The sequence below is a fragment of the Phymastichus coffea genome, unplaced genomic scaffold, assembly GCF_024137745.1.
Source record: "Phymastichus coffea isolate CEN01 unplaced genomic scaffold, Cenicafe_Pcof_1.1 PCOF00288, whole genome shotgun sequence".
NCBI lineage: Eukaryota > Metazoa > Arthropoda > Insecta > Hymenoptera > Eulophidae > Phymastichus > Phymastichus coffea.
This window is the reverse complement of record NW_026707099.1, coordinates 1-59,414: the sequence shown is the minus strand read 5'-3', so window position 1 is coordinate 59,414 and position 59,414 is coordinate 1. Positions and strand designations below refer to the sequence as shown.

Below are 59,414 nucleotides of genomic sequence, written 5' to 3'. Positions count from 1 at the left end.
AAAATAAGTTATGTCAACTTGCATTGGTGCGATTTCCGAACCCTGTTGCAAGATAGCTCCCACAGTGAACCACACGGCATTGTTGAATGTAAATTGGTTCTGCAGTTCGTTAGGTTCTTCAATGCAGGGATAAGGATTTGTCCATTCGGCTGGGCAAAGACGGCCAAGGGCGAAAAATAAGATCGACATCACAATGGTGCTCAATGCTATACACAGCCAAACTTGATAGTGGAAAGGCGCGAGAAAGGAAAATAGAGTGACTACTTTCTGAGGTTTCTTCACTAACAGGCTTATGCCCAAATTCATGAAGGGCGTTGAAAACTGCACGCACTTCGCTCGGTTTTCCGTCATCGTCAAATCCGATATTGCCATATCAACTTCCTATTTGTGAAAACCAGCAAGTAAAGTAAATATGTAGTATGTTTTCTTTCCACATAGGCCCATCATTTTCACATCGTCCGATTGATTACGAAGATACTTGTTAACTTGTTAACCCTTGCGTGCTTTCAAATCGTACTAGAAATAGTTGCTTTAATTGTAAATACAAAATAATTTGCAAAGAACGTTAAAACAGTGGAAAAGGTTGAAGGAACATTCTTGAAATATAAATGTTAAAAATGTTAATTATGTTCGTTAAACAACGTTGATTTTTGATAAATCATTCGAACAATCTGACATCCAACGTGAATGAAAAAAATAGACATGGGATTCAACTTATCGATACAGGGAAAATGGTTTGTTTTCAAATCAAACAAATCCAATGGACTCTCGCTCGGCATTTATTTATAAAAAATGTATGAAAAACGAGAGCCCAAAAGCTACTTGGGAATTTAAAAGATGCTTGAAATTGCTCACTCCATTAAAAACTCTTCCCGTTACGCCGTCGCAACTAATGCAGCTTGTGTAATTGCTGAGCTTTTCCCATTTGCAATTGCCATTATTCGTATTCGAATGCATGATCAACGTGTAATCGAAGTCCAATGCCTTGGACAATTCTTTTATTATATCAACAACCAATCCTTCGTAACGCTCGTTCCCTGCCATGCTCCTCGAATGTTTCACTACCATCGCGTAAGGTGGATTCTAATTTAAAGCGCATGAGCTAGAGTGAAATTTATTTTATGATTGCATATTTATCGTATAAAATTTGTTTACATTCGTAATGAGGACTTTGTAGTGAGGCTTTTCGCGCGACTCTTTGTGTCTGAAATCGACGAAATAATTTTCAAAATTCCATTCGCAATGTTTCTTGAGACCCGTCTCGTGGAGAGTCATCAAATCGAGTTTGAAACGTCGTCGAGCACCATCGCCGTCTATCGCTATTGGGCCCGTCAGACCCATAATTTCCGTCTAAAGTGAAATTTATCATTCGTCAAATCCTCCATGTAAACTTGATTCTATTTTGCTTTCAATGTTCACAGTAAACAATTTTACTTGAATCGAGTAATAGAAGTTAGTTTTAAAATATTGCCATAATAAAGCGCTTATCATTCATCCGTATTCGTACTTGAAAATTTGTGACTTGAATAGATAAACAAATTGCTTATGAGAAATAAGCAGCTACATCGAGTCAATAAATTGAATGATTTAGAATCTTACTCAAAATAAATAAGAGTAGACTCAATCGCATAATATAATCCAAGAAAACTAACAAGTAAATCAATAAAAATAAAAGTAAATGTTTTACTGTGCAACAATGATAAATAATTTTTATGCTTTTTATGGTTTTTACTTTTAATGCTTTTTATGATGGAAAAAATTTTTAATTGAAAAGAAAGCAATTTGAATGACTTTCCATTAACTTATGTGTTTTATTTACTCAATTTTAAATTAAAGCTTTAATAATTGTTTTTTTTTTCAATTAAAAATAATTGTTTATTTGAAAATCCACTTACATATAACAAGTAATTTCTCAAACTGAGACCTTCCTTCCAGGGATAGAATTCTTTATCGAAATCCTTGGAAAATGTAGCACTGAATAACTGTCCATTCTTATAACTAAGATCTTTGTAAGCATGTGCAAACATCATCACCGCGTCGAATATTAAGGCATCATCGAGTCGAAACTGTTCAACAGACTCGATCTTAAATACATCCAAATAATCGTTCAGGAAATCGCGGACAAATGGATTGGTGAAATCTATTAGTTGGAAACCTTTTATGTTAACGCCAGAATACTGGTACTGGCGCCAGTCGATCGCGTGCAGATCCTGACAAGAGAAAGAGAGAGAGAGAGAGAGAGGCAAAGCAATAAACAAAGCAACGAAAATTAAAAAAGAGGATCACATGATAATCGGGAGCTGATTTCGCTTGAGTTACTTACCAGTGTTGTGATGACATATCTGTAATCGCCTGTCATCATGCCAACTTCTTGTAGTTGCGTCAGCACGTTGTCCAAAATATCAAATCCGCAGTCGATGAGAAAGCTTTTGTGCTGCAAGCTCTTGGCTTTCAATAACGGCTCGCTGTGCCATATGAAACTTTGGTTACGTACGCATCGCAATGTGCACGATGTACTAACTGGATCGAAACGACTACCTGTAATTTGATCCATGACCAGCCAACTTGATTCCGTAAACGCTGTGCGTGTACCGATACATCGCCAGTATATTGCGAAGAGCTATGAAGTTATTTGTGTCTTCGTACAGTATTGAGAAAGTCTGCCATCCCATTTTCTTTATCAAATCCAGAAACACCTGTCGTGCATATGCGAAAGAGATATCAAGAGGCGCAGGTCGACAGGGCATTGCACGATATCGAGTTGTCAAAAAAGTCAAAAGCACAAAAGCGATTTTTTTTTTGCTTTGTCATTGTGATAGTCAGTAGCGTGATTGAGTTGTGCTTTACACATGTGTCGTTATTAATTAGGTATCGCGACATGCCGGGAGTAGATTGAAAACGTGGACGCACGTTGTTGACAGTTTCGGTGTCCGGATAAAGATTGATGGTCTGAGAGGCGCTGTGCTCCCGCTCGTTTTCGCGTCTGATGACGATCTGGGGTAGATTGTAGAGCTCGCAAAGACCTTGCACGTAGAGCGACGATATGGACTCGTGAGGCCCGATCACGAAAGACAAACCCTTCTCGTTCTTTATGATCGAAGTATCGTCCTTGTGATCCATCCCTGCTAGCTTTGCAACTGCGAGTGGATAATATTTTGATTTATTGCTCATTGTTAGTATGTAATGAATTCATATGACCTTAAAAATTCAACGATATTTCCGAAAATGAACGAGTAATGTCGTAAGTTGAGTCAGGCAAAAATCGAAAGTGCAATTATGAAGTATCAATGCCAACGAACAATTTTGTCGAATGACGGGTATTTCATTGTCGTCCTGCGCAGTCATCGTAGAGAATTCAACTTGGTGAAAGAGACGCTTGTTGATATTCGAGTCGGTAGGACAAATTTTCTCGCAGATCTTGTGGTCGTACGTGCACTTGTTAACCGTATGAACAGCCAGTGAAAATGCTTGTCGCGTCGATTCGCTCTCGTCGAGAAATGCCCCTGGGTCGGTTAAAACGCTGAATGAACTTTGATTTACAGTGGCTACGAGAGACATTCGGACATTACCTATCACAGGCTTTGGCAACAACTCTTGTACGTCGTGACTTTCCTCCAGGCATTCCGAGTGTAAGACTAAGACAACTACTAGGTAAAGGCTTATCATTGTACCTCCATTCCACAACTGTGAATACTGTAAATTGTAAATTGCAGTTAATTCTCTTATAGTGCACCATTTTTTTATATTTCAAATATCAATTCTAATGAAAGAAAAAAAAAAAAGAAAAAGAAAAAATTAAAGAACTGCGAGGATTGTTGCCTTTATTTGTCACCGACAAAATATTATTGTTTTGCCACAACGTTCATGAACAACATTCTCCGACAATTGCTATAATGTTAAATGATTATTGTTCGCTGTTACCGCATATCATCGAGTGAAAACGCATGACGTTTGGTCGCGAGCGCCGACAGCGAAACGCCGACTGACGAGTAAAACTTTAAACCGAAAGCTATTTTATTTTTAGATTATAAATGCCAATGGCTCATCTTTCAGTGAAAGAGTCGCGCGCATACGTGTTTTGCAGTAGTTCGTCCGAATTTTTCCATCGCGAAAAATCGCAACGAATGCGTTACGAACTTGCGCAAGCACTTCAGCAGCAAAGTATTTACTTCCGACAACTTGGCGAGGATATTGCTTATGCGCTGTCGGCTATAGGTCTGTTTATTTATTTTGAGATTGATAACAGCGCGGCAGCAGTAGTCAGTGAAACGCGAAGTGACGCGAGTGCACACTGCACGGGGAAAAAGATGAGCGTGATCCGAACTTGCCTGATTCCTGTAAACGCCAAGCCGTTCCGCGATCGAATGCCAAACGATTCAAGGATAACAATATACTCGCGTGGTGGGAGGATTCAACGATTAGCGTGAGCCATCGTTTGATGAACTCTCACGAGACAACTGGAATGGCAAAAGCACACAGCACTGAAAAGATTTTTTTCTCTTGATGTATATATACGAGTATTTTCTTCTCCGTCGTCGTCGTCGCGTCTTTTCCAAGCTTGAACGACGATGCTTGCGACACTCTCGACAAGCTTTTTCTGGTACGAAAGAGGGGAATATTGAGGGGATTGACCTGTTTGTGTAATAGCTTTTGGGACAAAAATTTGAAATTCATCTTTTACAAAATTTTTACAATCTACGAAATCGAAATAAAGAGTAATCCGTACAATTATTTTGAAGTCACGCTTTTTGATATAACTTTCGTAGATCCTAGAAGCAGTTATATAGCATTGTTTATCAGAAGAAAATTACGAAATATATAATCTTCCGTTGTCGTCTTTTTCTCGTGTGGAAGGTGGTTACTCGTGTTATTACCAATAAAAAATCCGCGAATAAAATATACCACCGATAAGACATAATGCATACATAATATTTTTGTTAAGAAAATTTTTCATGTAAATGTGATATTATTTTGAAATGTTTTTATTCTTTTTGTTTTGTACACGATCAATGGTATAATATGCCTTATATGATAGGAGATACAAAACCTTGAGAAAAAAAAGATTTATCAGAAATGCTAATGTAATCGTAATGTATCTATAAAAGGAAATTTTACACGTACTTGATGTTTTGACTATTATCAATTTGTGGTAAATTTCAGTAGAAGAACAATTCGAGCTATGCTCGGTTTTTCGAACGTACATTGCATTTGTCGTCGTTAAGTACGAGCATCTGACTAAAGTATACACGAACCGTTCTCACTTGATATGTACGCAGTGACACGTTTCAGAAATATTTATTGTTATTCCTTATACAAGCAGTTCTGTTAATTCGCAAAACCCACGAGTAAAAGCGAAAACCGCGGAAAATAATGACAATGGAAACTGCGTTGAAGAGACTCCTAGGCACGCGTCGTGACTGCCAAGTTATTCAAGGTGCCGTCGATAGAGCTGGTCTTCAAAGAGATCTGCTTACTTAACTCTGGTTTCAATGGGGTCGTTATTCTCAATTCCATTCGAGCGATTGTCCAAAAGCCAAGCTGCAAAATGTGAAGCGAGCGTTCGCTAGGCAGTGTCCGGAAATCGCCGTGAGTCACGGCAAAAATTTCAAATTTCACGTACCTCGGACGTCTTGGAAATGGAGCGAATACTGTGCGCGAACTCGTAGATCGTGTATACGAATGACAACGCGAGGCCCACTCCCAACACATAAAAAATACCTTTCATCTGCTCGAGCGTGAGGCGTGTGTACTCGATGGTCTCCGTTTTTTTGCTCTGAAACAGTCATACATCGCGTAAATCGATTTACGATGCTCGCGAGCATTGCTTCGGCGATAAACAAACACAAACTTCGCCGCAAACTGCGCCCTTCATGTTCCACCACTTGTCTTTCAGGTCTTTGATTTCCAGCGACTCCTGAAGTAGGGACATCACGTAATTCAACTCCTTGTGCTTCGTGAAATCTATAAAAATGACAAACTTTTTCATAAGCAATTTGGATGTGTTCCTGTCCAAGGCAAAAATACACTTTCGAAAATAGAGACGGTGTTTGTCGCTGTTTAAGCATTGAAAAATAAAATAGTCGAGAGAGGGTATCGTAATCTATTTTTTTTTTTTTTGATGTAATTTTAACGTACTTTGGGCATAAGTAATAGCATATGCCTTCTGATCGAGGAGTTTGCCTGTTTGTTGAAGTTCGCAGTTACGTTTTATTTCATATTCTATAGATGCAGATTCCATGAAATAAGCATAATTTATGTCTTTTCTTTTGGCGAACTCAACGCCCTGATTATTATCTTTGACTACGTACTCGTTCCAATCAGGATCCATCATTTGATCATAGAGTTGTCGATACTTTTTTGAGCTCTTCGTGTATCCGATGGAAAGAATACAATTTTTTGATACATTATTAAGAAATGAGTGGCGCTTTCGTAAAAAGGCATAAGTCGCTTATTATCTTTTATCCAGTTCAAAGAATTACTGTTGAAAGTTAAGTTTATAACGATAAAATATTTTATTACGAAAACTAAATCCGACGGATATTTGAATGCAAAATTATGATCGTTCGAAAAATGTAGAAGTAAAGGTATCTCTTTATTTTCGAAAATGGGACTTATACCATTTTGATTGAGCGCAAGGAAATACGAGTAGATAAAAAATTACTTTGAAATATTGCAATGTAGATCCACCCTCCTTAGCCCCGTATTTTATTTCCGTTTGTCCTATCAAATCATCAACGCTTTTCACAAGTACGACGGGTTTTTCTACTGTGAGAAAAGCAACCAAGTTGGCAATGCACGTATTAACGATGATCAAGCAAAAGAACCACCTGCAAGAATTCCAGCAACAAGTCGGCAGAAAGTTTTACCAGAGAGAAGAAAGATCAACTAACCACCAGCCAGCTAAAATCCTGGGAGCGAGACCTCTAAAGACGAAAAGAAAGAAAAAAAAAACAATAATAAATAAGTCGAGGTTTGAGTGTGAAAACGCAAACGCACATGGGCATGATTTCAGAGCCTTGCTGCATTTTGGAACCCATGACGAACCACAAAGCATTGCCAATAGTAAACTGATTGTGAAGCTCGGCAGGCTCGTCGATACAGGGAAACGGATTTATCCATTCGCCTGGGCAGAGACGGCCTAAGATGTAAAAGAACGCGCCCATGACGTAGAAGGTCAAGGCGATGCACAGCCAGACCAGGTGGTGGAAAGGCGCGAAAAACGAGTACCAAGTGGCCTCGGCCTTCTGCGGCTTCTTGAACAGTATGCTGATGCCCAGGCTCATGAAGGCTGTGGAAAATTGCACGCACTTCTGGCGATCCTCCGTGATTGTCAGGTCCGTGATCGCCAAGTCCACTTCCTGCGCAAATGTAATATAACGCGCGTAAAAGACAAAGTCTGGGAAGAGGATGTCTCACGTTTTTCAAAATGTTGTTCATGATGCCGGTGCACTGGCACACGCCAGTCTTGTCCTCTCTCTTGCAATTGCCATTGTTCCTATCCTTCTGCACGTAGAACGTATAGTCGAAGCTCATCCGTCCGCTCAGTTTCTTGATCAGGTCAATGACGAAGCCCTCGTAGCGATCGTTGCCCTCCAGTGTATTCGTGTGATTCTTTTCGAAGGCGTAAGGAGGCGTCTGCAACGTTGACAATTCGCGCGGTCATTCGCGTCGCGACGATAGCGGCGGCGCAGATCGCACGCGTACCAGCGTGATCAGAACTCTGTAATGCTCTCTGGTCCGAGTCTTTACAAGGTAGAGCTCGCTGAAGCCATCCTCGGAGTTCCATTCGCCGACTCTCGCGAGGCCCGACTGATGGAGATTGATCACGCTCAACTTGAAGCGACGTCGCACCCCGTCACCGTCTATCATCACTGGCCCCGTCAGTCCCATTACTTCGGTCTGCAACAGTTTCGCAACGTTACTGACCGATGCGGCGATGCGCCCTCAACGCTCGGCGATCTTTACTGACTGCCAGCATGTAATTTCTCAGACTGACGCCGTCCTTCCACGGCGTCTCTTGGTCGTAAGCGCGGGGCAGCAGAGCGCCGCGCTGCGCGTGCTCGTACTGGTAACTGAAGTCCTTGTAAGCCTGGGCGAACAGAGCGACCGCGTCGAACATCACAGCGTCCTGGACGCGCAGCTTGTTCACGTGGTCGATGCCCAGCTCGTCCAGGTGCTTGCTCACGAAATCGCTCACGAACGGATTGTCCACGTCGACTAGTTGCAGCCCAGTTATGTTGACGCCGGAGTAGCGGTACGGATGGAGATTTAACGCGTGCAGATCCTGAAAGAGCCGGCCAACAACGCGGATTTCCATGCTGCTCGACGCTCCCTTCGACGGCTGCCACGCGCTTACCAGGGTTGTCACAACGTATCTGAAGGATTCCGTCATCAGTCCTACTTGCTGCGCCTGCTTCAGTACGTCACCTAGTATGCGGAAGCCGCAGTCAATGAGGAAGGATTTCTGCTTCGTAGCCTTGACTTTCAGGAGTGTTTCGCTGAAATACGCGTGCCAACTTTCAGCCAACGTACGAAAGCCAACGGACAAAGTGGCGACGGCGCGCGTACCTGAAAGTCGTCCGGTCGGAGCCTAACTTGTAGGCGTAAATCTTGTGGCTTTTTATCGGGTACATTTTCAGCAGGTTGTCCAGTGCCAGCAGGTTTTCAGTTCTCTCGTACAGTATGGAAAAATCCGTCCAGTTCAACTTTCTAATCATTTCGACGTACACCTTTCAAAAGTACGAAGCGAACGCGAAAAAAGGCTGTCGAATAGCTTGTAAGAAGCGCGACAATCTACCTTTGCAAGGGTCTCGGTGTCCGGGTAAAAATTCAACGACCGATGGAAATCGTGTTCGAAATCCAATTCTCGCCTGATGATCGCGTGAGGAATGTCGTGGATCTCGCAAACTCCTTGGACGTAGAGCGAGGGAATGCGAGCGTGCGGCCCCACCACGACTGCCAGACCGTCGCACTCACCTCCGCTGAAATCGCCTTCGTTACTGACACACGCTAGCTCTCCAACTGTCAGATCAATCGGTAAACTATCAATCGGCGAGTGCTTGCGACGAAGGGACCAACTGCTAAACGCTAACGTTCCAAGGCTTTCTTCGTTGCAGTTATTCCAATGCTTTTATGCGCTCACGGAGCCCCGTAATACCTTCTTTTTGCGCTCGCCCAAACCTTCAGAATTAAATTCAAAGTGCACGAGACGAAAATTCAATAGATAAGATGCTTTTGCGCGCATCCGAATACCGAGTACCGCAAGGTGCAACATCTTAACTTCACCGCGATCTCTCGATTAGAGCAATGTTGAAGAAAAGTTATATAAGGTGTGGATATGCCTCAACGAACATTGTTTGTAAAGATCAATCAAGTCGTCGGCAGCTTCAACGGCAATCGCACTAAACTCGACTTGGTGGAAGAGGAGCTGGTTGATGCCGACCGGTGTCGGGTGCATTGTCTCGCAAATTTCTCGATCGTACATGCACCTGTTCACCGTGTGCACTGCCAGAGAAAATGCTCGCCTCAGCGATGAATTACTGCCGAAGTACGCGCCTGCAATCATCAAATGACCGTTAGGTTGTCGTTTCTAATCGACTCGACTAGACTGTGATTACCTATCACGGGCTTCGGAACAAACTGCCTGTAATTGTTGCTTTCCTCCAGACATTTCACGTGCAAAACGAAGGCCAGCACCAGACACGGGACGATCATTCCGATCCCATAGTATACCGGATGCGAGTAGTGCCAATGTACATCTGCAATCTGAAATAAGTCGCACATTGCTGAGACTAATTCCCGAAGAATATATGTTAGCATTTGCTTCGTCAATTTTATTAAAGGGCGCCTGGCAAGATACTCCGACTATTTGGCACTGGAAATTTGTCGCGATCGATCGAAGCGAGAGCGCCGCACGTTACATCCGGTAACGCGGGCTGCCTTTACGACTCGCGCGGAGTAAATGCCGACCCGAAGACCAAACGCCAAAACGAAAACTATTTTATTTTTAGATCATGTGAAAGCCTATCGTTGCTGCTCTTGTTGACGGAGTTACGAGTCGAGCCTTGCCACGGGGGGCACGGCAAGTCTGGATTTGCACGAGCGACGTAGCAATAACGATGCGCGTTGTCGTTCCAATCACGCTCATCTCTTTACGAGCTTGCGAATCTCGAAAAGTTTGGCAAACGAGGGAAGGGGAGACGCAAGGTTTATTTGGCTTGATGACTTTATGAGCTTGGATTGCGCGCGCGTACACGTGCAATGTTTTGTTAGATAAACACGGGAATGGCTCTTGATCTATTTTCTTATTGATTATTTATGCGAGAATTTTGTGAGCTTTCGTTGGAACTTCGCGAAACTTCGACGTGTTAAAGCGTAGATTATCTATGCAGTTAAGGGAATAACTTCTGTCGAACGAATCTTGTGTCGGAAATGAAAAGGCGGTCGCCTCTGTTGTAATGTAATTCATTAGCAATAAGAACACTAAATGAACACTGAAGCATTTATTCGACTGCCGAAAACGTAATCAATACAAACATTGCGCACTCACCAGAACAACAAATTATCTTTGCGAACTTGTAGCTAGGTTGACTCAGGCACTCAGCTCGACTGTATTTCGACGCGAGCTTTGACGAGAAGAATTTTTTTTAAGCGCAAGCTGCGTGTATTTTTTCCTCCGCTCGCGCGTCCCTCCTTTCGACCTCGCCGTAGAGCTTTTATTCTTTCTTTTGCAATACGAACTGTTACGAACTGAGTTGCCGGTACAAGTTCGGGCGTCGCAAATACAATTAAAACCATTTTTTTGTTTTCTTTTTGTTAAGCATTTTTTTCATGCACATTATCACGCTAACTTTCAAAGATATTTGCGAATGCATACGCACTGGAAATAAGAAAAATAATTAATTTCAACTGAAGAATCACATTATTATCACAACTATATAGTGCTTTATTATACGAAAGCTCAAAAGTTTTACGATATTACTTTATTGACAATCAATGAATATTCTCTACAACTTTATAAAGCTTAAGCATTTATCTACAGGATTATACATCAATTTCTTTCAATAGCTAAATAATACAATACTGCAATCCGTTACATTTTCAGAAAGACAATCATTAAAGTCAAATTCTCAATATAGATATTACATAACTTATAACTATGAATGTAACGACAGCTATATTATAATATATAATGAATAGAATGTACATTATCAAAATTCTATTTTGTTTATATCAATGTGATTTATGTGAATTTTAAATCTTCAATAAAAATAAATAATTCTATCTTACAAAATGACAATCATGCATCTAATGATCGCTGTGTCTTATTTATACTTCTATTCTTGTCAATCTCGTATTTTGAAGCTAAGAATATTAAAATTTTTAATAGTGCATATATTTGTTCAAATTTATAACTTTTCCATTATTCAATCACGTACATTATAGCATAAATTAATTTGTACAAATTTATGGTTTGTTTTCTCTTTTTACTATTGCTAACGTTGTTTAGCTCGCTTTCTGTTGCATGTTTGTATGTTATTTAATACACTGATAGAACCTTTTACATGCTAACTTTGAGATTCTAGTAGTATATGCAATTTGAAATATACTAAAACTATCAATATTCATCTACGAGTAAAAATTGAATTTGCACTTGTTATTTCACAAAAAATCGATTAAAGCTTACTCGAAATTGGTGGCTTTGTGATTGCCTCGTGCAAAACGCCCGCTAACATGTTTCAAATGTGACGGGCTTAAAGCACCTCACAAATAACAATATTTGTGAGGTGCTTTCTCTTGCAACCGAATTTTAAGACGGCGATATTAATTTCAATATCGCAGATAGGAATCGATTTGTACCGATAATTCCAGCATAATTGATGAAACATGGCCTCTTATTTTCTTAAAATGATTTATTAACTGTATAGTTCCATGCTTACAGATTATCATCCATACGTTATTCATAAATTGAATGTACTAGTGAATATAAATCTCCTATTCATAAATGTATAATACAAATGTTTCAAATAATAATAAAATTCAAAATGTCGTGCGTTTTTTAGGCAATAATGATAATTATAATGCTGCATGTCATCGGCGAATCAACATTTTTTTAAATATAGGATTCAAATAATTAAATACGTATCAGATTTTGAAAAATTACTCATGTAATGATTATTACGATTGAAGGCATGGTTAATCTTTTTGCAAACTTTATTTTAAACATCTAGCCGGATACGAAACGTCTTTTCGGTTATTTATAATATTAACTCAAGTTTAAATTTTTCACAAGTATATAATGATAGTTGAATAAAAAAATTAAGCACAATTCTAGTAAGAAAAATATCTATTTACGTTGGTGCGTTTTCATTCAATTCTGAGTAGTTTTCAGAAATAAATTGACTATAACTACAAATCCTTTTGAGTAATATAACTTTATTCAGAAATGTGACGTTTCGGAATTTCATTACATTTGTGAAAAGACTATCATTTGTTGTCAAACTATGTAAAATTTAAATTGTAATGTTTAACATACTTTTTTGCATACTTAATAAGTGAAAATTAATTACATTTGCGAAACATTGCATTTTTGAATAAGTTATTATTGGTTAAAAAGATCTGGAATAGTAGGAAACTTTTTTCTAGAGAACTTTTATCTTTTAATAAAACAATAGTACATTAGCTAACTAATGCGGGAAAGTAGACTGTTGTCTCGTGTGACGTTTACGCTCGAGTTAAGTGATGCTGGAAAGGCAGATGAGATAAGAATCTCTTTCTCGAACATGTTAGGTGTAGTTATTTTTTCAAAACAACGCGTGGAAAGCACGAATTTAAATCCAGATTTTTCGCCGAGTCTCCGACAAAATCGTACTTTCTGCAAGTGCGTATTAAAAAACTATGTTCCTCAAAAGTCGAACGAAATATCTCTTTAAGAACTAAACTGCAGTAAGGCATTTTTTTTTCGAATAATGACGAAAATAACTTTCAAGCATATGAACTTTCTTGATTGTGCACGTGAAACTTGTTATGATCGTTATTTAAAGATTCTGCAGCAGACGAATTGGTGTTAACACGATGCCCAGTAGAACGAGACTGAAGGCGAGTACAGCTCCTGGATGTGACCTTTTGGTTGTGTTCAAAATGGAATTCTGCAAAGATCGTGAACAAAAAATCAAATCTAATGTTTCTCGATCTGAAAATTAAACTTGCACTTACAAAACAAGAAGCAGCGGGGTCGTACCACCATTTAGTATACAGATCCGTAATAATGAGTTTGTCCAGTTCGTCGCACACTTCCTTGTTGGCCATTTTTCTCTCTGGGGCATCTACATTAAATACCTTTTTTTGCTATGTGTCAGGTCATAATAATAATTGGTGCGTTTTTCTTTTTTCATTGACTCACTGTTCCCGCAAGCGATAACGTAGGCTTTCGGATCGATGAGGTAAATTTTAGGATCAGACTGCTCAGTGATTTGATCCTTCTTTGATTTGTGAATCCCTGGCAATTGAAGTTTCTGAAAATAAAATTGAAACTGCGGATGATCCAGGCCCTGTTTGAACACAAAATGTTTCAAATAATTTTTAGATTTAATGCCCATTTGCAATTGAGCGGTAATAATATGTTTATAGATGGTAATTGCAAATATCAATACATCTTCACCTCCAGATAGTTAAAGACACATTCGCATTTTTCATCATTAAAATTATCGCCATCGCCGTTGCATATATCTTCCATATTTTTCACGTCTTCGAAAAAATTATTCAGCGTCTGAAATATAATCGCCTGAGAAAGGTAGGTTGTCGCCATAAATAGGAAAAACAGCCATCTAAATTATTGGAAAAAGTACATTTCCGTTCGAATGAGTTCAAAACTGAATACAGAAAGCAAAAAATCTTTTTATTACAAAATGAACTCACAAAAATCCTGTTATTAATGTTGACGATGAGTTGCTGCAATAAAGGTACATTCTTATCAGTCACATGGCACAGAATAAAATTATTCGGTTTAAATGTTTAGCGATTATATTTTATTTAATTTAAGATATTCGCATTTACCTGTCCGATGTTAATTCTGATGTATTGGAGTCTATATATTCCGTAGATTTTTCATCTAATAAGTCTGTAGAATCCATGATTTTTATATAATTAATGTTTACTAAAAATCTATAATAATTGATAAACTTTAATAATGGCCAAATTGTAAGTATTCATTGCAAAAGAATGATGATAATGCATCTAGTCTGAAATTCACGCGACGCGGTCTGTAGTGACGGACGAATGCGACTGCAGCATAACCAACGATGGTCTCGGAATAGAAATCTCTTATTTTTCATCTTTAGATACAAGCAGATACTGCTGCTGTGGCGCTTATTTTGGAGTCAATGGGCACAAGTTATGGGATTTTAAAACGCGTTATCCTACATTCAAATGTAATTCCTGAATAGACGAAGTAATTCATTTTTCTTCCTAATTTCCTAATTTTTGAATGTAACGTATGATTATTTGTTATTTGTACGCGTGAAAAAAAATATTCACTTCGATAGCAACGATTTCATAAAAAAAAATTACCTACAACAATCTTTAATTTGACGCTCACGTCAATATATATTACAATCTTTACCAACTGATACATTTTCAATTTAAAATTATAGTAGGAGTTAGTTACATTTTAGCTGAAGCATTAGTACAAACAAAACTTATTCCATGGTAAAATTTCATTCAAATTTATTCAAGTAGAATAGCTTGTAGCTATCGAGATAATATTTAGATATTTCAATTTAGCGACAATCTTATCAGCGAACATTTAAAATTATACTTGACTTTACTTTACATGGGTATTATAGGTATCTGTCTGAGACGCCGATAAACCAATAAGCAGGCGTGAATATTTGAAATTATATTAATAATGCATATGAAAAAGCTTAGACTATTCAAACATCGCAATGTTTGCGTACTTGTTTGCGCAAATATCTAACTGTATCTTTATATATAGATAAAAATTACATTGAACGTTGCAGAAAATCTAGTAAACGTCCACCTGAGTGTTTTATAATATTGAACGACCAGTGTCACATTGAAAATGATAATAATTTACCCTCGATATCAATATCAATTGGCCGGCCACAAAAACCGGAAAACCATTCCATTGTTACTCGATCTAATTCCATCTTTAAAATATTCAAGAGCAATTCCAACTTGCTACATTAATGATACTAGCCGTTTAGATTTTAAGATATAGCAATGAGTGTTTAATAATAGTAAAATTGCTGAAATACGTGCTTGTACTAAAAGAATAACATTAAAACAACTCGTCCGTACTGATATCTGGGTATAATAGCGAAAATTATGCTTGCGATCGGTATACCAGCTCTCAGTTAAGAGAGCTACTGCCATCTACTGAAACTAAACTAAATTAATCTGCAAAAATGGCGTCTTAGTCAGATGTGCAAGGCGGGAGGTCTTATCCGAATTACCCCAGGTACCCCCGCTCTTATTATTTACTACAGCTGATTGACTTTAATGCATCAGATCAAACTTTATAATAACATTAGTAACGAGTACCTATTATCTAAACAATGAGCAGATGGAATTTAAAAAAGTTACGTTTCGCGTATTAATTAATTTGGGAAGCATGCGCACTGCTTTGGCGTTTGGACGGGAGCCAGTAGTTATAGGTCGAGACAGTTTTTTATTTTTAGTTGCTTAAATAATCAAATTATTCATGATTTTATTATGGGTGCCGTTAGTTCGTCTTATGAACTAACGATTGGTTTACGTATAAATTTTTTTTAACAATTTTTTCTAGGTTTTACCGGAACTTTGGTTTGGGTGCTAAGATCAGCACCCAAGACTTATTTTATTAATTTCAAAGGAGTTCCAGTGGACGAACTAACAAACGGCAAGAGAAAAGTTGTTGCTATCTTGACGAAATATCTAACGGTATGATTAGTTCATCGATTATTTAAAAAAAATTGATTCTGGGTGCTAACTTTTAAGATCTGCGAAAATTGCGAGGTCTGAGGCCCTCGCCACATATGCGCATATGCGCGTGTTCGAGAGCGTACAAACGCGTACAAATCGCTAAAAATTTTGACAGTACCAACAACAGAAAGTTACTACTATTCCTCGAATGCCCCAAACGAACACACTTATTCCCAGAACAAACGTATCATAACCTTCAATAATATAGCGTTATGATACGTTTGTTCCGGGAGTAAGTGTGTTCGTTTGGGGCATGCAAGGAATAGAACTTTCTGTTGTTGGCACTATCAAAATTTTTAGCGATTTGTACGCGTTGTACGCCCTCGTACGCGCGCGTATGCGCATACATATGTGGCGAGGGCCTGAAAGCAACTGCAAGAGCAAGAAGATTTTTGAGGATCTCTTCCAGATTTTCCCGCCCAGCCCTACAGATGAGCAATAAAATTTCACTATTGCAGAATACCTTTCATTTTATTGTTTTCTGTATCGTTAATTGTTATCGATAAATATATAGACAGGTATAAGCATTTAGACGGTGGATCCGCGAATTAGTTCCATAACCAAGGCGCAGGTTTGATTTAATAAGTGAATGACGTTAACTTATTCTGTTCAAAATCTCAGTGATCATATAAAAAATGTTTAATACATTTTTCAGCTTATTCATTAAAAATCTCATATCATAACCCTAAATCGATTTTGTAGAAAATCACAAATTCATTTGATACCTCCTAATGGTTGAAATTTAGCTCGGTTGTGCGTGGATGTGCATCAACAGATTTAGAATATATCAAATCGATATTGAATATCGCAGTGATATTAAATAATATCGATCACGTTGGACTGCAAAATTGATATTGTTCAAAAGATAAACTTTGTACTATTAGTAGAAGAACAGAAGAGGTTAAGTTGCGAAAAATCAAATATCAAAAAGATTATTAAATTACTTCTTTTGCTTAACAAATTGCTAAAGCAAACAAAGATTGAAAGAAGAGTAAGGGAAGTATAGATATGAAGTATGAAAGAAGAATAAGAGAAGAACAATAATTAATACAAACAGTATTGTTGACTGATCCTCCAGATTATAGAAATATTTTAAGAATGTCGGCTGAACTTTTTAAACATTTATTACAATCAGTTGGCTCAGCACAAAAAGTAACATTATTGGATCCTTTATGCCAATTAAAACAAGATTAGAACTTATGTTAAGATATTAGACTAGTGGTAATAAACAAAAGTCATTGGAATTGAAGTCTAATACAATACCATGAACAGAGGCTGGACTCAGTCTAAAGAATTTTCCTGATGACTTTTGTTTATCATGATTAGCCAAATATCTTAATATGAGTTCTCATCTTGTTTTAGCTGTAACAGAATCCAATGGTGTTATTTTTTAAAATAGTCTGGCCAACTAATTGTAATAAATATTCAAAAAGTTGAATCGACATTCTTAAAAAATGTCTATAATCTTGAGCATCAGTCAAGAACACTGTTTGTATCAAAATATCACTTACTCCATAGGTAACTCTATTGGCTTCTGTTAACAGTTCCTTCATCCATATTTCTTTTACTCTTCTTTCATTCTTTGTTTTTGCAATTTAGTAAGCAAAAGATGCAATTTGATAATATTTTGAATATTTAATTTTTCCCAACCTTTTTTTCTCTTTTACGAATAGCACTCAGATTGTCTTTATAACACTATCAATTTTGAAATCTGATATGATTAATATTATTTAAGTATGTGACATTTGACATTGACTTGATATATTTTAAAAATTTTAATTTATATCCACACTTAAGCTAAATGTTGACCATTAGGAGGTATCAAATTAATTTGTGATTGTTTACAAAATTGTTTTAGGATTATGGCAGAGACATGCAAGCAATTTTAAATTAAACTGGAAAATACATAACATTTTTTATATAATTTTGAATGATTTGTATAAATTTTATATATATTTAAACAATATCATATGTTCAGAATTATCCAGATTTTAAACATAGTAACTTAACGTCATTTCCATATTGAATCGAACCTGCCACGTAGGCTGCGGAACGAACTTGCGGACCGACCACGTAAATGTACCCTTACTTTATTACATACGTTAAAAAGCGTACACTCAATCGTTCAAAAAAATGTTAAAAGTCCCCTATATCTTAAAAATTGCGATATGATTTGTATATGAATTAGAATCGAGATTCGAACTAATCAAATGCTATATCTAGTTTCACATCTGAATGAGACGTTGCATTATAATTTGTGCTTGCAAATTAAACGTTTCCGTTATATATGATCTACAGTTTAAATTTTATTTTTATCATTGATAATCATTTGTAAGCAGAATTATAAGATTGTAAGCATTTATATTTAAGACCGTTTAGCAAGCGAGCAATTCGCACGCGAAAACGGGCTCGCAAAAACTGCAACCTAGATCTTGCGCGCCTACCCCTTTTTCCTAGATTTTCCCACGCGAAATGCTAAAACAGTCTTTATATTTGATACACTGAAATGAAACAAAAAATCTTCTATGTCAATTCTAATTATTATTAGAAATTTCGAGTTTATAATTACATATTTATAAAATGTATTCAATTAAAAAAACCAGACTGATTTAATTATTAATATTAGCAGTGAATTTCGGATTTGACTCGACCATGACAAATTATAAAGGCCATTTTGATGAAAAAGCCCATCGATTTATCAAACATTCACGTAAAGGTGGAATACATCAAAATGTAAAGAAACAAAAAAAGCCCTGGACAAAAATAGGTGAATTTCAAGCAAAGAAAGCAAAGGAATCGACTAAAAAAGTCAGTGTACACCATAAAAAGCTTATAGATCTGTCGGATTTCCGACCCAAACGTATGCTTGATTTCAACATGAATAAGAAGGAAATAATTATGGAGGGCAAATTCGTGGGATATGAAGGTCCTGCTATTGTTATTTTCGAAAAAAAAATGTCCAAGCACTGGCCTTTGCTTGAAATGGAATTTTTTAACAAGAAAACTTTTACCAAGCAAGTTTCAATTAATGATGTGTATGGCGATTACATCTGCTTTCCCAGAGATGATATGAGTGGTAAATTATCTTGTTATTAGAAAATTAATTAATTACTTTTTTTTCTTTCGCTTATCTTATACTATTACCGATTGGCACCGTATATTATCAACAATTATAATTTCAATTACCTAAAGTTATACATATTTTGTTTTTTAATTTAAAACCTAAATACATACACAATTACGCAATTAATTATTCAGAATTTTCGTTATAATAATTTATCAAGTTATTGTTGAATAAGTCTTTTCTTTTCTTTTAACAAAAAAAAAATAATTAAAAGGATGGAAAATGAGAATCATACATCCAGCTTCTCAAAAGCATCTTGATAAATATACCAAAATCATGGAAAATGTCTACTTAGTCAATGAAACGTATGAGACCTACGAAAAAATTACTCGGCCGTATGTAGAATCAGAAGCTTTATCCGTTCAGGTATAGACGTAATAGTATTAATATTAAAATTCTATAAAACATTTTCTTAATTAATGACATTTTTTCCAGTGGATAAATGACATCTTGAATGATAAAGCCGAACGCGATCATATCATACACAACGATGACGACGAAGAAATAGGTTTCGTGATGTTGCCAGACTTGAAATGGAATGGCTCGCTAGAGAACCTGAATTTGATAATCATATCGAGAAAAAATATAACCTCACTTAGAGATTTGAACGAGACCCATTTACCATTATTGAAAAATATTAGAGATGTCGGTACGTCCATTATGAAAAATATATATGACTTAGTACCATCGCAATTTAAAATGACTGTACACTATCAACCAACTTATTATCACTTCCATGTACTTGTCTCGAAACTGATGTTTAAAAGTCAAGGTGAATACCATACGCTTGTTATTCTGTGAATGCATATATAAATCTGCAATCGCTATACTGTTTATAAGCTTTTCTGCGACTCAAAATTTTAGGTGAACATTTACTGTCGACGGTAATCAATAATATCGAAATGGTTCCGAATTATTACCAAAGAACTGAATTATCATTTTTCTTGAAGGAAAGCCATCTATTGTACAAGAAATATCAAGATAGTGGCATCATAATTTCTAATGAAGTGGAAGTGTCCGAAGATTAAACGCTATAAATTTATATAAAACTATATGCATGGAAACGTACTATAGATAAACTAGGGAAAAGAATTTTCAAAAAAGTTTCAAAAAAGGTTTGTAATACAACGAATTGTGATAATGTATAGAATAGTTGCGTTTTATAAATTTTATAAATTTTAAAAAGATATAATTTAAAATAAATCATTTTATATTTTGTTCGCAATGTGCAATGTTATTTTACAGAAACAAGCTTATTTTTCATGATAAGCTTATTTCAAAATGTTATACATACCAAATATAAAAAAATATAATTAAATTTTGAATACAAAATTATGTTTTCAATAAGGTATCTTAAGCACATTTTTGGTTGCTTCTTTAAAATATTTCAAGTTAATAGGATTTTTCCATAAAAGCTCAGATGACTTAAGTCAATAAATTAAAGGACAATTGTGTTATCGACTTTTTAATATTTTCCTTAGAAGAAAGTTTTTTCGAATTGCGTATTATGTATTGAATTGTTTCACACCTAAGATTAGTCGTGTTATACTTTTCGATAAATTGAAGAGTGTTGTAGAGATTGTCATAGGACAAGTGTTGTATACATTTTTTCTTGCAGAGACATTTTCGTGTTGTTAATTCGTATTTATCCGCTGCTATAAAAAGTTTGTTTAGATAATCCTCTGCGTCCTCTACGTCCCCTATGTAAATATAACGGATCAGCTGTCTCATGACTCTCTTCAATTGCTTCGATGACCACTTCGCTTTTATGTCGGCCTATGACGTCGGTCTGAAACATGATTGTGAAAATAGGACTGTGCGCGGCTAAAATGGACTTGTGTATTTGAGTGATGGTGTGACCAATTTTGAAATCACAGTTACTGAACTGCGGTTTGTCGTACATGTTTTCAAAGTTGTCCATCAACGCGTTGTGGTTCCTTGTAGTGATCCACGGCAGATCCAGATGCAACACTTGGTCAGTGCCATCATAAATCAAGATCCGACAGAACAATCTCAACTCCTTGTTCGGATGTATCCATCGAGCCCAACAAATTGCTTCTTTCCGCGAATCTCGGAAAGTAAACGTCCCTCCAGTTATGCCTCGTTATAGCTGTACTTTACTCAACCCATTTTTTGAATTCCCTGTCGATAGTGGACAATTTGCCCACAGCCTTTGAATACAAACTACTCCAGATTTCTTCGAGTGGTGGTAGCTTAGGGTAGATTTTCTAATTCCAAACGTACTGATATCCCAGGATCAGTCGCGAGCAGCAGTAGCAATATTTTTCTTCGGTGCAAACTTTATTGCTTGCCGTAATTGGAATGTTCGTAGAGCACGTTAGTCAATGGTTAATCAATCGAACGAATATCGGCGAACCCAACGATCTATTTTCCATTTGTAACTTACCTGTATTCACCTACTAGCTGAGCGTAATACTTGTATCCAAATAGTCTCCGTCAGTCTTACGACTTACGTGAAACGTATACTTACGTGAAAAACTAACGCGCAACAAGATTGCTGATGGGTTCGCGTCTAGAGGCATTTCAAATGGGAACACAGTCTGCATGAGTTGGCATCGGTTGACAGCCGATTGTATCATTTAAATATAGAGTCGCGGCAATTGTGAAATATGTACTATTGAAGCGCATTCTCATAATTATTATCTTATAAACAAAGGTCATAAAGAAGAAATGCACGGAAGAACAGTTTGTAATAGATTTGCAAAATATGGTTCGGTTATTTTACGTTTATTTTACCAATGCCACATTATAATTCTACATTTTCTCGAGAGTAAAGACATTGTTAGAGAGCTTATCTTTTTTGTCAGTATTTGTACTGCGAAATGTAAAAACGGCGTATGCAGGCATAGGTCGATAAAAAGGCAATGACTACCTTGAAAGGAAGCACGAAGTAAAAAAAATCACAGTGTTCGCATTAAAAAACGTGGTTCGTATAAATTGGCCGTGCGAATTGCAAAAGTAGAATCGTCAAAGGGTAATTCGGAAAAAGCGATATCGCGAAAGATGAGCTCTACAACTGATCGTACTCGTTGAGCAGCCTTTTGTTGTGAGGATCGAACGGACTCTTCAAATACATCTGAGCCGGATACATTTTGCCCATTATTTGCACTTGGTATTCGCCAGACTGCAGAAACTCATTGGTTAAAATTTGATCTTGCGGATGCTTGATGTACCTGTAATATCGCAAGTGGCGTTTAGAGAAGAGTACGTAGACGTATTTGGTCGAAGGAATAAATTGCGAAGTACTGACGAGTGTCCAATACTGTAACCGAAGGTGTGGGCGTATTCGGCTCTTGTCAGGTATCCAACGATCTCTCCATTTCTATAGACCGTTTCCAGGCCCCACATAGGCACTTGACTGGGTGAAAGAACGGAAAGGAGCAACGACTCGAATATCGAGGAAGAGGCGTGGAAGAGGCGTGGTAAAAGCGTAAACGAGCACTTACTGCTTGACGTGCAGAGAGACCAATTTCCTCTTGACGCCGTTTTTGCGCAAATTGTCGACGGCGTCGCTGCCCAAATACTTGCCGTCCTTCCTGCAGGTGAAGCCCAAATTGGCCTCGATCGGATTGTCGTCGGACCTCAGATCGGAGTTCCACAGGTGAAATCCTGGAAAGCGAAAGGCGAAACGCGCGAGAAGTTGTCGGCGCTGGCTCGCAGGAGAAGCGTCGTACCCTTCTCGCAGCTGAGGCTGTAGAGCGCGCGGTAGCCGGCCAGCTTGAGGCGCCACGGCTTGCCGAGCTCGACGATGCCCCGGAAGACCTTCTCGCAGTGGTGAATGGGGATGTGCAGCTCGTAGCCCAGCTCGCCGACGAAGCTGATTCTGAAAGCGCGCACGAGCTTGCCGTTGGCCCGCACGAGCTTGGAGCTGGAGAACGGGAAGTCGTCGCCGGCGAGGTCCGCGTCCACGAGGTTCTGCAGGATCTTGGCGCTGTTGGGGCCCTGCAGCGACAGGACGCCCATCTGGTCGGTGGCGTTGTGAAAGCTCACGTTGAAGCCCTTGTCCGCGACGATGCGGCGGATGTGCGCCCAGGCGTGGTAGGCCGACAGGCCGGCGGACACGACGTACAGGGCCTTGCCCTTGAAAATGGGATCGACGACGCCGCTGGAGCCGGGCAGGATCCAGGTGATGGTGCAGTCGGCCTCGGTGCCGCCGCGCTTGTTCAGCATGCAGGTGTAGACGGTGCGGTCGACCTCCGCGTCGGTGCAGCCGGTGAAGAGGAAGTCCGCGGCCTTCTGCGCGTCCGGGCCGCACAGGTAGAACTTGCCCAGGTACGAGGCGTCGAAGAGGGCCGCGTTGCCGCGGCAGGCCAGCGCCTCCTCGCGGATCTGCGGGCAGCGAGCGGCGCGCCGTCAGACCGGGCGTGCTCGCGCGCGGCTTCGCGTTCGACACTCACGTGGTCGAAGTGCGCGGGGAAGTCGAAGCTGGCCTCCTGGCGCAGCAGCTCGGTGTACCGGCACTCCCGGTTGCGGGCCGTGCCGTAGCTGCCGTAGTAGTCGTAGGCCGGCACCGGGGCCGTGCCCTGGCGCAGGAACCAGCCCGGCCGCTCCCAGCCCTGGCGCTCCTCCATCACGGCTCCGGCGCCCACCAGCAGCTGGACCGACCGACGGCACACGGTTGGTGAGAGTTACCACCACGCGGCCGCGCGTTACCTCGTGGAAGGGCCCGGTCCGGAAGTTCCTGCCCGCGAGCGGCTGGTCGTGCGGGAACACGATGGCGTAGCTCTTGACGTAGGCCTCGTGGCTGCGCTCGGTCGCCCAGACCACGTCGCGCGTCTGCTCGGGCGTGAACCTGCGCGCGCGCGAGAGAGAGAGAGAGAGAGGGTGGGACTGGCGTCCGAGAACCGGCGGCTTACCGGCGCACGTCGTGCGAGAACATGTGCCTGCCGGGCCGGCCGTGCACGATCCACTCGGCCACGCGCGCGCCGCAGCCGCCGGCGAGCATCACGCCGGCGCTGTTGTAGCCGCACGAGTAGAAGAAGCCGGCGCAGCGCGGGTCCTCGCCTGCAACGACACGCTCGATGGCGGGGCGGGGCGGCGCACGGGCTTACGCGCTCACTTACCCAAGATCGGCCGGTGGTCGGGGGTGAAGCTCTCGGGGCCGCAGACCGTGGACCGGACGCCGACTCCGGCCAGCTCCGGCACGAGGCTGCTCGCCGCCCGCATGAGCGCGCCGAACACGCTCCAGTCGAGCTCGTACAGCCCAAAGGAGAAGTCCTGGGCGACCTGTCGGGCGGGAGCGGCGGTCAGTGGGGGCGGCCGCTGGCGGCGGTGCGCGCGGCCGCTCAACCGACACTCCGCAGCACGATGGGGTTGAGCTCGTAGCCGCCGACGCTCAGCGAGCCGCCCTGCGCCTTCAGGCAGACGCTCAGGTCGTGGTCGCGCACGTTGGGCATGCCGCGCGCGCGCGCCAGCGGCTCCGTCACCACGTAGGCGTGCTTCATCGGCGTCAGCGGGATGTCCAGCTTGACCATGCGCGCGACCTGCCGCGCCCAGGCGCCGCTCGCGTTCAGCACGCAGCCGGTGCGGATGAGGCCGCGGTCCGTCTCCACGCCGGTCACCTGCTTCGAGCCGAAGGTCTTCTCGTCGGTGAGCACCCGCGTCACCGGGCACTCCTCGAATATCTGCGGGGCCGAGGGCCGCGTTAGCTCCGCGTCAGCCTCCTCGGCCGCCTCCTCGGCCGCCTGCTCACCTGCGCGCCGCGGCTCCTCGCGCACCTGGCCAGCGCGGCGATCATGCTCGCGGGCTCGATCGCGCCGTCCCGCGGCGAGTGGATCGCGCCGACGAAGGCGCGCTCGTCGAGCAGCGGGCAGAGCTCCGCGGCCTCGGCGGCGCTCAGCAGCCTCGCCTCGATCCCGAACGCCCGGCCCGCGTCGACGAGCCGCCGGTACTCCTGCATGCGGCTCTCTCTGTGCGCGATGAACAGGCCGCCGTTGTTGCTCCAGCCGGCGCTCTCGCCGGTCTCGCGCTCGAGCTCGGCCAGCTGGGCCTGGGTGGCGCGCAGCAGCTCGATCTCCGTCTCGCACGGGCGCAGGCTCCAGGCCAGGCCGTTGCTGTGCCACGTCGTGCCCGAGCTCAGCTTCGACCGCTCGAGCAGCACCGCTCGAACGCCTCGCTTCGATAGCTCGTACAAGGCGCTGCAGCCCGACACTCCGCCACCTGTTTGTCGTCATCCGCGTTACGCGCTGCTTTTGCCTCGCCGTCGAGTCGCTTCTGCCGCGTCATCGAGTTTTTCCGCTGCTCTCTCGAGTGAGTCGGATGAAACGAGAATCGAACGGCTCGCGGATCGTTTTTTTCTGTTGCTTGGCCATTGGAAAAAACGCGGGTAAATTCATTTGCGTAAGCGTAGCTCGAGGTCATATATTTTTCCGACTCGACTCGTCGTTCGCTTGTTTTTGCGCTCAATCGAGTTGATTAGCTGCGACCGATGATAGGCACCAATCTCACGAGCATCCCGAGGAACGACGATTTGGCGTACACAAGCGCGGCTCGGCAAAAGCGGCAGAAGCGTCGATTCGCGATACGCGCTTACAGATCGAAGGGAAGACGATAGCTCGGCCGCGACTTACCAACGATGACGACCTCGGCGCTCTCGGGCAACGCGATCGTCGGCTTCTCGGGCGTGTTGGCGGTGGCGACGGCTCTGCCGCGCGCGATGCCATTGTGCCAGTTGCCGAGCTGAAAGCCAGAAGAGAACGCACGGATAACTCGTGTCGCGCGCTCTTCTTTTCAAATACCTTGTGTCTGGCGGCGCGCAGCATCTCATCGGCGCGGCTGATCAGCGTGGCGAGATGATCGGCAGCTGCAGCTCCGTGGCGCGCGGCTGCTCTGCTGCTACGACCCATCCTTCCCGACTCGCCGACACTTCTTATACCGTGGATTCGCTCTCGATATCTGCCTCTCTCCTTCTCGGAGAAGAATGTGCGATAAATTCCGCGCGATATTACTTCGTTGTTTTTCATCTGGCAGCCAGTTCCCCCCATAGTCGCAAAATATTATTGCGACTCCCTTCTCGTGGAACGGTGAGTTTGACGAATGCGAGATGCTCGTTCGTCTTTACGTTGAATCGACGGTTCCCCTTGACGCGAAAAAACAGCATGGAATCGAAAAACAGCGCGCGAAGCTTTCCGATCTCGCTGCGGCGGATACGCGAGCGGAGAGAAACGGAGGCGCATTCCGCGTATCTCGATCGTCTTTTCGCCTGATCGACGTCGACAGGGGTCGTCGACTCCTCGCGCGCTGACCGCGCAAGTCGCGTCAAATGATCGATTATGTCACGCGCTCGAGCGCGTCGTTTCGCAAACGGGGCTGTGCTCTCCGGCACAGTCGCGTCGGCTTGCTCGTCTGCCGAAGGCACGCCGAGGCACGAGTCGTTGGAAAGCTTCGCTCGGGAGCGATCGCTCCCGCTTTCGACGATCGACGAACTTGCGCGCACCCATACATGACGCTCAGCTGTTCGTTCGTTCGCGCGCGCAAATGTGTTTAAAAATCGGCGCTTCGTCTCGAAAATCGCTATGCGGCATTGAACGAGAACGGAACGCCCGAGCCACGTCTGCTAACGATCATCCGGCGCGATGACCAACAAGGCGAATGAATTTTCTCGGCGGCTCTATGAAAAGCACACTTGTTGAGCTTTGGCTCGACCCCCGCGCGCGCGGCGCCGTAACTTCCATTGACGCGATTAATCGACCTCACGGGTATTTCGGTAAAATCGTCTCGACGCGCACGCAAAACTCGTTTCGCATCTCCGTCCGCATACCGTGATAAAAAAAAAAGAAAAATAAAAGGAAAGATAAAAACAAGAAAAAAGAAAAAAAAGAAACTCACCTCCTGTTTGCTTGGGCCGTCTTCGTCGTCGAACGACTACATCATGACATCGCCACGCGAGCGACAATAAAAAAGCATAGGAGATGCACGAATCCGTGTGTGCGTGTGCGGATGGAGCGCGCGCCAGCCGACAACTGTCGTGCGTGGCTCTCGCGGATAGCCATCTGCTCGAAACGAGCCCGTACCTCCTCCTCCTTCTCCTCCTACTTCTCCTCCTCCTGACTCGCCTTTGGCCAGCCGTTGTGCGTTCGCGCGCGTGCGGAAGCTCGAGACAACGACAAGCTCGCCCGCGAGGTGCGCCCCGCTTGCACGCGACGTCCGCAGCCGTGCTTCGCTGCGCCAATTTCACTGTACGCGATCGAAAGGGGAACGACAATACGGCTTGGCCAGCGATTCGCAAAGAACTCGTTCTCAAAAGCTAAGCGCGCACCGAAAAAAGAAAACGATAAAAGGAGACGCGCGAGGGAAGAGCGCGGCGTGCACGCCGAGCAGGAGTGCGCGGTGCGTGCTCGCGCCGCCTAAACGAACCGGCAGGCGCATCCAGTGAAAGACCTTGAGTGTCGCGGGCTCGTTGAACCGCGCGACTCTGCTGCGGCCGAGTGGTTCGCGCGTACGCTAGCGCTGATGCTGCGCGCGTGATGCATTGTCCGCGCTTTCACTGCACAACTTACCATTGATTGCACTCTATTTTCTGGAACTTTCGTCGCGATCGTTTCGACCTCCACGTTCATTGACACATTATCGGGCGCTCCGTATTCCACATTTTTCTCGGTTTATTTTCAAGCGTGCTCGACAGCGCTGAAGCAGTTATTCACGAATAAAATACCTTATTTACTTATTACGGACTGAGTTAATACAAAATTCAATAGAACTGAATACGTACAAAAACGAAGCAATAATGTTACGTATGTAGTTTTGATAATGTAAATGTATAATCAAAACTTGCAGTTGTAATAAGTATTCTTATACGCAAGACCTTGATAAACCAATTTTTTATTCATTAGTTATGAAATAAGAATTGATAACTTCTCATCGAACTGTCAAATATTGACTAAAATTATTTTTAGACGCAGTCAATTTGTATAAACAAAAACCATTCTCATTGATAAGTTTTTGTAAGAAAAACAATTTGGGAAGCTTTCTTCCGATAATATATCTCTCGCAAAAGATTAACAAAAAAATTCCAATATTTCCGATTTAATGTCTCAATGTTAATTGATATGGTTATTATTAAAATGAATTCCCTCTCATTTCATACGTTACGATACAAACTACTATTGAACTTAATAATTATATCGCAAGTTCAACGCTCGCTTGGAAATAATATCTTTAGGATGACAGACATTGAAAACTCACGCATATCATGTAATCGAATTATAATTTATTTTAAATAATTTCACAATCTTTAGTTAGAGCGTTTAATAACTCGTAATATCACATTTGCACAAAAGGAATTCAAAAAGTGCGCAGTTCTGTACAATATTCAGCTTTTCCACGAATGCAAAAAAACGAACTAAGATTAAACTTAATTAGTCAAGTAATGTACTCGGATAAAGTACATTGATTGTTATAAATAAATATATATTCTTTCTCTCTCCCCATACTCGCATTAGATAAACATTCCTAAAAATCATTCATTCGCTCCTAAGCAATATGACGATTTCAATAATTTAAAAAAAAAACAAAAAAAAAGAAAACAAAGTAAAGCTATTAGAATGTAATATGAAAGTTTTTCTTTCGCAAAAACCGAAAAAACGCATAATTTATATTACAAAACAAAATCCTCGCGCGGGTTCGATAAGAAAAACAATAGTACATATATCACAAAGCGGCTCACGAAAGATGCCCTCACTTGCATGGTAAAAATGCGTTTAAAGCCATGATTTCATTTATTTGTTTGTATGTATCTTTTTGATGTATGTTTGCATTGGTAACGGAGTGTATTTATGTACGTGTGTATGTGTCGTTTAATAAACAACGACTGCTCTTCACAATTACAAAGATGTGTGCTCCTCACTGGCAATACTATCAGTGTCATCGGTATCCGAGTCTGCCTGTACTCGCGCGTACTCATCGGTATCGATACTCTTGCAAAAATGTATTGCGTATTTAAGCTTCTGACGGAGGATACTTTTGCACGAATAGCGTGGCATTTTCAGCAAGAAGAAACACGTGTAGCTCTCGGGTAAAAACTGGTCCGGTGGATTGTACTTGTCCATGACCTAATTGAACATGCGCATTGAGTTAATTCACGTTAATTGTTGTCACTGTTCTTTTCCTAATACTTGCCTGAAGAACAAAGTCACGTCCTCTAAAGTCAGCTATCGTTCGGGGTAATCGCGTTCTGCCCCAGACAAATCTTAGAAACAAAGATCTTTCTTGATTGGAAAATTCTTCCATGACTTCCCAAAACCATTGTATCAGTGGCGAGTTGACTTCAATTCCTAAAAGGATCAACTCATTTTAAAACAATAAAATAAAAAATGTTGACACGCCAGTCTAAACTCTATAACAATCACCTTTGTACGTTGCAACAGATTTGAGCAATCCCAACGGAATGTCTGGACTTCCGCAAACCATAGTTTCCAGTTCATTTCCACTAAACAAGGTCAGCAGAGGAACAGGAACTACTTTAGACATGCCCTCTCTCACCGCAGCCACTTGCTGATCGAATTCATGTAATCGATAATTGAGGGCAAGTCTTACGTACTCGTGCCTATTTTCTGGAGTGATTTTGCGGTACCTACAAATTAACAAATCGTTACGATTCATGTTGCAAAGTTATTATTTTTCATTATTGTATTTTTTAAGCTTTTGATGGTAACCTGATTTTAATTCATTCAACAGTTTTACGAGAAGTTTGATCTGAATGAGTGTAAAAAGTCTCAAATTAAACAAACCAAACCTTGTGGATAAAGGAACGTCGTGGCCATCAGCCGATGGCGTTGAGAAAGGCATCTCTAAAGTATGAAAAACCTTCTCCTGCGGATTCATGTCTCTGATGCAGAGAAGCCCTGGTACGTAAGTCCTATCTACCTCCGTAAGATCAGCTGGAGTTAAAGACATGCCAGCCAATTGTTTCCAAACAGGCTCGGCAAGGTTCAAGCTTAGAGGGCTGCCTGTTCTTATAGCAATGCCCATGAGTATGCCAAGGAATTGGAACATACTTATGTGCAACTGTGAAGTGGCCAAGGGATTGAGTATGAAACAGTCTCGATTGGTGCCACTGTCATCGCGACCGTTAGGCGTTGGAATCAGAAGAGGTAGAGAGCCATTTTGCAGCTCATCGCATATTTCGGCTATGCTCTCGCTGTAACCACCTCCACAGTCGTCAACGCTTTCACCTGTAAACCAAATATTGAAATATTAAGTGTAATAAATCTCAAAGTAATTTTTATTAGATTTTAATTTTTAAGTAATGTTGCTCGTCAAATGCACTTACCTACAAACTTCACTTTCCAGATTCGATGGGGTAAAAATAACACATCCTGCGTCAGCAACGACATCTTCGCTACCATCTGTCCGAACACGGATTTTATGCCGTCAGGTCCAGCGAAACCACCCTTACTTCTAGCCTTCTTCACTTGTATCCTATTCAACTCAATCGTTGGCCCATGTTGTCGATCTCTTACCATCGTTGCTTGTACGACTTTACGGAAAGTCGCTTCTTTGATCGTGTAGACAAGCATCGGTGCGAGTTTGTTCAAGCCCACAGCTCCGGTCGTAGGGAACATTGCGAGTGTCGGACATAGCAATTCGGCAAAATGATGCAACAGTACGAGTCGATTATGCAAAGCCGAGAATGGTAAATCCTTGACAAGATCGTACTCCATAGGCGTTGCAGCTGGTAAACTGTGAGTAGCTTTGGTTGTACTCCAAGCAAGAGTGTGAGCACTCCCACAGGCGACGCGCGTTATGTTCTTGCCTTGGAGAGCGTGAACCAGCCGTGGACTCTGCTGGGCGTGAGTCGTGCCGTCGCCGAGTTGACCTTCGTCGTTGTCACCCCAAGTGTAGACTTCACCTTTGTCGGAACAGGCCACGCAGTGAAGTGAACCGGTTGCAATGGATACTATTTTCTTGCCTTGGAGAGCTGATACTTTGCGAGGACGACGCACGTGATCATCGGTGCCATGTCCTAGACGATGGTAATCTCCTTTTCCCCTTTATTGATATATAAACATTGTCATTCAACTTTAACATTTTACTTTAAGGTAATTTCATGAGCTTACCAAGTGTAAACAGCTCCAGATCTCGTGAGTGCAACGGAAAATTGACTGCCACATTCGACCTTAACAACGCCGAGACCAGCAAGCGACTCGATCTTCATCGGTACTTTACAACCATCACTACCGCCTCGTCCCAATTTGCCGTAATCTCCATCGCCCCAACTCCAAACGTTATCATCGTCCGTAACGCATAATGTTTGCGCATCGCCACTTCCGCAAGCTACGTCAATAACTTTGTAACCTTGCAAAGCCGTCACCACCGTCGGTTTCAACTGGTCATCGCTGTCACCGTGACCTAATCTGCCATATCGACCTGTAAAGTGTAATAGCATTAGTAAATCAATATATCGTTTTTATAGGAAATTACAATAATAACCTTTGCCCCACGTATACAACCATCCAGCACTGGATATCGCTGCACTATGATGCCCACCACAAGCTATATCAACGATCTCAGTTCCCACCAGGGCTTCAATCAACTTTGGTCGATCGTATGAATTTCTATTGCCGTGTCCTAACTTGCCATCGTCACCTTCACCCCACGAATACGCATGGCCCTCGGCACTTAACGCAAGGCAGTGTTTGCCTCCAGAATTGACTGCTACTTTCTTTATAAATATATGCTGAATTGACTCTAGTAACGTCGGTACCATCACCGAATCCACGCCTCCAGTACCAAGCCGACCAAGTGCTCCGTATCCTGAGATAAATTTTAAGAAAACCAACGTGCATTATTGTTATTTTTACTAATGTGCATTTGATTTAGAAACTCACCAGTTGCATAAACTTTGCCATCCGCAGTAACAGAAAATAGCGTTTGCTCACCGCCAGCCAATTGAATAGGCCTTAAAGAGGACAGGCTCTCGCAAGGCATAGGCAACTTAACTTTAGCTCCCTCCAACCCACCTAACTGACCTCGATGATTGTGACCCCAGCCGTAAATTGCTCCCGAACCATCCCATGATAAAGTCCAATCTTCAGGTCGACGATTTAACCACTGTAGTAATTGCTCGTCGTGCTCTTGTTTGAATATATCGTGATTCTCGTGATCCTTCAGATTCTTATCGCCATCGGTGACCATCTCATTAATTCGCTTTGTCACTTCTACGCAGAATGCTTTAGGTAATGGTGTTCGATTGATTAAAGATTTGGCTACTCTAGCCGCTAGACAATATCGTCGAAACCACGACCACTTGTGGATTTCCGAGCAGCATTTCATCCCATCTACAATGAATAACAATAACATTGAGTTATATCGACCAATTGTTCGTAATGATAATAAGATATTCTAAATGCACTTACCAAGCTCCAAGTCGCAAGCAAGAGCAACGAGGACTTTGAAGAAATCGCTATGCATCAGTTGCTTACCACCTCTGACAGCTGGATCTTCGTATTCATATTGCCTCAGCAAAGCTTGCGGCAGCGAACCGAGCAAACTCGATAATGCAGCATCAGGTCTACCCGGATGACACTGACCGACCACTTGCAACTTCTTCAGTGCCCACATTCGTTGTTTAGCGTTGAGATTACTCAATTGACTACACTGAGCGAGAGCTGCTGCAAGTCTCGTTACGATATTCTTGTCCAAGCTGATCAAGCTATTGTCAAGCAAACATTCTGCCAAAGCGATAGATGGCTGAGAAAGTATTGCACGATCGGAGCCGAGTTCTTGTCGAGCGAGACTTGAAAGTGTTGGGTGAACGGTAAATCGCCAACCCCAGCCGTTCACTGAACCATCTGACGTGAATCTCCAGCGCAGTTCATCGCCTGCAATCAGCAATAAAGTGCAATCAATATTATTTATTGAATAGGAAGTCAAAATTGAAAATAACCTTCAATTCTGATTTCCGTAGCCCACTCACTCCAATCCCTTCCGGATCTAATTGCGACGATCCTGTTATTCCCATCCATGATAGTAAGTGGATCATGCCTCCTCTCGGTGGAACACTGCCTATCGAACTCAACGCGAAGTGCTTCTGCGCCAGATATCTTCACTTGTCCAGTCACAGTTGTATCGTCTAAGTAAGGATGAGGCGTCTCTTGCACAACTTGCTGTGGCGTCTTGTTAATACAATTAGAATTTGCCGCAGTATCCTCAAGCTCCGTCACGCAAAGCTCAAGAAGCATCGTACCGATCGATTGATTGGTTTTTCCAAGCGCTATCAACACCAAGGATATCGTTTCTTGAGCTGTATCGCACACTCTATTAGCTACTGCAAGTTTCAGTAGGTCGACTAGTATTCGAGCATCGTCTTCGTTCAACTGTGAAGTAAATTCATCCAAACCAGGTTCAGTACTTATACCTTCCCCCACCACTTGTGCATTTGACGTGAGAGTGGCAGCAATGACACTCATTGCGCTGCTCGATGACATTTTGGAGGCGCGTGAAGAGAGACTGGCGGAACTGGATATCGATGGGAATATAGCCAGTGGAAATTCTTCGGATTCGGGGGATGCTCGTGGACTGGCTACGATGTTAGCTACTTCCGAGGCATTCGCTAGCCCTTCACCACCACCCTGAGCTATTTCACTGATAACCTCGTTACTTCCCCAGCGAACTGTTGCTCCGTTGCTTGAGTTCATCGGAGCTTTAAAATACAAGAAAAATTAATATTAATATTAAAACTTTCTGCAAAATTGTTTTTCTTTTACGAATAAAAGTTACCATCGGGTTGTGATTCTGGTGAAGCGGTACCTTTACCATAACTCTGCGCGGTGTGACTCTGCAAAGCCGTCACCACAGCGGATCTCGCTTGCATGATAAACAGCGCATTCAAAACGTGCTGTAACGCCTGCTGCTTCGCCACATTACTCTCAAGCGACAGGATGATATTGGCAAGTGATGGTCTAATACATTTCGTCAATGGTACCACGACGTTTGTCTCAACTTTGTCCTAAAAATTATTCAACAATTGATAATTGTTCAAATGTAATCGTCATTATATAAATAACGTCATTACTTGTGCGAATCCAAGGGTAGCTTGGCCTAATGGGTCTTTAGTTGTAGGAAAAGTAACAGGTTCTTGATTCGCCAAAGTCGGTTGTTCGGTCAACACCCAAGCTATACTGTGACTAGATCCACAAGCAACTCTGTTGACCTTCGTATCCTCGAGATTGTGTACGAGTGACGGTTTTCTATTAACGATTGTCGTGCCATTTCCCTGCTGTCCGTGATCATTGTCACCCCACGCGTACACCTGTCCAGTATCCGTCACAGCAAGACAATGTAAAGCACCCACGGCAACGTGAATGATCTTTTTGCCGGCTAAACCTTCGACGAGCATAGGACGACGCACGTGATGATCGTTGCCATGGCCTAGCCTAAAATAGTCGCCTTTGCCCCAAGTCCATACTTCGCCGTACTTTGTTAGTGCCAGTGAAAATTGAGCACCACATTCGATCTGCACGACGCCAAGACCATTGAGGCGATCGACCGACAGAGGTGAATAGCAACCATCGCTTCCGCCTCGACCAAGTTTACCTGAACAAAATAAAATATATTGCTTTATAATATCCATTAGAAAGATTATCATAAGGAGTAAATATGACTAACCGAAATCTCCATCGCCCCAAGAATACACCGATCCATCTTCCGTCAGAGCCATAGTTTGCGCGTCTCTGCTACCACAAGCCACTTGAATAACTCGTTGGCCAACTAATGCCTCAATCAGCTTCGGTTTCAAATGCGTTGTTCTGTCTCCATGGCCCAATCGCCCATATTCCCCCAAACCCCATGTGTACAACTCTCCGTTACTTGCAATCGCAGCTGAATGACCAGATCCACACGCGATATCCCTGATTCTCTTTGATTTGAGGGCTTCGATCAATCGCGGTTTGTCTAGTGATGATCGATTGCCGTGGCCTAGTTTCCCATCTTCGCCTTCACCCCAAGAAAATACTTTGCCGTCTTGTGTCAATGCCAATGCGTGTTTACCACCCGAATGCACGGCTACTTTCTTGATGATGTACTGACTGAGAAAGGGAATAGGTTTGGGCTCGCACACGTTGTTGTTGTCTCCTAAGCCAAGACGTCCATTTGTACCTTCGCCACAAGCATAAAGTTTGCCTTCTTGACTGACAATGAAGAGTGTTTTACTGCCGCCTGTACGAAAAATCGATTCTTTTTTGAGAGATGTTAAATCATTGACAAAAGATGTATAGAAAAAAATTGTCACCAGCAATATGAACGGGTTTCAATTTCGACAGCACTTCACTATATACAGGTCTTTTGATCTTGGATCCTTTTAATCCACCAAGTTGATCTTTGTCATTTAATCCCCAAACATAAACGGCAGAAGTCTGTTGGGCATCGCTAGCTCGTTGAGCAGACATCTGTTCCTGCACAACTTCCCAGTCGGAGGCTAAAAACGATACAGAGGTAGCCAATGGATTCTCAAAGTCTTTTTTGTAGCCAACTATCTGTAGCGCGTGAATCTTGCAATCGATTCCACCATTTCTACACTCTTTGATGGCGATCTCGACGCAGGGTAAATATTCTTTAATATCTTGCAATAAATTGACGATCGAATCGTAGGGTTTAACGCTGATGCTAGCCAACTCGAGCATAATGTCGAATGACTCACCGGCATTTACAGAAATCATTGTTGGCATGTAACTACTGTCATGTGGATTCAGAATGATCTTCAGCGAATGGATGAGGATACCTGGTAACATCTCCATACGAATCCAATGCGATCCTTGTGGGCCACTACTTTGCCAGAACTTGTTCGAACCATCGACTAGACGAGTCGCAAAACGCTCGTTCGATGATACGCTCAATGTACGAATGCATCGAGACCAATCGTCGATTAATGGCGGCTCGAGAAGATCTTGCCTGATGGATTTGACCGATTAAGTGATTTATTTGAACAAAAACATTAGAAGTGAATATAATAATAATAACTAACTATAATATAATAATAATATAATAATAACTAACCTGTGATATCTTCCAGGCCTTCCGGCATACACAGCAGCAGAGCTCGGCTCCGTGATTCTGTTAAAACCATGCCTGTGTGTACGCTTAGTGTAGAAGCAATGTTCGCACAAGTTGTAGTTATCACAGGACTTGCACTTAAAACGCGGCCCCAAGATCGGCGAGGCATGACACGAGTTGCAGGTGACTGAGTGATGACACGAGGGCACTCGCTCCATTTCCGCGGCACAGCCAGTCCAACTGCTCTGTTGGGGAAAATCGATCGACACGTCGTTGCCGCTATTGCGAATCGCCGTTATTACACCGACACTGTTGTGATTAACCGAGCCCCATTTGTATTTTGGTACTGCTACGGATGGCTTGACTCGAACCTACAATTAAAAGTTATTAGAAATCGGTAATGCTAATTTCTTTTTGTTATAATTAATTATTATCACACCTTGTCCCCGACTTTTAAAGCTGGCGGACCAGGTAACGTAGGCGGATGTCCAAGTAATTCGATGTGTATGAATCTTACCCAATAAGAGCTACCTTTATGTTGCCACGTGACCTGTACATTCAAGTCATGTAGTCCTTCTGGATCTATCTTTACCACTTGCCCCACATCACCGTAAACGACTTCTTCATAGGTCTTGCAACACCTTACGAGCATACCAACTTTTACATTGTCTCTGACGTAAATAGCGTATTCGTCGACTGATAAAAAGTCAGAGCGTTTCATGTAAGTTGGTTGTGTTGAACCACCTAACTCCTGAAATGATGGGTCGTCGTCGACGTCCTCGCTGCTCGAATCGTCGGAATCGCACGCGTCCTCTATGCTGGATATCGTTTCCGAATCACTCAGCGTTATTTCGGGATTTTCAAGGAGCCATCCAACAACCGTTTCGGGTGTGATGTTCATGCTGATATGTTTTATGGCAAACTCAACGTTTCGTTTGTCGAATCCCATCTCGGTGACTTGAGTGACAATTGGATTTGCTGCTGGTGGCGCAATTTTGCCGCCAACTTGATTGCATGATTTACTGGTGTTCTTGAAATAGCGCTTCTGGCTCGAGGTCATAGAGAGTAAAGAGATGTCGGAGACAGGAGTTGTTGGATCTGATCCTACTGGACCCCCTTATAAAAAGAAAAAAATACAAAAAATTATTTTGAAAAATATTGATAAAATGAATAGCATTACAAATAGATGAGTATCATTTACCCGAACAGTGAATTGGAGTATGTCTTAATTCAGATGCTAAGTACTGACTAACAATGAGCGCAGCCATCTCAAGTTCATCCACTTTGAAAACAGGCTTGAGCGGTTGAGGTTTTGTTGCGCGAATGAGTAGCTCTTGCAGCAGAGTATTACGATCTTCGCCGTTGTCATTAGTAGAACACCGTAGTACTTTCCTAAGTTTCGATTGATAATCGATAAGTGTTTTGCCAGCATTGAGAGCAGCTAATTGCTGTTGCTGCATTCTCAATATTGACGCGTTCACTGAACCGGCTATAACAGGATTACCACCTGGTCGTTTGTCCATACCACAGTGACCTAACAGTAGATTTGCCCATATGTTTTGAAGTTGATCAGTTAATGCCATTTTGTCAAGATGAAATTTTTCGTTAACGACCTACGAGATTTTTCGTTATTTTATCTATTTGTTAATAAATATTTAATAATAATACTCTACCTTGAACGCGCCAAAAGGGACTTTTCGTTTCAAGCCACTCTCCAACATTTGTAATTGCAACTTGGAATGCTGTGTGAACTTGCAAACAGTCCCTAATTGACCATCAACCTCCACCAATCCACCAATTCTAGGTCGTTTATCCAAACCGCCAATGACACTGAGAGTTGCCATTACCATCTGTTGAATAACAGAACTATTCTCTCCACCATTCTCGTTCATTTGTATATGAAACAACGGTCCATCGCTTAACAAGTCGGAAGCCAAGCCAAGCTTCGATGCCAGAAATGTATTGAGCGCGACGTTCCATCCAGATAATGAGTGAAGATTACGTATGAGAGCAATAAGTTCTTCAGTCAAAGTCGAGCCATGCGAAGCAGTGAGAGAGACACGGCACTTGTTGGCGTGTAGCTCATTGCTTGCCTCGCACATCAAGCCGATGCGACCCAAAAGACGAAAACTTTTTTCGAAGAAGGCCGACATGTCGGTGTTATTGGCTAGCCATGAGGGCAATACAGTACCGAGTAGGCGAATCGCCATTATTTGCTTTTGAAGGTTTGCGTTGGATTCGTCAGCGACGATACTCAGCAAGAAGTTTACCCAGACGGGTGTGCTTAAAGCTCGACAAAAAATCGGTGAGTTTGCTGTTGCGCGAAGAAGCCCAAGCGTAGCCCATGATTCTTCATGTTCTTTTGCTATTCGTGGATAATAAATTTATTAATGTAGATATTAATGCAGATTCAATCTCAAATTTCATCAAAAATTAACTTACCTAATAGAGTTTGAGGATTAGCATCATTCTTGTTAGCGTTAGAAATGACGCCGCGAAGAACCGAAGAAAGAATTCTAATGGCCGAAGGTTGAACTCGCTCGGCTTCGATTCCACAAGACATTAAAATGACCTGCAGCAGCGTGACCGAAGTAGTTTTTAGGTATCTAGTCGGATGCACTTCCCTGGCGCTATCTCTCTCGGACTTTGCGGAATCGCTCTGCGGTGGTTCATCGTCGGAATCGCTCTCGGGTGGTGCAGGTGGTTCGGCGAGCTTCAGATCGAATTTCTTTTCCTTGCCCATGCGGTAGGAATTCGTTGCGCCGTTGTCCCATTTGACTCGAATCCAGCCGTCGTCACCAAGTTCGCCGATAACAGTTCCCTCTCCAGGTGGTGGGCCATCTTGTTCGCCCCATTTCCAGTCGACACCTCTAACGACCCTTGTGCCGATCTTCATGAGTGCTGCTAATTCCGGTCCTGTGAGCTGTATAGATTGTGGCTTGAACTTGTGCACCACATCTTCATAAATCGCTGGTACACCACCGGTGTCTTTACTACGAAGCTCTTTGCTGTCCGATAAACTCGTAGCTTTGGTCGGACCAATTTGTCTCAGTAACGTGAGCACACTTGACAGAAGACCCGAGTTGATGAGCAAGCCAATGTCGTTAGCATGATGCTGACCAGTGAGCATACCGAATATCGTCAGTAGAAATCTTGCTCTCGGTAACTTTCTTAACCAGGTGTAGGTGCCTTGATTGAGACTGCTTTTGCCACTGGCTTTACTCGACTTGCTCGGCAACTCCGCTTGTATTACGTACGCCCGAAGAGCTTGTATCGTCCAAAGTGTGACTTTCGCTTCGGCAAGTATAACTTTGAACCGAAGGTACGGTGTGGCCGACTGGATGTTTTTCAGACAATGAGTGATTCCGCAACTGAGCTGCTTGTTTTCGTGCGTCAGTCCTAGCCATCCATTTAGCAACGAATACTTCACAGACGTGACGAGGTAATCTTTCTGCAGCAATTCCTGAATCATAAAGAGTCCTTGCTCCCGCATTTTAACCCGTTGGATCTGACAGTACATCGCTCGTCTTAGAGTTTCAACGTCACCGTTCTCTTCTGTGATGACAAAACTGACGATACTCGTCATTAATTCATGCGCGTCCATCGCTAAAGGCTTTCGCATCAGCTTATCGGTCTGCTGTCTAATGATATTCGTCCAACTTGATGTCACCTCCAATTTACCCGGCAGTATCGTGCTCGTTGTTGTGCTGCTAGGCGTGGACTTTTCTTCGTTCGTATCTTCGCTCTTGCTCTTACTTTTGGCGTTTTGAATCGACGCGTTGACTATGTCCTCGGGTTTGCTTGGTGACGCATTTTTACGAATTTCAGCTATCACGTGCTGAACAGCTCGCTTGAAACGCGGCACCGTAAACAGTAATTTCAGATCTCGGAGACCTTTAATCTCGTAGCTTGTCGCCGGTCGAACTTCGTACAACAGAAAACGACATTTTTCCTGAGCCGGTGCGCACACTTCTTTGTAGCTACGATTCTGCTGCTGTCGCGTTCTTATGAGATTCCATTTGGTTTGATGAATGGCTCTGACCATGTCGACGAGAGGTTTAGTGAGTTTCACGTTGCCCTCGGATAATTCTTGATCGACAAGAGCAATAGTTTGATGACCAAGTGCCAGATGCTTAACGATTACCGCCATCATTAATCTGCCAATCTCCTCTACGGGATGATCACCGTAAAAGTCCACGTGTGACATCAAATTATTGGTCTTGCAATATCGATCAACGATTGCCAAAAACGCTTGCACGTAAGTATCACTTTTATGTGTCTCCGCGAGTGCCTGCACAAAAGTCAATACTCGATCGTCAGTCACTCGCTGGGGCTCATCCTTCATGCAGATAGGTAGGAGAGGTGGTTCCGTTGGTGAATTTGCTGCAGTGGAATTATTACTTCTCGCTTCGCCTTTCTCTTCCTCATAAGGATTTGGTGGCTGTAGAATATGAAGTCCGCCGCGAAGGAAACTAGCCTCGAGCCATTTACCTGCTTCTTCCTCGGCTGGTTGGATGGCAAGACTTTGACGCAGTCGGTAAGCGTGTAAACCGAGGACAAAACTCAAAGCACGCTCGGTATCGAGAAGACTCGAACAAACATCGGTTACCTCGATGCTGAATTGCATATTGTCGGGCTCAGGTTGACAGTAATAACCAACGAAACATGAATCCATCATTCCGTGACGCGCCTCACGGCTTATCAGTCTGTGGAGAATTTCTTGATTGTAGCCCTGCTTCAAAAAATATAAATAATTTGTTAAGTTCAATAATTATTAAAATTACGGAATAGATGGTAGTAGATCTCACCATAGATGTTGGGTCATAACCAGATATATCTTGGACATCGTATACACTATTGTTCAAAACTACCCAGAAGCCACCGTCACGATTATGATTTTCTAAATCGGCCCAACGTATTAACGAGAGCTCGTCCTGAATTGAAAGTTTGTTCGTGTGTTGAGGTGCAATAATTCCAGGCCACGACAAATCATCCGCGTCATCTTTGTCGATTGTCGGCGCTAAATGATTCAACTGATCTAGCGAATCGAGAACCGGTGATAATACCTTCATCCAATTCATTTTTAATAGTAGTGTCGGGTAGTCAACCTGAAATTATTCGTGGTTTCAATAACGTGTACGATGTATTATACATTTTTCATAAACATCCATCGATTTCTTACCTGAAGAAGTATCAAACAAATCACGAGTTCCGGCAGTAAGACGTTGATAATATCGACTTTCAAAATACTGGCCACTATGACGAAGTGTTTGCTGCTCAGACTTGCTATTTCTATGGCTATAGGCATCGTTTCTGTTACGTGATTGCAAACTTGACATATGTACTTGTTTAACAACGATTCAACACCTAAGATCTCTTGGTCTTGTGATTCAGAGCCATTGCTACACTTGTCAATACAGTTGAGCATTTGAGCAATAAGTAGCCTTTGAAATCTCAGCAATAAGCTCAAACTCGGTGAGTTATCGATCTTCTTGTAATTTTCCTGATGTCTAGGCTGCTGTTGCTGCAAAACCCGAAATCTCGACTGCGTGATACAGGTACCATTGCGAACGAGTTGCTTGACAAGTTGCAAAAGGGATATGGTTGTGGCATTGTGTGTATTGAAACCTGCTTTAGCTTCGGCACTGTTATAGTCTTTAAGATGACTCGTTATTATTTCTTTGTTGTCATCCGATATATCGGATATCTCGACTTTGATTGCCGTCTTGAGAGCAAGCTCGAGACCACCATCGGCCATAAGACTTGAGACTAGTAAGTCAGCCATAAACTGTTGACCACGATTACTCGAGCCAGGGATGTTTATTTCAAGGGCATTTGTGTTTGGCAGAAAACCTTCAATCAATTTATTTAATTTTCACATTAAAGAAATTATTAATTTTTTAATCAAATTTTACATACCAGAAAGCGTTTTAGCTCGTTCGTTAGCAGTTGGGAGTAAGATGCTCCATCCAGTTTGTAACACAGCCTGTGCAGCTTCCTGAATAGTCACTAAAATTCCAGATACGCTCGCCAAATTGACGCAGCGTTGCTTTATCGAACTCAACAACATGCTGTTATTACCCAAGCCTACTGATTTACTATCTATGTTGTGAGTTATCATTGCGTGTAATTGCAGTCTCAAGAGATTCAAGGCAGCGACTACCAAGCATTCGCAATCCTGTGTTGGTGGTCTTGTACCAGGTAGTCCTGCAAAAAAATGAATGAATTTAGAAAAATAACTGTGCACTATTTTAATGAACTTACCTTCGCACGATATCGCAAGAAGAGAATCAAGTAGTTTGAACGTTTCCTCACACACATCCACCACAAAAGCAACTCGCTGTGCGACCGACCAGGTCGACATTGACCAAGCGAAACTCTGCGTTGGACCGCAAACCAAACCGATGACACTTTTATTGCTCAGGGTTGGACATAACGTTGGCTCGGATACTCTTGAGGGAAACGATGGATCAATCTGATAAGCGTCATTGCGACCCCATCCATATACCATTTGATCTTCGGTGAGCGCGAGGATGTGCATACTACCGATCGACAAATCGCGAACCTTCTTATTGCGAAGACCTTCAACTAGCTTTGGAAAGTGTACATGTTCTTCATTACCGTGGCCTAATCGATAGTGATCACCCTTACCTGAAAAGTTGAGACAGTTATTTTTTTTTTAATCTACGTCTCATGGCAATAATTGACATGTACATTTGTTGTCACTCACCCCAAGTATAAACTTCGCCATGAGCAGTGAGAGCCGCCGAGAACTGTCCTCCGCAAAAAATCTTAACAATGTTCTGATCCATCAATTTTTCGACGATCTTTGGTATCTTCGAACCATCTGTGCCACCTCTACCAAGTTTTCCATAATCACCATCGCCCCACGAAAAAACTATACCTGAGTTGGTTACACACAAGGTTTGTGAATCACCACTGCCACAAGCGATGTGAGTGACAGTATGGCCATTGAGTGCCGTCACGATAGTTGGAATGTTGATATCGTCGCAGATACCATGACCCAATCGACCGTAACTACCCCTACCCCAGGTATATAGTTCGCCGTGATTTGTGATCGCAGCTGAGTACGTGCTCCCGCACGCTATGTACGTTACGACTTTGTCTGCAAGCACTTCGATTACCTGTTATAAGCAAATTATTCTATTATAATTTTGGTAAATCAAAATTAATCAAAATCAAAGTTATACCTTACCTGAGGTTCATCGCAAGAGAAACTGTCACCGTGCCCAAGCCTACCACCATCGCCATTACCCCACGAATAAATTATACCCTTAGTTGTCAGTGCCAAATAATGCTTGCCATCCGGATGGGAGGCAATCATTATGACATCTTCTGCAAATCCATAAACGCTTTGCGGATACTGCGTCTCCGAGCCATAGTACATCATGTAAACGGCGCCATTCAACGATAGTATGAGCAATGCTCTCTCGGAGCAACAGAGCTGTTTAACGCCGATCTCGGCGATGGCATCGCAATAATAGGGCATCGTACCGTTACCAAAGTGCACGTTACCCCAGGCAAGAACCTCTTGCGACATTTGCGTTTCAGATCTCAACAGATCTGAAATAGGTGGTAACAGTGGCTTGGCAAGACGACTTAGATGACACATAATAATGACAGCCGCCTTGCGTAAATCCACTGGCATTGTATCATCCTCCGGTAGTCGTAGATACTTTAATAGAGCCTCGCATGGGCCAGGTGATGCGTTCTCGTCGAGTCTTCGTGACTTTGTTGCTGCGATAGTACTAAGACGACGAAGAAGGGGTATGAGTGGCGCCGAACTACCTGGTGGCATTACTCGGTTGTCTTGGTTCTTTGGTTTTTCGCTGAGCTGAAGCAGAAGGATTACGGAGTCTAAAAGGCTAGACAATGTACCGCGTTGCGTCGCTAACTCAAGCAACAGGCAGAGTGCTGTGTGTTGATCGGCAACTGGCACAGGACACCATGAGATTCTTCCTGATACTACGTCACTACATTGTAGAAAATAAAAAAATTAGTTAATAAAGTTTTATGTGTTATAGAATTGAATTCATTAAGAATTGATTTACCCCGTGACAACTTGACGCAAGAATTTGGCAGATCTTTCAACCACTTCCAGCCATACTTGCGATACGTTGTTCTCGTCGAATAGTGTTGCCTCGGGTAATGACTGTAGAGCTTCCAACGATTCGGTTAATAATTCACTGCAAAAGTCAATGTCCTCGCCAGACCGCCAAGCTCGTCGCAGATATGCAAATGAAAAGTTTAGAGCAGCGCGTGAGCCAACTCGCGCGAGGCCGGCTGTCGCTTTCTCACTAGGTTTCATTCTACAAGAAATGTTAATAAGCATTATTAGAATTGTTATAATTGCAAGGAAATCTTAAAATGTACACATATAACTTACTTTTTCTGTATCTTAACGATAGCTTTGGGAGCAGCAACTACTTCTTTGTTCTCTTGGGGCTTGTGTCGCGACAAGGCAGTGAAGTATCTTCGAGCAATTACCAGGCGCTGTCTAAGTCTAGTTGCAGACAGTGTACTATTGGCTACTTCATGGCATAGGTTTCTTTGTTCTTTTATGAGGGATTCGATGCATGAAGTCAATTCATTTGGTGCTATAAACAGGATGAGAGACAAGTAATTTTCACTCTTTCAGTAAGGAAAACTATGAGCAAGGGCATATGTGCTTACATGGTTGGGGACCCCATAACCACGAATCAATAGTATATTGAGCAGGAATAGATTTCTCTGTGGTTACAATACGTCCTTCCTCTTCATCTAATTTTTGGCAAGGAATACAATTGCATCCACTTTGTGGACCACAAATTCCATCACAACAAAGACATGACAAAACTCTTAAATTACAATAATAATGTCCACTTTCTCCTGCAAAAACAAATGGCAAATCATTGAAAAAGTTCTCAATTGATGAAAAGAGCTTTATTCCTACCTTTTCTTGCAATAACACCAGCTGAATTAATTAAACCATCACTGAAGGCACCTACGATTTCTCCATCTCTGATCATTTCATTCCATAATTCGGCAAGTCCATCTTTAGAGAGGAAGCGCTGGAGGTCCATCTTAAGCCATTTAGCATCAAGGCGAGCCTCTGGTCTGACTGTGATGTTCAACTGACCACTCATTGTCCTGTTGTGCTTTACCTCTTAAGAGTCAATTACTTTCCTGTACATCATTTATTGCCTTATTAGTTATAGCAGAGACATAACGTCAATAAAGAATGTTGATTATGAATATCATTGCACATAATTTATGGTTTAATAGACAGTTCAGTCGCGCATTTCGTGAGAATTGATCAAAAGTTTGTAATAAGTTAATGTACTGTACATAGGTTAGAGCGCAGCAGAAAAGTTCTTACGAAAAAAAGGTTCATAAACACCCACCTAATGTAATTCGTCACATTTTCTCTCATTTTTTCACTGGTCAGTTGTCAAACTTTTAATTAAGACTATCGTTGATTATTGAAGTTCCTTGACATCGACATTTTCTCCTGCTATTTTATGAGCTTTGACAGAAGAAACAGACGGACGGCGCCTGCAGTGGCCCTGCGAGCAATAGGTATAAGCTTGCGCTTGCACAGAGAGAAACAACACAACTACCAATGGTGGAAATATGCATTTGTGCATATGTATGGACACACTCACACAACTCTATATCTATTATAATACGACAATACGATTAACCCGAAACCTAGCTAACAAATCATTCGTAGTTAAACTGTATAATTTATATATCGATTTGGAATGTTAACAAGTAGCTTATATAAAATAAATATACGTTATAGTGATTATTAGCGTGAACTGGCTTTCGAGGAAAGAGATAAATATTTACAAGCATACTGCAAGAGCGATCTGATAAGACGACAGCCACACGAGCGAGCAGACTATTTTTTTGTAACAACCAATCACGTGCAAAGCCTATATGCTTTTATTGGGCAGCGCCACGATTCAAATTGATGATAAGCTCTTCAGAATAAGCGAGCCACGTGCGTGTCAATCTACAAATACAGATTTAAAAGCTTTTCATAATTATGTATGTTTCATTGACAGATAGTGAAGAGTTTGTGAAACTTACTTTATCACTAACTCTAGAGAAAATACAACATAGTTCGGCAAATAAATCATCAGGATATTAGAATGTAATATTCGTTTATTTCTCTTAAAAATGATACAAACGAAAACGTTCAGTATACAGTACCCATCTGCCGTTGTCAATACTCCATTATATTTACAAGATAAAATAAATATTCTTGTTTTCGTCTAATATCAAATTTTTGCTTTTGCAGTTAAAAAAAACATCGATTAAAGTAGTTATCTCGCTTGGATATTATAGAAATTGAACTATAAGTATCACAATTATCGCGTCGAAAGGAAACAAACTTATACAAAATAAATTTATAAATTTCTATTTACTATCTCCGTTTCCTGTCTTGTCAATTTTTTATACAACATTATATATCTTATCGTCGTCAAAATATACAATCGAACGATCACACGGTTACATCACAATTGTCAATTATTAGTCGTCATAAAAAATAATTTCCTCCAAGTATCGCTTCATGTTTTACGCGTAATATGAAGGCGGTACGGTTAAATCTTGCATAAGCGCGAATTGCTCCTCGGTGAAATGCTCTGCCAAGCCTTGTAGACCTGTCCATCCGTCACAATGCGTACGTTTAAAATCGTTGAGAGTTTTGCGAATAGTAGCCTGCAAAAGTACACGTTAAAAATCAATTATCACGCAAACATTTATCGAAAACGTATAAACAAAACTCACAGGAATCGGTTCAGGATCATTAAGATTAAAACTGAGGCATTCGAAAATTGGCGGTATATGCTTAGGAATGTCGTATGGGTGAGCTTGCACGAAAGCACACATTCCAAGAACACCGGCATGACGTAAACGAACAGCATTGAACATTTTCGCATTTTCCGCTAGTTCCTCCTTGTCGTTTGACGAGCCCTTTTTCTTTCTTCCAAGTTTCGTTTTCGCTTTCTTTTTAAACTCCTCCTGCAAACAAAATGTTTTGTTTATTTGTTTTGAGTACTACATAAATTTTATTTTACTTTTTTTTTCAGTGTATTTTTACTCATTTGCATAAACAAAGTAATTAAATGTAAAAATTGAAGTTAACAAAAAATTAAAAAAGCTCACCAAAAGGAGTTCCTGGTCCGGTAAAATGGTACAATGCAGCAATCCGCCAAGCAGCTGACCAGCCTTCTGCCTTACTTCCAGTCTCTCGTCCTCAAGCAACTTTAATACTATTTTTTCGATATCCTTGATCCAGTCTCTGTCACTCAGTAAAATGCTCATATTATTAAACACGAGCACCTGCATGAAATCCAAACAACTGGCTCTCGCCGACCATGATGCACTTTGTGAAACTGTGCGTATGGCGTCGAGAACTGAAGGCACGTGTTCGGGTAGAGTGAGTGTTCCAGCCAACACAGCCATAGAATGTGTGCATGCCATTGACAAACCCTCATCCTTGTCATTGCTTTCAAGTTGCGCCATGATGGGATAAACACGGTAAAAGCTTGACAATGAATCCAACCCCGATATCATTACCATCTCCAGTATCCAACGGCATACAGTCTTTAACAAACGAATATTTTTCTCGCGTTTTTCATCCGTACCGTTCGGTGGTGTTAGCAATTCTACGGATGTATTTTGCGTTGAGTTAGTATCAACTAATATATCTGACTTAATTTGCATTTGCAACATTTTGTCATCCACTGCAAGTGACGACGAAGCATTATCACCTTTCAACTCGCCAACAATTGAAAGATTTTCCATCAAAGACTGTAACTTGCTGGAATCAAGATTGGGTTGGCTAACAACCGATATCTCGGAACTCAGCTTGAGTTTCGAATCGTGTACTGTCTGTAATGTTTGCACAAGTTGCTCATCAGTTTTCTTTGGTGAATGCGTTTCTCTGATCTCTTTTTTCATAGATACAAGCGAGTCTTCTTCCAATAACGACTGCAGTCGGGGAAATATCTTGTCAATGAACTGATTTGCATTGAAATCCGGTCTACCAGCGATAACTGTCTCGTCTCCAAACTTAAGCTTCGATCTGAAAATCGTACTGAGAATCGAAGCGACACGTTCGCGAACATTTTGCAATGGATTCTCTTCTAGTCTCTTTTCCGTGTGTAACAGTAGTCTATGCAATAATTCTTCTACTCGCCAAGATAACGATACTAGAGCACCTTGAAGAATCGTCAATCTGCCACACTCGCGAAACGACGCTTCGGCTTGGCCCAATGGTGACTCTTCCATGAGACACTCGAGCAGCCAGTACAGCTTGTTCGGATCTCTGTCTTTGGTCGACAATGTGATTCCAACAGTCCAATCATTGATAGTTTCCACGGTGAGATTGCTCAGTGCTTTTCGAATAATAGGTAACAATCGGATCCAAGTGCGTTCGCTCATCTCGTAAGGCCAATGTTTGGAGCCACTGATCAGACCACAAATTATCTCGGCTGCGCACACTTGAGCGCTTTCCTGCTTCTTATCGGCAACGAAATTTTCTAAATGCAACAAAAACTTATCCAGGAAGGCATCTCCGTGGTTACGAAAAAGATATTTGAAGAGGAACATCCGTCCATTGTTGAATTTCAGCGAACGACCTTTTGCCCCCTCAAGACTTAAATATTTCATTAGTTTGTCTACATTCTGCTGGTCGTTGAAGAACTCGTATACTTCGCGTTCGTGAGCTGTCAGATTATTGTGATCAAAGTGAGATTTTTCCGATGAGGGTGCATAAACCAGAAGTTCTTGTGGCCAGACGTAATATCCTACATCATTTTTGTGCACATAGCGAAGTTGATCCCAAGAAGTCGAGTCGATTGGTCGATTCTCATAGTTGTACTGGAGCCACGCGTTGTCTGATCGATAGCCAGGCTGGATATTACTAGATGTGCTCATTGGAATTTCGATATTTATCTAAAAACATTTCAAATAATTTAAATAAATCAGACTTGAAAATGACAATTGCGATTAATATCACCAAAATACCTTCGCGTATTTTCTTTTGATCTGTTTGAGAAGATACATGATAGTTCGCACTGCAAGCTTTCTCTCGTCAATCGATTCGTTAATCAAAGAACGCAAAAAGTAACGCAATACTTGAGGTGGAAAGACTTGCTCTGGATGTATCAAAATATAAAGAAAGTTTATAGCCATTATCCTATGGCGCCAATGCAAATTCTTCTCGAGTAGCAGTTTGAACAATATGTCTACGATTTCACCGTAAGCTTTCAAATTTTTCTCTCCATCTTTCTTCAATTCGATGATTCCTTCCTTCACTTCTTCCTCTTTAGGCAGTGGTGCATCTGGAATATTCATTTTACTATTCCAAAAATTCGCAGCTATGGATACGCAAGAGTCGGGAATTTCTAGCTTGAGATTGGTCGTATAAAAACATTCGACAACAATATCGATGATAACATCTTTCAAACGAATGACAGACGGCTTCTCGGATGGCTGGGATAACACCAAAACAGGCCACAAAGTTTTAAGGAACTCCCAGTCTGGCTTGACTAACAAGGGCTCTTGACGATTAATCCTTTGTACCAGCAAATATAAAATTCCCTAAAACCAAACATAATCACGTATGCGATGAAATTGGATTTTCATTTTGTCACCGAAAACACTTACTTTGTAGGCATCATGGTGGACAGTAGGGTCTTTCTGCAATATATTAGTGATATAGGGTAACAAAACTGGATAAACATTAGGGAAATAACCAAGAGCTATCTGAATCATATCTTGAGCTTTCGATCTTATCCTACTGTATTGACTAGTACTCAGCTTCATAATATTCATCAAGATAGTCTTATGGGTCTCGGTGAACACTGGTGTACGACACATTCTGCGTATCTGATGTTGTCCACTGACGCGAGCTATAACGAGCATTGGGAACCAACCTTTACTACCAATTATTTTGTTCTCAACTAATCGCTTTGATATACAATAATTTGTAGAGAATTTGAATGATGAATCGACTGCCGTTCGCAGCTTACCGAGAAGAAGATTTTGCCAGATCTAAAATATGAGAAAATAATTTTGATAGAAAACTTTTAACTAATTGTAAAAAATATTTAGTTTTGCGTGAGCTTTATTGCAATTTATTTTTAAACTCACCAATTGTAGAATCGTCAAGCTTTTCGTGTCGTCTTCAACGTTTTCCGACATTATTTCCTGCAATTTGGTCATAAGATTCACGAGGTACGTTCGAACATTGCCACCATCGGGCATTTTTATGTTGCCTCTAGTGATCAACGTGATAGGATCAAAGGGTTCGAGACAAATGTCATGTGACTGAACTATCAACGGAGGCTCCGACCAGAACGGCAAAGCTGAATCGCAACCATCGATGACATTGTAAATTACTCGCAACGTCACTTGTAACTCTTCCCTGAAAGTTGTTTTATAGTTGACGTATTATTAAAATGATTGTACTAATCTGAAACAAAGAATTATTGTAAATAGATTAAAAAATACACTTACCTCGACAATGAATTTCCTGTTTTGATATAATTCTCAATAGCAGCGACAGCAGGCATGAAGTATCTCTCGAAGACCACTTGCAGTACGGCATAATCATCGGGACCAGGCATCGTAAACTTAAGCTTCACCTCGGCGATCTTCACCGTTTGTCCCCAATCTTTGATGTAAGGATATTGCGGATCGTCGAGATTTCGATCGTCGGTGATATGCGCGCTGCTCGACAACGACATTAATACGTTATTCATTATAAAACAACCAAGCAAATTGCCTTCACGCGATTTCAGCGTAACAGCCTTGTCGATAACTTTGAATAGAGTATCCATATAAAGCGTTAGTACGTGACCTTGGGTGGCAACCAATCGATTGAGAAGTAACAGTGGATAAAGCAATTGATTGTCAAGATGTTCTGCTTTGATAACTTCGTCGCCTTCACCTATCGCGTCGAGCACCTTCTCCGACAAAAACGGAAACAGAGCTTTCATCGTCTCGTGACTATCGACTGCGGTAAACACTTTGCACAAGGTTGCAACCATTTGACCAGCGACTTGTGTCTCCAGGACGTGTTCCACGATAAACGACTTGAGTTTGTTCAGGGCACTAACAAATATGCTATGGCTGCATTGCTCCAAAAGTGTGAGGAATACTCGACTGAGTGCAGTCTCAGCCATAGCTTCCGAACGACTTTTACCGTTGCCATCGGTTTGATTCTCTAAACGAACAGTCTCAACAGAACTTGAATCAATCCACACAAACACCTTATCCATGAACTGCAACACAAAGTCCTCAAAACGTGAAGTCTCAGCGCATACCTCGCGTTCTTCTTCAGTTAACTCAGCGGTGGTTTTTGAACAATCAGCTATCGGTACCATCGTGACATACGTAGCGATGAGATTAAATGTTGCCATGCACTTATTTAAATCATTCGGATCGATGCCCGAAAGCGATGTGAAGAGAATCGGTAGTACGTGCTGAGGTCCTTCGTGAAATGCATAGGCTGCGAGAAGAAATTTCGTGATTGATTGGTTATTTGAGAACTACTTGGCGATAATATTAACCAACTAAAAATACCTTTATCGGGAATACGCGAACCTTGAACAAGTGGTCTCGAAATCGAGACCATGCAGTTGAGAGAAGTGATAAGTTTGTGAGGTTCAATCTCAGAATTAAGAGTAGGATATACTTTTTCCAATATCTTTGGTATCACAACGTTTGGTCTCATAATCGCTAAGTGATGAAGAGCGATGTAAAAAATCTGTGAACACCTTTTATTAAATATGCCGAGTTCTATAATGGGCATCATACTACTGACAAATGCATCAATGTCAGAGTCAGTTAGTTTATAGAATTCTGGAATTGGTTTTTTCCACGTTGGTTTCCATGTGTTGCGCTCTCTTCATTAAAACAAAAAAAACAGCATTAAGATATTTATCTTGACACTTCAAATTATTTTCAATCATACCTATTGATTCTGATTACTACACAATACAAAATATTGACAAACAATTGGCCAAGCTTTTTTAGCCAGTGGCCATAATTTGCAGGATGAAAGTAAGTTTCTACAGTTTTTAAGAACTTGTCCAAGTAACTTTGAGCACTAGATTGGCCTCCTAAAACTGATGATATCCAAAGACTAATACCATTAGAACCAACTTTATAGCTTATGGTTTGATAAGCTATTTTTTTGTAGTAAACTGGTAAGTGAAAGCTTTGAACGAATCTCGTAAACATTAGAGGTATATAAGGTTCCCAATCAATGTACCCAATGTTATTACATGCTAATTTAGCCATTAATTGCATCATGCTGCCAGCCCATGTATGCGAATTAGAACTACAAACTTGCCACAATTTCATGAATTCATCAAACCATAATTCATATCCCAATGAACTGTATTGTTCACTCAGCTGTAATGGTAAAAATAGTTCAAAGCTTTTTATAACTATTGGCATGGTAGGAATGTTGAATGGGCAAATTTTAGGTCTTAGTTCATCTAATATCTCTTGTGTTGCGGTCAACTAAAAATAAATAAAAAATCAATTGATTTTTATGTTAAATATCAAATACATTAGACTTGGAATAATTAATGAAATAAATTAAGAATTGCAGTAAACTTACAGGAAAATAACATTTTGCTACGCATATAATAGACTCTAATAAGTTCCTCAAATTACTGGGGTAATGATATAAAGAAATTTGCAATGGTTTTGGCATCACTTGCATAAATAAATTGTATAAAGGCCTCCATGGCAGCTCCAATTCGTCAGGTGTTATTAAATCTACTTTTCTAAAAATAAATACGTGTTATAATATATAATCTTACAATAACATTTTTTAATTTCAAAACTATACATACCTAAGAAGTAAGTACAATCGATAACCAAAAACACCAATTAAAGAGGACTCTAAGTTTGGAATAGTCACTAATTCATACATCAGTTTGATGAATGTTATGTGATCTTCTTTTGTAAATCTCAAATCATACAAAATCATATACCTAGAAAGAATATTCAATATTCAGAAAAGACTCAAATAGCTTAAAAATAAAACAACAATCAACAATACTTATACTTACTTGTGTAACATATTTGACCATACAAGGCAATCAGGTTTAATTTTTCTTAGCATAACGCTTCGTCCTAAATTAGCTTTAACTTTTGCAAGTAAAATATCAGCCTCATCATCAAGTTTGTCAGCATACGGAAGAAGTTTGTTGAAAATAATTTCTTTTTGAAAAGGTGAATTTTGCTTGAAGTCAAAATTTTCATTTATCATTTCTTCTGTTGGAGTCCCAGAGCTTATCAAATCATCATTTTGATTACAATCTTCCTCTTCAAACAAATCCATGTTGCTTGAATCTTGATTCAACTACACCAGAAAAATTATAAATGAAGAAATGCGCGAAAATAATTACAGTATTAATATGTAGTGGTTAACCTAACTTTTTGTAGAAAACTATAAAACTCGCTAGATGTGTGACACTTATAATAGCCTCGCAGAGCAATTCCTTGGAGAGGTTTTTAGTCTTAAAAAGTTCGTTTCATTGTCCTCACTGTTTCCACCGAGTGACGCTTTCCATGTTCGCGTAAGTATCTAAATAAATGGTTTTTCTTATTTTCACTGGTCTATAAATGTAACGAAACAAAGGGGTGGAAGGAGAGAACTAAGAGAACTGACGAGGATACGGGAGCGCGTTGAATTTACAAGAGAATGCATGTTTTTTATTACAAACTGATATTCAACAATTAAGTAATTTGTTTCATTTTAGTAATTATAACACTTTTCCCGAATCACTTGATAATTTTAAATCGATTGCTTTTTGTTTTCATAAACAAAGAAAAATGACCAATCAATGAAAACAATATACATTCTCAAGGTTCTAGTCTCATTGTAGTGAATTAGAGTCTACAGAAAGTAATACAATCGCGTAATACAATTAAAAAGTAATTAGATAATAAATTCTTTTGTGCAATTTAAATTAAATATTGTAGAAAAAATTAGAATTTCATTAAAAAACAAGCTGATTTATTGTTTAGTTATGCCAATATAAGTACTCACGTAAATCAATACCAATTATCGTGTTGTATACATGCTGTATGTCTCACGCATATGTACATATGTAGTGGACCACGTGAGCACTAATGAACAGCTGATGCCTGAGATCCAGTGGGACCTTATTGTAATAATGTTGGTCATGCGTACTTGGTTGCGCAGTCAGTGTAGTCCGACAAAACCAATGCTAATTTAAATAAATTAATAATAAAAACATTATTTAGCAAATCATAAAATTCTTTTAATATATTTTTAGGCTATATTTTACGATTATATTTTAAGTTGACGCCTAAAACGTTTCAGTTTTATAATTTATCAATTTAAATATTTAGCCACTTTTTTCAGTTTTAAGACTATAATTTTATGCTATAAAAGTGTGTATCATTAAACATTATGATATGCATTAAAAGTGGTATTGGTATAAAATGATTGCATGAATAAATGTACAACATTAATTGTTTGAAAACGAAATGTTTATATAGTATTTGAAAATTATAATATTATATAAAAACATTAATAGGAATTTAATAAAGTTAAAACCTATAATTATTAAACAATATTTATTCTCTCTTTAATTCTAGACCTCTTTAAGCCACTCTAACTTGCTGAATTTTATTAAAATATTTATTTATTAACGTTTATTTTTCTCCGGGATTAACCATTTATTTATCCGTCTTCAAAATAGCGAGTATAGTTCTTCTGCCGATCATGCATATTAGCAGCATATCTTGTAGTGGCGTGCTTTATAAGAAAACTAATAATAATTTATAAATATTTACTATTTGTATGAAATATTTGATAAGATTCATTCCGATAGCAGTTGAAACGCGTGATAACGTAAAATTTACAAAACCGCAAAAGATGATACATATATATTTGGCTATGTTGTTGGCAAGTACATCCACGCTCGTTACGGATAGAGGAAGTGGTAGGGATCACGCAGGAGATCACGCTGAACTCGAATTTTCTTAAGCACTGAGAAATCTTTATTTTTCCTTGAAACAACGTTGTACAGCGAAATACGGTAGCTCGTCCTCGTCGGGGGGCCGTAAGCGTCACAAGCAGAGCAAACCTGCTTGGGAAGAGTGGCTGACGCTTGGCTAAGCGGACGGTGGCGTTCCTCGGCGACGATAGTATGTCCTGGCGAATGCTTGAAAGCGGCTGTAGGCGATGACGAAGACCAGCGGGTCGACGACGGGCAGCAGTTAGACTAATACTGATGTGCGTTGCGATGGGCGACCTTATATAGGCCGCCAGGCCGGGGTTTGATCCACCTGAGCCACTTAAGGATGAGCAGATTAACCGGATTACTTCGCTATCATCCTCCTAAGCCTCGCTTCCTAATCCAGCTAATTCGAACCGAGGCGCCTCTCCCGCCGTTGATTTAGGCCCGCAGGTGGTGGCACCAACCGGGGCTCGACCGCCACATATATATGTACCCGCAGGAAACATTTGCAAAATGCCACAATTTGGGAATTCGAATCGGTAGCGTTGATATTATTCTATTTTTTTAAATCATAATATTTTATATACTTACATGAAATTATAATGCCAATAAGACATTTTACAAAATTCATGCAATCATTTTATGCCATAACCACTTTTAATGAGTAATGAGTAATCGTTATGTTTAGTGATATACATTTTTATAATATAAAATTAGTTTTTAACTGGAAAAAATAGGTAAATATTTGAATTGATAAATTATAAAACTCAAACGTTTTATTTAGGCACTAATTTAAAATTCTTTTTATATATTTTTAGATTATATTTTACGATTATATTTTATGATTGGCTAAATAATGTTTTTATGCTTTAACCGGTGCATTGATATCATATCTTACTTCTCCGCTGACTTCATACGATTACATTTTTTGAGAGTAGGTCTGTTCGTTCCAACAGTTAAATATAAAATAATTCAATAAAAATAGTGTATACCATACGTGTGACTTAAGTAGCCATTATTGCACGGCGTGATATCAACACTCGAGCATAAAATGGAATACTAATTGAGCACAAGACTCACAATTATCGTACATTTTATAGTTCTGTCCGAATATCAATCTTAAATCAGCACTTTCGGTTCGTCTATCTATGTCTTAAGATATGCATCAATTTTACACCGAATATATTGTTCAGTGTTCACAACTCGTATTTTGCGCAATGAACTCTAAATTTATTTTGTTTTATCTTATACATTTAAAATAAAAAATTACGATTAGAATAAAAATAATGTTGACTGGTTTGGAAATATTCTGCAAATATTCTATAAATAAACTAAGTAAGTAAACTTCCTTGAACAATTAAGTTTCTTATTTCTATAGGTTATTTCCCGGCTTTTACGGATTTTATTATTTTTCTAGATGTTTAATTAATAACCATTAAAAAACACTATTTTGTAACCTAAACTATAAATTATCATATGTAATTTGTATTAACTGTTATAGATATTCAAAATATTGCAAAATGTTCTTCAAAAATCATTTACAATACAGCAGTACAGCAAGCTACAGCTCAAAATACTATACAACAAATGTTTGGTCAACCAACATCACAGACTCACTCGTATCTTCTAAAAGAAGGAGAAGTTGTACCAGGTATAAAGAAGGATGAGTTTAAACGCAGACGTTACAAATTCATGGAAAAAATTGCAAAGCATAATGTGCTATCTGATAATTATCCACAACTTGTTTTAATACCATCAGCATCCAAAGTTTACATGTCAGATAAAATACCATATGTCTTTCGACAAAATTCTGATTTTCTCTATTTCACTGGCTGCCAGGAGCCAGATTCTATCTTATTGCTAACTATAAATGGCAGTAATTATACTTCTACTTTATTTATGAGACCAAAAGATGCCCATGCTGAACTGTGGGATGGTCCAAGAACAGGTGTAGAGGCTGCAATTTCTTTATTTGAGGTAGAGCAAGCTTTACCAGTTTCAGAATTTGAAAAATATATGACATCTGTTTTGAATCAAAATAAGAAAAGTGTTATTTGGTATGATGCTGATGATATAATTCAACCAGAATTACACAAGAAGCTTGGACAGCTCCTCACGTTAAGTCAGAAACAAATGTTTACATGTCCAAAAACTTTAATTCATCAATTTCGTTTGATCAAATCAGAAGCAGAGATAAAGTTAATGAAAAAGAGTTGCGATGTGGCATCAGCAGCTATAGCAACAGTCATTGAGAAATCCAAACCTGGAATAAATGAGCACCAGCTGTTTGCTACAGTTGATTATCAGTGCAGAATGAAAGGAGCTGAATTTTTAGCTTATCCGCCAGTAGTAGCTGGTGGAAGAAATGCTAACATTATCCATTACATTGCAAATAATCAAATTGTATGTAATAATGAAATGGTTTTGATGGATGCTGGTAATACCCATTTCTATAAGACATAAATAATTAGTATTGATTAAAATTACCAAAATTAACAGTTGTTCTAATATTTTTCAGGTTGTGAATATCATGGGTACTCTTCTGATATTACCAGGACATGGCCAATAAATGGTAAATTCACACCTTACCAAAGAATCTTGTATGAAATCGTTCTAGATGTTCAGAAGATTTTAATCGACAAATTGAAAGAAATGCCAAGTCTTGATATGGTTTATCACGACATGTGCAATCTTCTCGGCAAACGTTTACAAGAAGAGTGTCTAATACCAAAAGACTTGACGGGAAATAAATTACTAGCGGCAACTTACTTGTATTGTCCACATCACGTAGGTCATTATTTGGGTATGGATGTTCACGATACTCCAAAAATTTCGCGAAGTATCAGAGTTCAGCCAGGAATGATCGTAACGGTAGAACCAGGTAATTAGTGTTCTTTCTCAATAAATAATTCTACAAATCTAGTATTAATTTAAGAACAAGAATGAACAATGGTTTCGTTTTTATGCAGGCATTTACGTAAATCCAAAAAATCAGTACGCCCCACTCGAATTCCATAATTTCGGAATAAGAATAGAAGACGATGTTTTAATTCAAGATGATGGTCCGGTGGTTCTTAGTCAAAATTGCCCGAAAGAGACTGCTGATGTAGAAGCTCTGGCCCGAAAAAATCAGTCTTAATTTAATATTATACCCATTCCTGCTATTATATGTATATAATGAAGTTTTATTTAATAACCAAGATTGTACATTTGTACATAACGAAAACATTAATTTCAATTACAAATAGAAGAAAAAAATAAATGCAGGTTGATTGTACATTATAAAGAAATAAGTTTATTAAAAAGTCAAGTATGTAACAGTCACTCTACTCGTAAACCAGTTTGTTTGGATAAAGATGTACTTTATAGATTTGTAGCCAATAAAGAACAACGAGTAAAAACAATAGTAGCGCGTACAATAACAACGCTACCATTAATAACAACTTCAGTAAATAGTGAATTTTAGTGCTGTATAAAAACAAATAAAAATAAGAAGCAGGTAGAGCATCAACTTACAAAACACAAACACAAAAAAATAACAATTAAATCTTAATACATAAATATCAGAGAGAGATCGCTTAGAACTGAAGAGTTCGGAGTTTAGCATCGGCCTGCTTAAGAGTGACAAAGTTGGTAAGTTGCTTAACTCGCAGGCGCGACCAAACCAAATGATCATGAAGTGCGTGAATTTGAGCAGCCGCAAGTGCTGCACTCTCCGGGTAGATCACAGTCGTACATCCGAGACCTGTAAAAAATGTAGATGGATAAATTTAGTCATTATTTGATAAAGGCGGTTAAGAAAACCGCATGACTGGATTGCATCATTTCACTCCCTTATCTGTTGCCTTGTGGTGTACGCAAAAACATTTCGAGATTGACAGTAATTGTATTGAACTTCGGTTGTGAAACAAGAATTCAAGACGATTTGAGAAATTGACTGAATAATATGTTCGATTTCGATTTTTGTTATCTTTTTTTTCCGATTAGTATTAAGTAACATTTATCGATAAGAAAGATGAGCTTCGTTACGATATATCAACAGAAATTTCGAATAACAAGAAACGCTTTTCTCACAACTAGGTATCACTCATGGTAATAGTCCTTACATTAAACTTTTAATGAACAAGCATACTCGTCAACAAGTTAAACGTACCTGACGGTACTTTGAGCGATGACCAAACGTCCTGATTGAGATCCTGTGCATTAACAGGTGGGCAATTAATTACAGGGAAAGGTGTATTACCAGAGAGTACAGGGCCAAGACCATTGCT

The 59,414-nt window shown here is 40.7% G+C and overlaps 9 protein-coding genes across 19 annotated transcripts; 2 read left to right on the top strand and 7 right to left on the bottom strand.

The window, feature by feature from the left end:
• Nucleotides 1-18: 18 nt before the first annotated feature.
• LOC131674729 (glutamate receptor ionotropic, kainate 1-like) lies at nucleotides 19-3,666 on the bottom strand (the record flags this gene model as incomplete). Its single annotated transcript, XM_058953573.1, has 9 exons — nucleotides 3,570-3,666; nucleotides 3,300-3,503; nucleotides 2,911-3,137; nucleotides 2,539-2,696; nucleotides 2,324-2,465; nucleotides 1,896-2,210; nucleotides 1,156-1,350; nucleotides 856-1,083; nucleotides 19-381 (listed from the first exon to the last, which is right to left on the bottom strand). Coding segments are annotated over exons 1-9 (1,929 nt in total), but the record flags the coding sequence as incomplete, so codon positions are not given.
• Nucleotides 3,667-5,059: 1,393 nt separating this feature from the next.
• Nucleotides 5,060-8,221, bottom strand: LOC131674725 (glutamate receptor ionotropic, kainate 3-like). Of its 2 annotated transcripts, XM_058953563.1 has the most exons (10): nucleotides 7,970-8,221; nucleotides 7,705-7,899; nucleotides 7,417-7,635; nucleotides 6,997-7,358; nucleotides 6,891-6,923; nucleotides 6,662-6,827; nucleotides 6,136-6,364; nucleotides 5,849-5,961; nucleotides 5,621-5,773; nucleotides 5,060-5,538 (listed from the first exon to the last, which is right to left on the bottom strand). In XM_058953563.1, the coding sequence occupies exons 1-10, from the start codon at nucleotides 8,117-8,119 to the stop codon at nucleotides 5,401-5,403; spliced, it is 1,758 nt and encodes a 585-aa protein (XP_058809546.1). In that variant the 5' UTR covers nucleotides 8,120-8,221; the 3' UTR covers nucleotides 5,060-5,400. The 2 variants fall into 2 exon arrangements, with proteins under 2 accessions (XP_058809546.1, XP_058809547.1); XM_058953564.1 differs by lacking the exon at nucleotides 7,970-8,221 and having other exon boundaries at nucleotides 5,843-5,961; nucleotides 7,705-7,969.
• LOC131674728 (glutamate receptor ionotropic, kainate 3-like) lies at nucleotides 8,119-10,609 on the bottom strand. Its single transcript, XM_058953572.1, has 8 exons — nucleotides 10,550-10,609; nucleotides 9,618-9,765; nucleotides 9,352-9,555; nucleotides 8,798-9,021; nucleotides 8,569-8,729; nucleotides 8,357-8,498; nucleotides 8,202-8,284; nucleotides 8,119-8,128 (listed from the first exon to the last, which is right to left on the bottom strand). The coding sequence occupies exons 2-8, from the start codon at nucleotides 9,712-9,714 to the stop codon at nucleotides 8,119-8,121; spliced, it is 921 nt and encodes a 306-aa protein (XP_058809555.1). The 5' UTR covers nucleotides 9,715-9,765; nucleotides 10,550-10,609.
• Nucleotides 10,610-12,666: 2,057 nt separating this feature from the next.
• On the bottom strand, nucleotides 12,667-14,132 carry LOC131674727 (uncharacterized). The gene is made up of 6 exons (XM_058953571.1): nucleotides 14,056-14,132; nucleotides 13,918-13,950; nucleotides 13,661-13,826; nucleotides 13,403-13,550; nucleotides 13,216-13,325; nucleotides 12,667-13,148 (listed from the first exon to the last, which is right to left on the bottom strand). The coding sequence occupies exons 1-6, from the start codon at nucleotides 14,130-14,132 to the stop codon at nucleotides 13,038-13,040; spliced, it is 645 nt and encodes a 214-aa protein (XP_058809554.1). The 3' UTR covers nucleotides 12,667-13,037.
• Nucleotides 14,133-16,186: 2,054 nt separating this feature from the next.
• On the top strand, nucleotides 16,187-20,348 carry LOC131674726 (m7GpppX diphosphatase-like). 7 transcript variants are annotated; one of them, XM_058953568.1, is made up of 6 exons: nucleotides 16,187-16,499; nucleotides 18,608-19,057; nucleotides 19,320-19,471; nucleotides 19,541-19,877; nucleotides 19,970-19,989; nucleotides 20,056-20,347. In XM_058953568.1, the coding sequence occupies exons 2-6, from the start codon at nucleotides 18,634-18,636 to the stop codon at nucleotides 20,131-20,133; spliced, it is 1,011 nt and encodes a 336-aa protein (XP_058809551.1). In that variant the 5' UTR covers nucleotides 16,187-16,499; nucleotides 18,608-18,633; the 3' UTR covers nucleotides 20,134-20,347. The 7 variants fall into 7 exon arrangements, 6 of the variants coding, with proteins under 6 accessions (XP_058809551.1, XP_058809553.1, XP_058809552.1 ...); XR_009302867.1 differs by lacking the exon at nucleotides 19,970-19,989 and having other exon boundaries at nucleotides 19,541-19,969; nucleotides 20,056-20,348; XM_058953570.1 differs by lacking the exon at nucleotides 19,970-19,989 and having other exon boundaries at nucleotides 19,541-19,754; nucleotides 20,056-20,348.
• Nucleotides 20,349-21,828: 1,480 nt separating this feature from the next.
• LOC131674722 (sarcosine dehydrogenase, mitochondrial-like) lies at nucleotides 21,829-27,111 on the bottom strand. 2 transcript variants are annotated; one of them, XM_058953557.1, is made up of 13 exons: nucleotides 26,954-27,111; nucleotides 25,864-26,031; nucleotides 25,696-25,804; nucleotides 24,819-25,285; nucleotides 24,421-24,750; nucleotides 24,190-24,352; nucleotides 23,983-24,130; nucleotides 23,780-23,918; nucleotides 23,524-23,721; nucleotides 22,801-23,455; nucleotides 22,573-22,735; nucleotides 22,377-22,484; nucleotides 21,829-22,299 (listed from the first exon to the last, which is right to left on the bottom strand). In XM_058953557.1, the coding sequence occupies exons 2-13, from the start codon at nucleotides 25,969-25,971 to the stop codon at nucleotides 22,137-22,139; spliced, it is 2,751 nt and encodes a 916-aa protein (XP_058809540.1). In that variant the 5' UTR covers nucleotides 25,972-26,031; nucleotides 26,954-27,111; the 3' UTR covers nucleotides 21,829-22,136. The 2 variants fall into 2 exon arrangements, with proteins under 2 accessions (XP_058809540.1, XP_058809541.1); XM_058953558.1 differs by lacking the exons at nucleotides 23,983-24,130; nucleotides 26,954-27,111 and having other exon boundaries at nucleotides 25,696-26,025.
• A 1,010-nt stretch (nucleotides 27,112-28,121) lies between these two features.
• On the bottom strand, nucleotides 28,122-45,982 carry LOC131674730 (E3 ubiquitin-protein ligase HERC2). The gene is made up of 30 exons (XM_058953574.1): nucleotides 45,520-45,982; nucleotides 45,069-45,301; nucleotides 44,810-45,004; nucleotides 44,523-44,733; nucleotides 44,188-44,445; nucleotides 43,332-44,109; nucleotides 42,846-43,260; nucleotides 42,380-42,766; nucleotides 42,035-42,322; nucleotides 41,298-41,968; nucleotides 40,924-41,223; nucleotides 38,558-40,847; nucleotides 37,789-38,480; nucleotides 37,317-37,728; nucleotides 36,555-37,231; nucleotides 36,119-36,486; nucleotides 35,355-36,013; nucleotides 34,733-35,281; nucleotides 34,140-34,660; nucleotides 33,845-34,073; nucleotides 33,012-33,767; nucleotides 32,482-32,946; nucleotides 31,954-32,403; nucleotides 31,556-31,879; nucleotides 31,183-31,492; nucleotides 30,396-31,114; nucleotides 29,859-30,297; nucleotides 29,473-29,696; nucleotides 29,243-29,397; nucleotides 28,122-29,175 (listed from the first exon to the last, which is right to left on the bottom strand). Exons 2-30 carry the CDS (start codon nucleotides 45,259-45,261, stop codon nucleotides 28,948-28,950), a joined length of 14,163 nt encoding a protein of 4,720 aa, XP_058809557.1. The 5' UTR covers nucleotides 45,262-45,301; nucleotides 45,520-45,982; the 3' UTR covers nucleotides 28,122-28,947.
• Nucleotides 45,983-46,286: 304 nt separating this feature from the next.
• On the bottom strand, nucleotides 46,287-53,721 carry LOC131674723 (proteasome activator complex subunit 4-like). Of its 2 annotated transcripts, XM_058953560.1 has the most exons (14): nucleotides 53,588-53,721; nucleotides 53,221-53,513; nucleotides 53,002-53,142; nucleotides 52,764-52,932; nucleotides 52,110-52,663; nucleotides 51,719-52,041; nucleotides 50,651-51,644; nucleotides 50,285-50,558; nucleotides 50,164-50,185; nucleotides 49,799-50,043; nucleotides 49,157-49,732; nucleotides 47,291-49,084; nucleotides 46,913-47,146; nucleotides 46,287-46,843 (listed from the first exon to the last, which is right to left on the bottom strand). In XM_058953560.1, the coding sequence occupies exons 2-14, from the start codon at nucleotides 53,490-53,492 to the stop codon at nucleotides 46,700-46,702; spliced, it is 5,742 nt and encodes a 1,913-aa protein (XP_058809543.1). In that variant the 5' UTR covers nucleotides 53,493-53,513; nucleotides 53,588-53,721; the 3' UTR covers nucleotides 46,287-46,699. The 2 variants fall into 2 exon arrangements, with proteins under 2 accessions (XP_058809543.1, XP_058809542.1); XM_058953559.1 differs by having other exon boundaries at nucleotides 49,799-50,185.
• Nucleotides 53,636-58,719, top strand: LOC131674724 (xaa-Pro aminopeptidase 3). Of its 2 annotated transcripts, none has more exons than XM_058953562.1 (4): nucleotides 53,636-53,730; nucleotides 56,645-57,580; nucleotides 57,662-58,024; nucleotides 58,113-58,719. In XM_058953562.1, exons 2-4 carry the CDS (start codon nucleotides 56,731-56,733, stop codon nucleotides 58,280-58,282), a joined length of 1,383 nt encoding a protein of 460 aa, XP_058809545.1. In that variant the 5' UTR covers nucleotides 53,636-53,730; nucleotides 56,645-56,730; the 3' UTR covers nucleotides 58,283-58,719. The 2 variants fall into 2 exon arrangements, with proteins under 2 accessions (XP_058809545.1, XP_058809544.1); XM_058953561.1 differs by lacking the exon at nucleotides 53,636-53,730 and adding an exon at nucleotides 56,141-56,478.
• The last annotated feature ends 695 nt before the right edge of the window (nucleotides 58,720-59,414 follow it).

Coding starts and splice junctions, on each gene's coding strand:
- LOC131674724 (XM_058953561.1), top strand. CDS start 56,430: ATGTTGACTGGTTTGGAAATATTCTGCAAATATTCTATAAATAAACTA. Junction 57,581..57,661: donor AATGGTTTTGATGGATGCTG/GTAATACCCATT, acceptor AATATTTTTCAG/GTTGTGAATATCATGGGTAC. Junction 58,025..58,112: donor GATCGTAACGGTAGAACCAG/GTAATTAGTGTT, acceptor GTTTTTATGCAG/GCATTTACGTAAATCCAAAA.
- LOC131674730 (XM_058953574.1), bottom strand. CDS start 45,261: ATGAGTGGTCAGTTGAACATCACAGTCAGACCAGAGGCTCGCCTTGAT. Junction 34,661..34,732: donor TTGGGGCGATGGAGATTTCG/GTTAGTCATATT, acceptor TATTTTGTTCAG/GTAAACTTGGTCGAGGCGGA. Junction 32,404..32,481: donor TGCTTGCGACTTGGAGCTTG/GTAAGTGCATTT, acceptor TATTCATTGTAG/ATGGGATGAAATGCTGCTCG.
- LOC131674728 (XM_058953572.1), bottom strand. CDS start 9,714: ATGATCGTCCCGTGTCTGGTGCTGGCCTTCGTTTTGCACGTGAAATGT. Junction 9,022..9,351: donor GATTGATCTTTACAAACAAT/GTTCGTTGAGGC, acceptor TTGATCTGACAG/TTGGAGAGCTAGCGTGTGTC. Junction 8,499..8,568: donor TCCGACCGGACGACTTTCAG/GTACGCGCGCCG, acceptor CGCGTATTTCAG/CGAAACACTCCTGAAAGTCA.
- LOC131674722 (XM_058953557.1), bottom strand. CDS start 25,971: ATGGGTCGTAGCAGCAGAGCAGCCGCGCGCCACGGAGCTGCAGCTGCC. Junction 24,353..24,420: donor ACCCCATCGTGCTGCGGAGT/GTCGGTTGAGCG, acceptor CCCGCCCGACAG/GTCGCCCAGGACTTCTCCTT. Junction 22,485..22,572: donor GTCTCTCTGCACGTCAAGCA/GTAAGTGCTCGT, acceptor TCTTTCACCCAG/TCAAGTGCCTATGTGGGGCC.
- LOC131674725 (XM_058953563.1), bottom strand. CDS start 8,119: ATGTTCGACGCGGTCGCTCTGTTCGCCCAGGCTTACAAGGACTTCAGT. Junction 6,365..6,661: donor CTACATTGCAATATTTCAAA/GTAATTTTTTAT, acceptor GGATACACGAAG/AGCTCAAAAAAGTATCGACA. Junction 5,774..5,848: donor AGGGCGCAGTTTGCGGCGAA/GTTTGTGTTTGT, acceptor TGACTGTTTCAG/AGCAAAAAAACGGAGACCAT.
- LOC131674723 (XM_058953559.1), bottom strand. CDS start 53,492: ATGGATTTGTTTGAAGAGGAAGATTGTAATCAAAATGATGATTTGATA. Junction 52,042..52,109: donor GTAGTAATCAGAATCAATAG/GTATGATTGAAA, acceptor GTTTTAATGAAG/AGAGCGCAACACATGGAAAC. Junction 51,645..51,718: donor TTCGCGTATTCCCGATAAAG/GTATTTTTAGTT, acceptor TTCTTCTCGCAG/CCTATGCATTTCACGAAGGA.
- LOC131674726 (XM_058953567.1), top strand. CDS start 18,634: ATGACAAATTATAAAGGCCATTTTGATGAAAAAGCCCATCGATTTATC. Junction 19,058..19,319: donor TCCCAGAGATGATATGAGTG/GTAAATTATCTT, acceptor AATAATTAAAAG/GATGGAAAATGAGAATCATA. Junction 19,878..19,969: donor ACTGATGTTTAAAAGTCAAG/GTGAATACCATA, acceptor TCAAAATTTTAG/GTGAACATTTACTGTCGACG.
- LOC131674727 (XM_058953571.1), bottom strand. CDS start 14,132: ATGGATTCTACAGACTTATTAGATGAAAAATCTACGGAATATATAGAC. Junction 13,827..13,917: donor ACATTAATAACAGGATTTTT/GTGAGTTCATTT, acceptor CCAATAATTTAG/ATGGCTGTTTTTCCTATTTA. Junction 13,551..13,660: donor GTGTCTTTAACTATCTGGAG/GTGAAGATGTAT, acceptor GTGTTCAAACAG/GGCCTGGATCATCCGCAGTT.